This window comes from Orcinus orca, chromosome 4 (genome assembly GCF_937001465.1).
Source record: "Orcinus orca chromosome 4, mOrcOrc1.1, whole genome shotgun sequence".
In the NCBI taxonomy this organism is placed as follows: Eukaryota; Metazoa; Chordata; class Mammalia; order Artiodactyla; family Delphinidae; genus Orcinus; species Orcinus orca.
In genome coordinates this window covers 133,490,166-133,562,254 of record NC_064562.1, presented here as the reverse complement: position 1 = coordinate 133,562,254, position 72,089 = coordinate 133,490,166, and the positions used below count along the sequence as shown (strand labels likewise).

Here is a 72,089-nt window from a genome sequence, read left to right as displayed (position 1 = left end):
GAGATTAGATCACTCCCTAACACCATACACAAAAATAAGCTCAAAATGGATAAAAGACCTAAATGTAAGGCCAGAAACTATCAAACTCTTAGAGGAAAACATAGGCAGAACACTCTATGACATAAATCACAGCAAGATCCTTTCTGACCCACCTCCTAGAGAAAGGGAAATAAAAACAAAAATAAACAAATGGGACATAATGAAACTTAAAAGTTTTTGCACAACAAAGGAAACCATAAACAAGACCAAAAGACAACCCTCAGAATGGGAGAAAATATTTGCAAATGAAGCAACTGACAAAGGATTAATCTCCAAAGTTTATAAGCAGCTCATGCAGCTTAATAATAAAAAAACAAACAACGCAATCCAAAAATGGGCAGAAGACCTAAATAGACATTTCTCCAAAGAAGATATAGAGACTGCCAACAAACACATGAAAGAATGCTCAACATCATTAATCATTAGAGAAATGCAAGTCAAAACTACAATGAGATATCATCTCACACCAGTCAGAATGGCCATCATCAAAAAATCTAGAAACAATTAATGCTGGAGGGGGTGTGGAGAATAGGGAACACTCTTGCACTGCTGGTGCGAATGTGAATTGGTACAGCCACTACAGAGAACAGTATGGAGGTTCCTTAAAAAACTACAAATAGAACTACTATATGACCCAGCAATCCCACTACTGGGCATATACCCTGAGAAAACCATAATTCAAAAAGAGTCATGTACCAAAATGTTCATTGCAGCTCTATTTACAATAGCCTGGAGATGGAAACAACCTAAGTGCCCATCATCGGATGAATGGATAAAGAAGATGTGGCACATATATACAACGGAATATTACTCAGCCATAAAAAGAAATGAAATTGAGCTATTTGTAATGAGGTGGATGGACCTAGAGTCTGTCATACAGAGTGAAGTAAGTCAGAAAGAGAGAGACAAATACTGTATGCTAACACATATATATGGAATTTAAGAAAAAAAAATGTCATGAAGAACCTAGGGGTAAAACAGGAATAAAGACACAGACCTACTGGAGAATGGACTTGAGGATATGGGGAGGGGGAAGGGTAAGCTGTGACAAAGCGAGAGAGAGGCATGGACATATATACACTACCAAACTTAAGGTAGGTAGCTAGTGGGGAGCAGCCACATAGCACAGGGAGATCAGCTCGGTGCTTTGTGACCGCCTGGAGGGGTAGGATAGGGAGGGTGGGAGGGAGGGAGACGCAAGAGGGAAGAGATATGAGAACATATGTATATATATAACTGATTCATTTTGTTGTAAAGCAGAAACTAACACACCATTGTAAAGCAATTATACTCCAATAAAGATGTTAAAAAATAAAAAAAAAAAGAATGTATACGTGTGTATAACTGAGTCACTGTGCTGCACAGCAGAGATGGGCACAACACGGTAAATCAACTACACTTCAATAAAAAAAGAAAAATTTTAAATTATTATTTTATTATTATTAATCTTTCAAATATAATCAACCATTCAAAGTAAAAATGGTGACAATGTATTAGGTGCTTAATAAGATATCTAGAAGTAAACTGTATGATGACAGTAGCAAAAAGGCAGAGAGTAAAGTAATGGAAATATATTATATTTATATTCTCATTCTGTATGTAAAATAGGTTATCACTCGGAGGTAGACTGTGATAAGTTAAAGCTGTATAATACACACTCTAAAACAACCTAGCAAGTAAGATGGCCAAGAGTTACAGCTAATAAGCTAACTATGGAGGTAAAATGGACTCCAAAAAAAGTATACAATTAATCCATTAGATGACAAAAATAAAAAAGAGGGAAGAGGAATACTGTGCATATTTGATATAACAAATTAATTTTGGAATTTCACAATACTAATTTCTTGCTCTTAATGCACTGACTTATATTTACAAAGATATAATTTTCTCTCTACCTGCTATATTATAATCACTTCAAATGTCACAATCAGTTATATAAACATGTAAATCAACACATTTTCTTATGGACTACATTATATTCTAAATTATATTTGTTTCCAAGCCTAACCCAAGATTCTTTTTTTGCATCATTCTCAAACATTCTCAAGCAATTCTCAGATTGTTATCTCTATAGAAAATTAAAAATATAAGACAGATATGTCAATGCCTCATAAAACAAAGTGGGAGCATATCCTCTAATTTACACCTAGCCTCCACATAATATGGTAGGAACATTCTTCAGTGGCATGAAGAATGCTAACAAATGGTCATTTCCATTTTCTGTTCTATAATTCAGACTGGAGGGGAAAAATCATGAAAGTTAAATGGAGGAAATTTGATTTGACCTTTGTAACTAAACTTTCTGTTATCCAAATCTGAACGTCTTCACTGACTAGTAGGTTACCTATATAGCAGAAACAATTATCATCAGGGATGAGACTAGACGTGCTACTGGTACTTTCCTCTGATGATTGCTCTGTCTTCTGAATCAGCTGCCTCTGAGCTAACTAAATACCTCAGCCTTAAAAGTGGGGGTGGACTGGGGGGCACTGAAATTACCTCTCACATATTGATGGACAGAGGATATATATCTACTGGGAGGGAGTTCCATTTACCTGGCTTCAGGTTTTATGTAGAAGTGCATCTACTGAAGTAACTAACCTTTCTGACTTCTGCTCCAACCAGGTGAGGAATGATGTACCTGACTGGAAAGTTTGGGGGAATCAACTGGGCCATTCAATATAAGCCATTCCTCTTTCAGTGACAACCTGACCTCAGGAGCCATGCACAGCTCTCTGTGATGGAGTAAGGGACCTGCCATAAGAGTGACACTTGTGCTTGTCAGCTGTGCCAGTGGCAAGGTGGGTAACCATGTCTAAATTGGGGGTGCATACCTATTTGGCCATAGATCTTAAGAAATCCAAATTGTTATTTAACTAGGCAAAATTAGTAGACTTATTAATGAACAAATAACAACTAGTGGAGGCCTATATTATGAAGAGAATAAGTTTCATTTTGGGGTTAAATAAGGTAGAAACAACACTCAGTGAACACATGGAAGCCAGAGACTAAGAGTTTAATTTAAAAGGACAATCTCTGGAGTTCTCTGATTCTAGAAATCAGCTTTCTTTTTAATAAAAGTGATATATTAAGTGATTAGTTTCTTCTCTTGGGAGCCTACATCTGTCTCTATATTGGTTCCAGACTCAGGATGGGGAGAAGGGATGAAGTACTTATTGGTCCAACATCTTGGTAAACGGGCAGGCAACCTTGAGAAATAAATAAGAAATGGATGAGGGAGGGGACAAAATATCATGGGAAACCAGTGTTTTGATCAAGGCTGGGGCTTTACTGTGTTAGGCCATGTGGGTTTTCAAGCCTGAGTGGGGCACAGAGTCAGACAGGTAACTTGAGACTCTTTTGGCAGCTTTGGCTGACCTTGCAGGTGTAGCTGAGGCAGGGATTAAGTGTTTTTCGGCATTGTTGGGTGGAATAATATTTGCAGCTTTTATTGTGTCTCTGAGCCAATTCTTCAGACCTGCAGTGTGAAGTCCAAGAGTAGATGTATGGCATGGCCTTAAGACGTGGCTACTAGGTAGGCCTTGTCCACTTCCAAGATGTGTCACCTGCTCTGGGACCCTCAGGTCACTGTTCTTGGTGTGAGCCCCACACAGCAACAGAATGGGGGGGAAAGCTCTTTAGAGAGAGGAAAACTGTGCCTTTTCCACATGGTCCATTTGAGTCACAGAGTCTTTAGTAGCAGATGAAAATGCACCCCAGAGGGTTCTGTTGCCTACACGAAATAAATGAAGAACGTGAGCAAAACAGAAGAAGTTATGAAGAGTTCTTTGACAATGATTATAACTACCTACGGCACTTGAAAGAATCACCTGGGCCCTATGGGCTTAAATTCAAAATACCTTCAGCGTAACAGGAGAGATGAGAAAGAGGAAACTTTAATAATTCTAGGCCATGGATTTACTTTGCCTTAATCAGAGTTTGCATCAGAATTTAAGGAAGGTATTGAATTGGTAAATAGAACAGCTGCTATTTTGGGTCCTCAACTGGATTTGGATCCTGACGTTGTTGCAGCTCTTGGTGATGATGTGAAAATGATTTTATCCTTCAGGCTGATGAGGAACAAGAGAGGAAGAGGGAATAGATGGAAAGAAATCTAAAGCTGAAAATGGCAGTGAGTGGAAAGATATGGATGGGAAGGAAAGTGATAGGGAGGAATGATGACTATGATTTTTTTTTTCTTTTTTTCTTTTTGTGGTACACGGGCCTCTCACTGTTGTGGCCTCTCCCGTTGCGGAGCACAGGCTCCGGACGCGCAGGCTCAGTGGCCATGGCTCACGGGCCCAGCCGCTCCGCAGCATGTGGGATCCTCCCGGACCAGGGCACGAACCCGTGTCCCCTGCATCGGCAGGCGGACTCTCAACCACTGCGCCACCAGGGAAGCCCGATGACTATGATTTTTAAAGCCCGTTCGCAAATGAAGATGATTTCGTCTGCCTGTGCAAACCTCGTGAAGTATAGGAAGCCATTTTTTTAGGAAGAAGAAATAAAAGGTCACTTCATAGAGAATTCTATTACTTCCTCAGTCGCGAGAAGAAATGAGCAGCTGACCCTACATGAGCAGTTTGAGAAGTTTTATGAGCAATTAAGATAATAACAAGATTGGAGCGCCAGATAATGCCAAATTGGAGGATTCCATTCATGTATCAATAGATAGCAATCGGTTACATGAAGTTTTTAATGACGAATGCAAAGAGAAGGCAGAGAATTGTATGAAGTTGAATACACTTTAAGACTCTGAGGATGAAGGTCTGCCAGTTAATGATATTGATGAGTCTGAGGAAGAAGAGATGGTTTCTCTAGTTCTAGAAGAAGCAAAAGAGAAGTGGCATTGTGAATTCATTTGTAGCACATGCTCACATTTATTCAACCATCCTTAGCTTATCAAATATTAACCAAAGCCCAAACAAATCCAAGTATTTAATAGGACAGGAATACCTCTCAATGGCTTACCAGAGAAAGGACTCACAGCAAAACAAGTTAATAAATGCAGATGATTAATGGCAATGATCTACTTAAGGTATCAACTCAACCACGTTCTAAAAATGAAAGCAAAGAAAATAAAAGAGCAAGAAAGCAAGTTATAAAAGAAGAGCACAGGGAACAGAGAGCAGAGAAGAAAGCTAACAAATTAGCCTTCAAACTGAAGAAACGAGAGCAGGAAAACGAGTGCTGCATTTGAAGAATGTTGAGGGTCCAGAGTTATAAAAATGGGACATTTAAGAAAAGGCACATCCTCCATTAAGGACTCCTCATTATGTTCAATCATGAATTACAATCTTCAAATGAGAAAACTCTGTAATTTTTATTGATAGGTACTGAAAAAACAAGTGTAGTATTTGAACTAATTTTATAGCTCAATTATAAAATAATTGTAGAACAAGTTTTCCCTGCTGACCATCAGGTACCTCCTGCCATAGTTTTATTTTAATTGTAATGTCTATTTACATTGTTTTGAAGGTTTAATTAAATTTAACGTTATGCTATAAACTTTACATTATCGCTAAAATAAATAATTTCATGAATGTGAAATGTTTGGATAAATTATTAGAAAATATCTTCATGACTTAAATCCAAAGGCAACAAAGTTCCATAAGGGCCATGATACTAATGGGTGGAGTCTTAGTTTTAAATTCCTAGTGCAGGCCCTCAATGGGCAGGTGTAATTCAGCTGCCCTGATAATTTTCCTTCTTATTCTGCTTTAAACTATACTCAGGGCCAAGGAGAAATCTGTGAAAGGGTTCACTTTAGGAGTCATGCAGCTTTGCCTATGGCCTCAAAACTCACCCTCTCACCACTATAACACAGACTGTCTTTAATACACAGATTCTGATGGTAGTTTTAGATACGAGACCCAAACTATTATTTCACCAAGGGAAGAGTGATAGTTTTTATCAATGAACAACTAACAATGGAGGAAGCTGTTATAATAAAAATACTATTTCATCTTCTTTTCTTAAGGTAAAGAAACAATCCTGAAAATAAGGCAACAAAGCCTAAGAAAGTGATTTAACAGGGATGTTTCTGGAACATTCTAAATCTAGAAATCAGATATGCTTTAGAAATTAGGAAGAAATGGGGGACTTCCCTGGTGGTCCAGTGGTTGGGAATCCACCTTCCAATTCAGGGGACATGGGTTCGATCCCTGATGGGGAAATGGGATCCCACATGCTGTGGGGCAACTAAGAACGTGCACCACGCCTACTGAGCATGCAAGCCACAACTAGAGAGCCTGTGCTGCAACTGCAGAGCCCATGCACTCTAGAGCCTGCATGCCACAACTAGAGAGAGAAGCCTGTGCACCGCAACGAAGAGCCTGCATGCCGCAGCTGGGACCCAACACAGCCCAAAATTAAATAAATAAATAAATATTTAAGAATATATAAATTAGGAAGAAATGGGAGTGGTTTGAAAAAGATGCCTGAGTCTTATTCGCAGAATTGGAAAATTTTCAGAATAGTAACAAACAAAGAAAAATAGTATCATTAAAATAGAACTAGAAGAAAGTCTGAGATCTTAAAGAGGCAGGTGAGACACAGTGAAAAGGGACATGAAATGATTTCTCTTCAGAGGCCAGGCTACAAAGACATAAAAAAAGGTATGCCCTAACGGCAGTTTTTGAAAACCCCCAAAGCAGCTCCAGATTACAAACTAGCTCTGCTAGCCAGCTTCAAAGATGCCCTCAATGTTCCCAGCCTTATAATATTCACGCCCCTATATAGTTTCCTCCTACTTTGTATCTGGGTTCGTTGGTGTGACCAGTGGAATAAGGCAGAAGTGGTAGGTTACTTTCAAGGGTAAGTCATAGTAAGATATTGTAACTTTCTTCTTGCTCTCTCTCTTAAATCACGTTCCCTGCTGAAACCGGCTGCCATGTCGTGTGAACATTCAGGATGCCTTTTAGGCCAATATGCAAGGAACCAAAACCTTCTGCCAAAGTCAGTGAGGAACCAAGAGATCCTGCCAAGAACCATGTGAGTGAGCCATCCTGGAAGTGGATCTTCAAGCCCCAGGAAAATGGTCAGATGATTGCAGACACACACACAGAAAAAGACTAAAGAAAATGTCCATCTGTGGGGTGTTGTAACCATGAATGGTTTTTGTTTTCTCTGTAATGTTTATATATTCAAAGTTTTCTAAAACTAGCACTGTTTTAAAATTTAAGATTAGAAAAGGCAATGATATAAGTAATAGGTATGGAGGGGCATGTATGGCCAAGAGCATGGCTTGAACAAAGGCACAGAACCAGACTAGGATGAGTTAACAGCTGGGTGAGACTGGCGACCCCCCAGGAGAGCCTGAAACTAGGACTCGATGCAACTGATCCAGTACAGAAGTGGAGAGGTGAGACCAAGAAGGGAAGGAAAGCAATACTAATGTGTTCAACAGTAAGATACCAGAGTGGGCAACTGGAACTCAAGTCCATTGGAGACTTCTGGGGGATCCACCCAAAAGAGAAAACAGCTGGGGAATTTAATCACCAACCCTCTTTGTCATTGGTTGATGGCTTTACAGCGATGTACAGCTCTTGCAAACTACCTTATACCTAGACTAAAGGCAATCCTGCAGCCGAGGTGCTCATGGTAAGAAGTGTACAGGAACGCAGAGGATTGGGGAAAGACGGTCACACACACAACGAAGAGTCTGCTAATCTGCCACATGAGCAAAGGATATATGTGGGAGGCACTGGCCAATGACACTGGGAGGATAGACTGGGATTGGCTTGTGCTTTCTATTCCTAAATAAAGAGTTTGGACTTTATTTTACGAGCACTTAAAGAACTAAAGAGTTGACTTAAAATAATTTTTATTATGCAAAATTTCAAACATATATAAGATTATAAGGAACAGTATAGTGAACCTCCATGTGCCCATCAACTAGTCTGAGTAAGCATCAACTCTGGCCTATCTATCTACACTCCCATCCATGTTTTCTCACTCCATATGAGTTGAATCAAATCCAAGTATCATATCAATTATTCATAAATACTTCAGTATGTATGCATAAAAGATAAGGGCCTCTTTCCCTTTCTAATACAACCTCAAAACTACTATCAGATCTAAAAATAATAATTCCTTGGGACTTTCCTGGTGGCGGAGTGGTTAAGAATCCGCCTGCTACTGCAGGGCACATGGGTTTGAGCCCTGGTCTGGGAAGATCCCACATGCCTCAGAGCAACTAAGCCCATGCACCACAACTACTGAGCCTGTGCTCCAGAGCTCAAAAGCCACAATTACTGAGCCCACATGCCACAACTACTGAAGCCCATGCACCTAGAGTCCATGCTCACAAGAGAAGCCACTGCAATGAGAAGCCCGTGCACTGCAACGAAGAGTAGCCCTGGCTTGCCGCAACTAGAGAAAGCCAGTGTGCAGCAACGAACACCCAACACAGCCATAAATAAATAAATAAATTTATTTATTTTAAAATTCCTTAATACCATCAAATGCCCAGGCAATGTTCAAATTATTAATTGAATGAAAGTTTTTAAGAGAAAAATTCTGTGGGAAAAGTTACTCTCATACCAGTATACAAGATGCATTAAAACCAAAAGAACTAGCAAAGAGAAGGGGGAGTATAAATGCTATCACAACAGGACAGACATGAGAAAGCCAAGGTGTGAGCTAATGTGATGGTAACTGGGATGAAAACATGGACCCTGAGTGAGATAGAGACCTGACAGGACTCAGTGAAAGCAAAGATAAAGGCGGCACAATCGTAACTGCCGGGACGCAGAGAAGCACAGGAGACAATTGACGTAGGATGAAAGATGATGAATTTAGTCAGAGATCTATTGGCTTTAAAGATGAATATCTGGTTGGAAATGTAGAGAGACTACCTGGAAGATGCAAAACCATGGTTTGAGGGAGAGATTGGGATTAGGGATTTAGATTTGAGAATCTCAGAGGTTATGGGTAACTGAGAGAAAGTGTATAAAAGAGAACAATAGTAAAGGGCAAGACAGAACTTCATGCTTGCCTTAAAGAACTAGAAATTAAAACAAAAGCCATGAAGGAAGACAAAAATAGAACAATCAAGGAGGTGAGAAAGAAACGAGAACTCAGATTTATCACAAAAGCCAATTTCAAGAAGGATGAAGAATCCCGAAATATAAAAGGTATAGGAAAATACTCTGGGGACTCCAAAGTGCATTAAATGCTCCGAAGTATTCTATCATATATTCTGCAACTCTTAAAGAGTTCCCATCGCGTGCCAAAGACTGTGCTGGAGATCCTGGGGATGAGATGGAAAATCTGGCTCAGACCTTTCCTTCTTGGAGCTAACAGTATAGTGAGAGAAGCAGTGATTAATTAACTGATTGTGCAAAGAAGTAATTAGCAACTGCAATGAGTGCAATATGGGGAAATCCAAGATTGTAGGAATGAGAGTGCACATTAGGAGAATCTGATCTATTCTGGGAGAGTAGGGAGAATAAAGGATGGTTTCCTTGGAATCTTGAATATATTTGATAGCCACATCTGCAGGAATTCTCTAGCATTGTTATTGGACTTGTTTGTAAAGAGTGACATCATTGTTTTTGCCATTAAAAAAAGAACATGAAAACATGTCATCCACATTTCCTAGTGAAGTCAACTAGACCTCATTTTGAAGGAAGGAGGACTTTAAGAAGTTTTTATAATAGGTTCCTTGTTGAGACATTTTGTACAAATGTTTACAAAGAAAAGAGACATCATCAAAAGCAATGTGTAGGAACATTCTAAATTACTTTTAATAAGATCTGACATATGAGTGTCATAATGCAAAATGTGTATTTTGCCTTCAATTTCTGCCATAAAAATATTTGTCACAATTGAAACAAATATTTTCTTTTGGAAATCAATATTTTGGTTCTCAGGGCTCAAGCAAAGGTTTTGTTTGGAAATACTTTTGTTCATACTTACAGTGAGGACAGAGCTCTGCAACAGTAGAATACCATGCCAGCAAACACTGATCATGCCTTTACTGTATTCCTACACTGCTCACATCTGATGAATTCATATATGTAAAGTTACCTCCAAAGAGATGAAAAGCAAAGGCTTTAAGACCTCATCTATGCAACAAATAGTAAACTTTAAAGTTGATGTATCTAAGAATTAAGAAATCAAGCTCAGAGATTTGAGTGGTGCTCAAATGTTTTAGAAAACACTTGGATGCAAATTAATCGTTAAAATATCCTTGGAATTCTCTTGGGATTGTTTTATTATTATTGGAATATTATACTTCATTATTTTTAGAATCAAAAGTCAGACTTCTTTCAGAAACCTTCCTTGAGAAATAGGCCAAGCTCAAAAGTATCAAAAGTTTATTGATGTGGTTTCAGATTTCACATTGCAACTAGTCTCTAACAAACTATTACTTGTTGACATTCGGTGTAATATTAAAGAAGAATAGCCACAATTAGCTGAAAAAGTTATTAAAATTATCCTCTTTCCAACTACATATTTGCATGAAGCCAAGTTTTCTTCATATACTTCAACCTAAATACCATATTGCAACAAATTGAATGCAGAAGCAGATAAAAGAATCCAGCTGTCTTCTATTAAGGCATATATTAAAGACATTTACAAAAATGTAAAACAGTGCCACTTTTCACTACTTCTTGTTGTGATTCTGAAAAATCTATATTATGTATTTTAATATGTAATTGGTATTCATTATTATTTTAAGTGAATTAATAAATATTTCAAAGATTTCTCAGATTTAATATCTAATATGATAAATACTCATAGATATAAGCTACATAAACAAAAGCTCTCTGGGGGCCTTCAATAATTTTTCATAGTGTAAAAGCGTTGAGAAATCCTGGATAGATACAATTTATGTTTACCATGTTTGCTGTTTGTTATTTTGGGTCATTCCTGGGATGCTTTAATGTACTCCTTAGAGTTTACAGTCATTAAAGTCTACCTTCCACTGAGTGGTTTATTTCAACAGTATGGACAAATAAGCAGTGCCAAGGAAAGAACAGGGTATTTGCCCCTACAGGTTTTACATATTTTCAAGAGAAAAGAAAAAGTTATTGTCAAACTATATTATAAAATTATTATCAAGGGACTTCCCTAGCAGTCCAGTGGTTAGGACTTCGCCTTCCAGTGCAGGCGGTGAGGGTTTGATCCCTGGCTGGGGAGCAAAGATCTCACATGCCTCACAGTCAAAAAACCGAAACATAAAACAGAAGCGATATTGTAACAAATTCAATAAAGACTTTTAAAGTGGTCCACATCAAAAACAAATCTTAAAAAAAAATTATTGTCAAATTACGCATCACCTATGCTGGAATTGTATGTTTTTTTGAAACTGAAAATATTTATGTTTTTCCTAACAATAGAAGAATCATAAAGCCTATACTATACAGTAAAGATTTAATAAATCACCCCAAATCTACCCATCACCCAAAGATATACATTTCACTATATTTTCTTTCAGACTTTCTTTTCATACTATAGTGAATGTGTGTGCCTGTCAAGGAAGAAATAATCCATATATAAATTTAGCTACAAGAGTTCCATGAAAATGAAGAATTTCAGCTTGGAAATCTCTGGATTCTGAAAATCATTGGGATCTGAGTAAGAAAGCTATTGTATAAACCTAAGTGTATAAACCTGTGTTAATTTCATTAACTTAAATGTATACTGCCTGATATGCTATAATAATTAAATTAAGTTTAAAATCTAAAATGTAGCTGAGGGCTTCCCTGGTGGCCCAGTGGTTGAGAGTCCACCTGCCGATGCAGGGAACACGGGTTCATGCCCTGGTCCAGGAAGATCCCACATGCCGCGGAGCGGCTGGGCCCGTGAGCCATGGCCGCTGAGCGTGCGCGTCCGGAGCCTGTGCTCCGCAACGGGAGAGGCCACAACAGTGAGAGGCCCGCGTACCGCAAAAAAAAAAAAAAAGAATCCACCTGCCAATGCACGGAACACGGGTTCGATCCCTGGTCCAGGAAGGTCCCACATGACGTGGAGCAGCTAAGCCCATGCACCACAACTACTGAGCCTGTGTGCCACAACTACTGAAGCCTGTGTACCTAGAGCCTGTACTCCGCAACAAGATAAAGCCACCGCAATGAGAAGCCCGGGCACCGCAATGAAGAGTAACCCTGGCTCATAGCAACTAGAGAAAAGCCTGTGCGCAGCAACGAAAACCCAATGCAGCCAAAAAGTTAATTAATTAATTTATTTAAATGTTGTTTTTTAAAAAATAAGGCCTGTATTTAAGAAATCTTGTTTCATTGCATCTCTAGCTTATCTACCAATTTAGCCTTAAAACTTTACTTAAAGTAATATAATCCTATACATTTACCAACAGTTGTGTGAAAGGTAAGAAGTAATTAGCAATAAATGTTTCTTAAAGACCATCTGCTTTCAATTTTTCCTAAGACGTTTTTATCAACCTTCACTATAAAAAATATTAACTTTCCACAAATTAGGCATGTTTGAAACAATTTTTAAGAGGGGAGAAAAACTAGTAGAACTGACCATTATACAAAAAGTTGAATGGTAACAGACAAAATACGTTGGAGAATGCTTTGTTTCTTAACTACCTCGCAAACGTTTCAATGCCATGCTTTTAATTATATAATCTGCTCTCCTAAAAAAGGCAATAGGTAATTTGGGGCCTCCTGAATTGTTTTTGTATCACTTTCAGGCATCACTGATAAGTTCCAGCAATCACATTTTGAACAATGATTATCCAAAATAGTTTACTGAGGGCTTAGAATTTTTTTTGTTTTACCATATTGAAAAGTATCTCACTACATTTCACTATCTTAGATTAAATGGAGTTGTGAGCAAAATTAAGTCAATTTACAGTTTTAACTTAATACACATTGCTTATAAATTTTAATTTTTAATTATTTCTTCTTGATTTCACAGTTGCCTCACACTGCCCATATGCATAGAGCATGGATATGAACTGAAAAGGCACCAGACATGAAAAAAGGCATTCATAAACTAATATAAATGCAGTCCAAATAACAAATATGAGAATCATGTTAACTTATTGTATTTTCAGTCTAAAAAAATATTAATCTAATAATTAAGTTATTGTCGTTGATGAGCATACTTAATGAACATGAGGAGCACCTACTAAAAACATATACATTAGTTTTAGATGTTATCAAAATCACAGTGTAATTCAAATGGGTATTAAAATTTTGGACTTAAAATAGCTCCATTTATATGCATGTAGATGTTCTCCCAGGCTGTAGAAAGTCCCCACCATGTTCATTTTAAGATGGATATATACAGCATTTACTTCAGTTCACAAAGTGTGGGCATAAAACAATCTACAGAAGCTTTTTACAGGGTTTAAAAGAGTTCTAATCACCCATGCCAACTGCACTCCTCTCTCAACACAAAACTGCCTTTGAAACCAAGCATTCATTTGCTAAAACAAGGCATCTGCTGTTAAAGAGATTGATTATCCTGGGGCCTGACCTAATTGGGAGATTAGATATGGTTCCCTACTCTGGATGGCATGGTTTATAGAGAGAGAGAGAAAAAAAAGAACAAACTTCTTTGGAACTCCAGTGCACTTTTACTTAATTCAAATTTTCTTTAAATAGAAAACAAACAGTATTGCAAAGCAGTATTCACCAGTATTGTCAGGTTGGTGAAACTGGTATATTATGAATTATGAATTCACTGAGTTTATCAGGTCATTTTGTTAGTAACAGGTACATATCCACTTTCATCACATAATCCAAACACTATCAAAAAAATGACTTTTTTGTCATATCCCACTGAGTTAAGATCACTATATAGTGGATACACACACACACACACACACACACACACACACACACACACACACACACACAAATCTGGCCTTTTACTGATGGTATCATTTCAGTTTTTTCTATAGTCAGTTAGGTATCAGTTTTTCCCCCAAACACAGACATCACCTCATTGCTGTGGCTAATTGCATTTTTCTTCCTAGCCTTTGACAACGAGACCTTTGTTAATGCTATTCACCAATATATCAGACTCGGGTCATCCATCCAAAACATGACAAAAGACCCAGATGCTCATGTAAATTGCACTCCCCAAAAGTACTGCCCTCTTCCTCCATGCAGATGCAGATCCATGACCCCCTTCCATTTTTGTTCACTCTCTTTGTTTTCACTTAATCTGTCATGGTTGGAAAAAGTATTTATTCATAGACTTTACGAAACAGTATGCTTTGTTTACTCAATAAATCAAACAATCAGATAATTATGAAATTAGATACAATTTTCTATACAAAATTTAACAATTGCTTATTCCAGTTGAACTTCGAAATCAGATCCATTTTCCAGAATAAAGACTTCTTTCTACTCATTTTTCACTCCTTCTTGAACTCTCAAGATAAAACCGAGTTTGTCCTCTTTTACTGAAGGAAAAAGGTTTCAAGCAGAAGAGCAGGACTGAATCATTCATAAATTACCTCAGAATTAAAAAGTTAATTTAACTACTTGATGCTTTCTTATTGCTTTCAGTAAAATTGCATTAAGTATTCATTACTCAGAATTTCTACTTTCTAAAATAATTTCAAGAGACTTAGAAACTATCAATACTATAATGATGCTTTTAAAGGGAGGTTATTATGGGTTCAAATGGCATCAGGATCATACTGTGTGTAGATATATCTATATTACAGGATCCAGACTTCTTTCTATTCATTTTCACCCTTTATATATTTTCATCTCATATATTTTAATATCCACTATGTTTTAGATACTAAGTCACAGTAAGAGAAGGCAGAAATAGATAATTTTTTAAATAAAAAACATTTATCCAATAGCAATCAACAGCAATATTTTGGTATTTTAAAGAGAGTAAAAAAGTCAAATTAAGGTATACGAATTTCTGATCTCAATTTTAAAGGTTTTCAAATTTAATTAAAATTGAGTGAAAACTTAGTAAAATGGTAAGAAACTTCTAGGGTTCCTGGAGCTACTATGCAGTCACAAATACAACCACACTAAATTTACTATGCTCATCTGTTGGTCATGATACCAAAAAGAAAGGCAGAAATACTTTATTGTACTTGTTTAATAAAATATCAAACACTAGTAGCCATAGAAAGCTTAGCAAATATTATGGGATATATACGTAACGTTAGGAATTGAGTGACGCAGGCCATCAGTTTATTGGCATTCTCTGTGATGAGGCTGAAATGTGCAGGCCTCTCTCTCTGAATCAAGTCAAGACAGAGAGCAGGACAGCTTATACAAAAAGAGCAATGGAAGACAGGGCACACAAAGCCAAGAGGCAGGATAGGAGATTTTTTAAATGACTGAAAATTTGAAGGAGTTAAAGAACCAGAAATCAAAGACACCAAAGATGTCTTTGGAAAGGAAAAAAAGGAGGGAAACTGATGAATCTATGATAATGAGGCAAAACCTGGGATTCTCCTGGTAATTATAGCACTCACCAGACTTTAAACAGTGAAGAAGTACTCGAGTGCTTCTTGCCTTGACTGTTACTATAACTCTGCAATCTGTACATCAGCTACACTAATGTTACTAAAACATCACTCTATGTTGTTCCCAAGTCCAAAAACCTTCAGTGGCTCTCTAATGTCCTGGAACAGTACAAATTTTCCAGCCTGCCACACAAGACTCTCTAGAAGAAAGACCCAGATGTGATCTAATTACATGAGGATTGTGTCCCGGGTAAAGTGAGCTAGTTTGGTGCTTAAACTTTGGGTCTATCGATTTTAAGTTCTGTGCCTGTAATGTCCTACTTATATGTCTACATCTACTTTTTCTTTATGACTCAAATTGGAGTTAATATTCTTCATTAAACCTTCCCTAACCACCACCCATATCTGCCAGCCAGTTCTAGGCACTCTTTAAGTTCTTTGTCCTCCAAGAAACATTCCATAGTTATCTTTGAATTCATTGTGCATTTGCTGCATACATTCACTTGATTCTCATCTGATACCTCCTATTTGCAGCTATTTTTGTGTATCGGCTCCCCAATTAGATTTGCCTGGCAAAGAAAGGATGTTTTCTTTTCCCTCTTGCAGTCACACAGTACCACATCATGAGATAAATAGTACTCAATAAATACCGAGAAAAAGTATCTATTGAGAAAAAGTGCTCTGTATTTTTATTTCTCCTTGGTTGACTTTTCTTCCCATTCCCCACAATGGCTGCTCTAAAAAACCTTGTCTGTGTATCTCTGCCCTCCCCCACTTCCCTATCTTGCCTCTTCCTCCACTGAGAACTAAGTTCTTGCAATACTGTGATTTATAGAAAATTTATATATTTGGTCATCCAGATGACCAAACATATATGAGAAATATATATATATATACAAGCATACATACACAGTGGCCAAATACATACATATATATATATATATATATATATATATATATAAAATGTTAAATATTTGGTCTTCATCCACAGTTTCTGGCTCACAGCTCCCAAAGCCCTTGAAATTTCCTGATCAATAAGGGCAAAAAAGATAATATTTGGGTTCTTCCCTTCAGTTCCAGAAAAAGCTCCAGGGAAGGTGACTTTTGGGTCCCACCCAAAGAACGGGGGCTGGTCGCCAGGAAAACCAACTCTGTGATTAGAGGGTTAGAACTTTCAGTCCCACCCCCTGATTTCCTGGGGAGAGGGGTTGGAGATTGAATCAATCGCCATTGGCCAATGATTTAGTCAATCATGACTATGTAATGAAGCCTCCATAAAAACCCAAAAGGACAGCTTTTACCCTTTTTCAGGGAGCTTCCATGTAGGGACACCAGAACACCTCATGTGCCACGCTGCCAGGCTCCACGCTCCAAGAGGACAGAAGCTCCTTTGTTCAGGACCTCACCCTATGTATCTCTTCATCTGGATATTTATTCATATAGTTTAATATTCTTTTATAATAATTTTGTAATTAGTGAGTAAATAAGCTTTCCTGAGTTCTATGAGCCGTTTTAGCAAATTATTTGAAACCAAGGAGGAGGATGTGGGAACCTCTGGTTTGTAGCCAGTAGGTCAGCAACACAGGTAACCAACCTGGGCTTGAAACTGGTCTCTGAAGTGGAGGGTGGTCTTGTGGGACTGAGAACTTTACCTGTGGAATCTGATTCTATTTCTGGGTAGGATCAGATCGTGTCAGAATTGACTTGAATTCTCGGACACTGCTGGCATCAGAGAATTGCTTGCTGCTGTACAGAAGCCTACACACACACACACACACACGCTGGAATTGGGTCCATGAACCCTTTGCAATTATCCTCAATGTTTCATTAAAAATAAAAATTTCCATACTCTCACCTCTTCTTTCTTGTATATTTTCATTTCCCAAGAAACTGTCTCCCTCTCTTTTTATTTTTTTTTTGCGGTACGCGGGTCTCTCACTGTTGTGGCCTCTCCCGTTGCGGAGGACAGGCTCCGGACGCGCAGGCTCAGCGGCCATGGCTCACGAGCCCAGCCGCTCCACGGCATGTGGGATCTTCCCGGACCGGGGCACGAACCCGTGTTCCCTGCATCGGCAGACGGACTCTCAACCACTGCACCACCAGGGAAGCCCGAAACTGTCTCTTTTAAGGCTTATTCTCCACTTAGGTCCTCGATGCCACTGTTTTCTGTGGCCTCTGGCTCTATTAGTTATACCTTTCCAACTTCCAACTTCAGTTTTTATATTTCTTCTGGCTCTCTTTCCTCTATATTCCTAAAAATAAAATTCCCAAGATCCAGCAATTGTTCATGTTATTTCCCCCATTCTCCAAGCCTCTAACTCATAAAACTTTCGCTTCTATCTCATTATCCCTCACTTCCAAACTCCTTGAAAAAGACTTCCATCCCCTCTCCATGCCCCAAATTGCCCCAAATTGCTTCCTCACCAAAGATCTCTTGAGTGCAAAATCAAATGATGTGGGCTTCCCTGGTGGCACAGTGGTTGAGAGTCCGCCTGCCGATGCAGGAGACGCGGGTTCGTGCCCCGCTCCGGGAAGATCCCACATGCCGCGGAGCGGCTGGGCCCGTGAGCCATGGCCGCTAAGCCTGTGCGTCCGGAGCCTGTGCTCCACAACGGGAGAGGCCACAACAGTGAGAGGCCCGCGTACCGCAAAAAAAAAAAAAAAAAAAAAAATCAAATGATGTTTTCCCGGTCATTCTTATTTGTACTGAATTGCATACCAAACTACTAAAATATTTTCCCACCCAACTCAGATTCACTAAGTAGGTTTTTAGGACATTCATTTCATGATTTGCCTCCTACTTCTCCATTTCTTGAGTTTCCTTCATTGTATCTTCTTCCACCATGTGACATTTTATTAGTTACTACCCCCAATTCCTTCCCTGAGTCTTTTCCTGACCCAAACTCACTTGAACTCACCCAAACTCATCTCCACGTATACAATTTCACTATGACCTCTAAGATACCACACTTTATTCTTCAGAGTTCAAACACATGAACACATTTTCAAAATGTCTCTCAGATTTGTCATCCCTTTACATTTTTCTTGTACTGGACATCCTCACTTCCTTTTGTCAGAACTACCCACAGAGTTGGCAAGCTGAGCAGAAGGCTGGATTTCAATCACCAATCTGTTCCTTAGCCAGAGCATTTGTATAGTACACACACACACATAAAAAAAAAACCATTTCTGCTGTTGCAGTCCTACTCAGGGTACCCTTTTTAGCTGCCCGCTCTTAACCTGAAGAGACAGTACTTCACCCTGGGCCCCACCTCTTGTCTCTCTTCCTCCACTTCTGGCCTCTTGCCCTTGCTCCAACCCCTATCCTAAGCCCAGGGTCTTCTCTCTATGCTGAAACCTATGTTTCCATTAGGTTTCCAGCCATTCGGCTTCATTGTGTTCCATTGCTGGATGAGTTCCAGGAGTTTCACATCAAAAATGGAGGGAAGGACAGGGCATAAGGACCCCTCAAGGTAGATTACTGAAATCTAGTCAGACCTTCCACACTTTCAGGATTCATATCCTGCTATCATCTAGATGGCCTGGACCTTAGATAAATTAATCAAACCTCCTTCTGTAACTTAGTTTCCTCCATTGCAAAAAATGCAGGTAATAATAGTACATAATTCATGGGCTGTGAAGGGGTTAAATACATTGATTCACATAAAGCACTTAGAAGAGCGCCTGGCAGAAAATAAGTGCTCAGTTAAAGGTAGTTAGCACTATTATTACTTCTTCTTTGTCATAATGTTAAGAGAGCGTCTGTCCCAATCTCTGCCTTAAATTGCTTTACCTAAGGACTCCTTTAGTTATCCTAGACTAAAGAAGTACCAGACAAGTACCAGGAGAGTTGCATGGGAAAGTGGAGGAAAAGCTACCTAAATAATAATAATAATAACTAATAATAACAATAATATAACAATAACAAGAATCATATATTAATAGTAAATCAAAACTTCACTTGCATTATCTAATGGAATCCTTACAAAAAATTTATGTGGCAAGTACTATTATTACCTCCATTTTACAGATAAGGGAAAAATTTCTTAATTTTTCTTAAATTGTCCAGATAGTCTGCCTCTAAAAAGTTTCTAGAACATGCTATTTTGGCATCCCTTTCTTGCACATTTGCCTAAGAACTCTGCTTCTGATAGATTGCTTGGAGATTCCTACTTCTTTAAGCAATGCCATGACACTCCACCTCCATGCTACCAGTAGTAAAGCTCTTTCTCTTGTGATCCAAATGGACTTCTACCACATAAGAATTTGTTGAAACTCTGAAGAGGGTTTTTATTCCATGCCTTCCGCAGACTTAAGTGGAAAATGAATGGGATTCAAAAGCCTGGGGCACTCTTTCCCAATAAAGATAATGTATTTTCCTCATAGGATGCTCTGGCAGAAGCCAGCAAGGAGAAGGAAAACTCAAATTTCTATACAGGCATGCAAGTTGGCCAACCTAGCTATATCCATTCCATGTCTGCCTGGGAGAGGGGACAAGCAAGGACCATGACCATCCCCAACTCCACGTGATATATCCTTCAGCCAACAGGGTTTCTGCATACATTCTCAAAACCAATTATTTCCAGATTGGGATGTGTGCACAAAACAATTCACTGGGGTACAGGAAGAAATGTAGAATTCCCACTTATATTGACTCTTTAAGAAAATAAACTAAGCTGTACTAAAATGTAACAAATGGATTGACACCGACACCCTCACAGTCTGCAGGACAGAAAGTCACAGGTCACGACTAGTATCCCCAAAGAAATGAAAGTCAACTGTTGCAAATTTAATGGCTCTTTCTCTGTGCAGCTAACAGTTGGTACTGTGCTATCTAACAAGAATTTCAGAAAAATTAACATTCATGTTCTTTCAGAGAAAAAGTGACTTTTAAAATGAACAATTTTTTTCAAGACACTCAAGCTACTGAGAGAGCATGTCTGTGTCAATTATTTTTTTAAAAAAACTTCATCTGAACATTGAAAAACTTGGAAACAAGTTTTTCTAATCTATTTATAATATTTCTAAATTACAAATTAGTTCCAAGGGCAATTAAAAGATAAAAACAGGGGCTTCCCTGGTGGCGCAGTGGTTGAGAGTCCACCTGCCGATGCAGGGGACACGGATTCGAGCCCCGGTCCGGGAAGATCCCACATGCCGCGGAGTGGCTGGGCCCGTGAGCCATGGCCGCTGAGCCTGCGCGTCCGGAGCCACTGCTCTGCAGCGGGAGAGGCCACAATGGTGAGAAGCCCGTGTACCACAAAAAAAAAAAAAAAAAAAAAAAAAAAGAAATGGACCCAAACTGCTTAAACCTTTGTTTTAGACCCATTTTTCAAAATAATAAAAATACAACACTTTTAAGTTTGTAAGAACATCTAATTGGCACCAGGAAAATGGGGAATTTAATAATAACTTTTCAAGGCTTTGCATAATTGCTAAATACAGGTAAATAAAAATAAGAAGTCAACAATGAACTCTCATTCATATCTTCATATCTTTGTGATGTAACTTTTTTAGCTCTGATGGTCAAAAAACCAAAAACTCAAAAAACAAATAAAAAAATCCAAGTATTAAATTAAGCTGAAGTATCTGACTTTTAAATCACTCTTCACAAATAATTAAACCAAGATTTTTAAGAATAAGGAAGCATATTAACCATGTAAGTCTTAATACAGTTAATATATTTAGTGAAAGTAAAATTATTTTCTAGCGATACAAGAGTCATTTTTTAAAATATTTATCTCATCTTTCTTACTTTCCTACATACATATACATACACACACACACACACACACACACACACATATACACACTATACCTAATACTGTGGAAAATGTCTATAATTTAGAGATAAATAAACCTATATTGGCGTGTATTCATTATCTTCTCTGTTACTGATGAGACACACTATTTTAAACAAGATCTTTGAGAAAGAGAAGAGGAAGGTACATTTACACTTCCAGAGTCCTTTGAATAATCTTCCTTCAAGTTCCAGTCTCCCAGAAGGCATAGGCAAGTGTACTTGGGGCCTTAAGTTCTTCCCACACTCCTGATCTTTTTCCTAAGGCAGGCAGCCATCCTAGGAATAGCAACGCATAACTTCTTCATTCACTAAGATGTTCAACTTCTGTGTTAACAATAGCATTTTTGGCTGCTCTTGAGAAGTAAATATCATAATTTCTTATTATTTTAAAGGAGATTAAAGGTAGTTCAAAATTAATAAGTCTTAATGTATAATTCCAAAAACAAAAAGAAATCTATCTTATTAATAATTTTTTAATTATACAAACTCATAACTACATATTACTTTTAATAACAAAATTCTGTGAATAAATTTTAAAAACATCTAAATTTATGTAAACTAAAATGCTACAGTCCATTGTTTCGCATACTAGAGTCTGCAAGAATATTCTCGGAGATATACTAATTAAATGAAACTTGATTTCAAGTTTTCTTTTGTTTTGATAATGGCGTAACACAGGTTTAAAGAGGTATATACTGGATAACCCAAACAATTGCCTTAAAACAAAGCTGCAATCTATTTTGGAGTAAAATGTTACCACCTATATTTACAACCATATTGGGACTAAGCAATCATAAAAAGACACGATTTAATATTTAATCCACTTAATCTCCAACATTAAACCAAAAACTGTGGAATTCAGTAACCCTTTTTGCTGTTAGTTGATGTTAAACAGGTTATACAAATCATTCAAGAATTAAAAACACTGTCATAGCCAATTTATATGTAGAAAACCTCAGCACAAATAATAGAATTAATGTGCATGACTGACCTGTAACCTGATAAATATGGTTTGACTACTGTATTGTTTGAATGAGCTATAAACACAATGCAAGTTATAAGAAACTTGTTTCAGTTGAAAAAGCCAAGTTTATCTAAATAGAAAAATATAAATGAATTTAAAGTAAAGTGATTTTCATGTTCTCACAAAGCTTTATTTCCCCATAAATATTTTATAAAAAGGTACTAACAAATATTTGAGAAAGACCCAACTTTATGGCTTATTTATTTTGTCTATGGAATGTCTCAAAAAATACTTTTCCACTTACTCAAATAACATCTTAGTTGTATTATTAGCTGGTAGATTCAGCAGAACTAATTCACCTATATTTACATATTAAGCAATAGTAAAAATGACTCTTACCTACAAAAGATTCAGAAGCAACAAGCTTAAAATGTACTATGGGCATAAAATATTTAACCAAATTTAATATGTAATTATAAAATCATTTAATGCATTAAATCTGTTTTTATTAATTTAATTGCAACCATGGCTTTTAATTCTTCACAGAGGCTTTGTGCTGTTAGTTTCCATATCAGACACTCTTATGAGCTGTTTTGAATTTCATTTACATTTTAAAATATACTCTGCTGTCAAAGACAATTGATTGCAGAACCCATTCTTCATATATATATTACACACACACACACACATATATGTGTGTGTGTGTGTGTGTATATATATATATATATATATATATATATATATATATATATATGTTCCAAACAGTCTCTGAGGATTAAATAGGAATAAGAGTACCTACCTTTCAAGTTATGCCTTTTGGTGCCTAATCATGGTTGAGCTATGGAAGACTTCTAAGTGACTATATATTACTTATCATAATAGAGTTATGATAAAATAATACAACATGGTAATACTTTCTGGTAAGAACAGCCCATGCTTTTCATTACAAGAAATTATGGAATTATTAATAAGTTTTCAATAATTTTTGTACTGAATTTTTACTAAAGATAAAATTTTAATATCCTATGCATGCAACTGGATCATTAAAAATGATGAATTATGCAGGTACAGAGATATATTTGTTAAGTTTATTAAGCCATTGCTTATTAATAAAATTTCATGATTCAAATTTGTTCTATCATTTTGAACATGTGGACCAACAATCAAAGAGTCCTTAGAAGGAAAGTATTTGGGGAAGATGGATCTCTAGGAGATTTACATTACCCAATTCAATTCTTAAGCTTATGAAAAAATGTAAACATTCATTAGATCTACAAAATAAACCTTAAGTAATCAGAGTAGAAAATGTCTGATTTTAATTCTTGCTCTTCACATCAAATGAGAAATTATCTATATAAGAAATAGAATAACTAAGACTTATGACAGCATCCTTTCTTTTAAAGAGAGCAAATTCCCCATACTGACATAAATATCTATGTGCACAGAATTTTTAATCTAAATTTAGTGGATAAATTTAATTTTATTAAAATTCTCATAAAGATAAGCATTCCTGTTTTACCCATTTTAGAACAAAATGCTCTATTTCAAGATATTGGACTCAAGAATAACACCTGGAAATGTGATGGAAAACTGTCATAAGTCTATCAGAATAATGACTCAACTACCTAAAATGTTTTCTTTTTCCAGGTAAAAACAAATATGCAACTTAAATGTAAATAAATATGTTTTCAGGCATGTGTGTATGCATACACGCCATGTGTTTAAAAGAATTGTAACAGTTCTATAATATATTATGATCCAACATTTCATTCTGATGTGTTCCACACATACGAATACCTTAGAAATCACTAAATTCTTTTTTCCTCATTTCACTTTGAACTAAAGCACATACACATGGACTGTTTTTTAAAGTATTATTTTACATGTAAAGAGTGCCATCTTGTGGCGTTTGTAACTATTTGCACACTGGCATAAAATTCATTAAGGACTCTAATTGCCATTTTCTTGACAAGTGTACAGGTTATTGAACACCCTTAGTCTAAAATCAGTTAATATTTTAAAAATAAGAGAATTTTACAGCATGTCTTCAAATAGAAATAATTTTAAAAGAAACTAAGTCAAGAACCCAAGATTCTATTACTATAAATCTTCTACTAACCAGATATTGAATCTTAGACTATGTAGTCACTCCGGACCTCAGTTTCCTCATCTCTAAGACTGTCCAGCTAAGTTATTAGTTAATTGCCTAAAATTCCATTTGATTCTAGCTTTGGAAATTTTTATGAGTATTTCTGATTTTAGCATTCTAATATGGAATACAGGTCTGTTTATGACATACGTTTTCATATTCATCTCTTTTATAATTTTAGGTTATTTGATTATGCACTCTGCTTGAATTTTCTTCAGAAATAAATCTTAATTTATACTTCTCCCTGTCCAAATAACCTTCCCCTAACAATACACATTAGAAAGATGTCACTGAATTGTGAATAAAAGTAAATTCAAGTAACTGAAAACAAGTTTTTAAAAAACCTTCTGTAAAGATAAGGGTGCATGCTTTAGGTAAGATGGGATCAACGTCAAACCAAGTGCCCAAAAGCTAATGGGAAAGAAGTTCCACCAAAGCTTCTAGAATCGTAAGTGTTACAGTGAAACAGAACAGTCTCAGAGTTGAGCAGCTCTACCTAACATCCCGAGAGCTCTGACCAACTCTACTGTATATGGCAGGCTTGCCACCTTGGATTCTGTACTAGCATTTCATTCTTCCTCCGTATCAGTCATCAAAACTCAATTCTTTTTTCAAAATGCCTTGCTCTGATGTATACTTTATTACTTAAACTCTGGCATCCATCTAGTCCAGGAACTCAACCTCCTAGGCCTGCATTACTAAAACTGCCATCATAGTTTACTGCTTTTCAAAGACTGATTTAAGAACTTGCATCAGAATCATTTGGGATGCTGGTTAAATCATGTCATCTCCTAGACTCCAGAAAGTAGACCAGCACTGTCCAATAGAAAGATGACAAAAGTCATCTATGTAATTGTAAATGTTCTGGTAGACAGATTAAAAAACTAAAAAGAAACAAGTGAAATTATTTTAATAATATATTTTATTTAATCCAGTACATGTATAGTATCATTGTAATATATAATCAATTACCAAAAAAATCAATATACTTTACATTCTTTTTTTATACGAAGTCTTAGAAATCGTACTTTATACTTGTAGCATGTCTCAGTTCACACCAGCACACTTTAAGTTCTTAAGTCACATGTGACTAGTGTCTATGGTACTGAACTGAACCAGACTGAAAGAAGGAGGAACAGAAGCCAGGAATCCACATAGTTTGCAAAATACCCAAGTCATTCTTTCACATGCTCAGGTTTGAGAACCACCACTCTAGATGGTCCACTACACAATCTATTCTACTACCATTACGGAATTTACACTTGAAAAAAAAACCCCTTTAATTACAACAATCCTAAGAATTTAGAAATCCTTGTACATCTAGTTCAATCAACTCAAATGGGTATTGGTATTCAAAGCTCCCTAAAAGTGGCCTTACCGCATCCATCCAACCTGCTCTCCAACTAGAAAACATTTTGGGTTCTTCCATGAAGTTTTCCTAGGCAAATATTCAAATATTTATTTAACAAATATTTGTGGGGCACCCAATAAATGTCATCATGAATCCTCTGCCAAAACAGGAAGATACAAAAGATATCTTTAAATAATGATAATGTAATTGTTTTCATTGCAACAGTGAAAGCAGTGCTCTGAAATAGCACTATGGGATGCTATGAGAGTTCTGCATAAGAGCAGCACCTTATACCCTGAGGGGTAAAAGAAAATTTCTTTCATGCAGTAACATTTAAGTTTAAAAAGTCTGGATATAATCAGAAATTTGAACAGATAAAACTCAATTTCTGGGCAGAGGAAAGCACCTTACAAAAATCCCTGAGTTTGAAACGTTACTAAAGGAGTAGGCAGGTTAGGATAGTAACCTGAAAGGAGGCTGCCAGGTAGGCAGAAGCCAGATACTAGGTAGGCAGAAGCCAGATAAGGTCCAATTTATGAGACTTCAACTGTTTTTTAAGTATGCATATTTAAACAGAACTAGATTACAAATCCTCAAAAAGCACAGACCATGCTTTCTAAGCCTTAATCATTTCTTACACCTCCTCCTAGAACACAAAGAAAGCATTAACAAATACTTCCTCTATATATGGAAATCTCATATATTTTGCCAGCCTTCTAGAATCTCCAAAATTATACTAATGATTATTTGCATCTACTATATTATTATGAAACTGAAGGAAGTCTTTCCTGAAGTGCTAAGTAGTAAGTTCCTTAGAAAGACAGACAATTTATACATGAAGTAAGGTGGGCATCATGCTCTACCAGCGTGATGCCAGAATTCTGGCTCTAACCCAAAATCCTGGTGGAAGGAATGAAAAGGTGGTGATTTAAACACACGCATACACACTTGTACCACAGAGACTAAAGAATGTAAGGAAAATATTTCACAGGGTCAAGTCAGCTTATTACCTCTTATACCTGTTTCACTCTTCAAACTGATCAAATTCTGATACCTAACACTGTGACTAGGCAGAGTTCTGAGATGGCCCCCCAAATTTGTGGCTTCTAGGGAGCATATACTATATAATCCCTCCCCTTGAGCGTGACCAGAAATGTAATTATGAGGCAAAACCACTTTGAAGATTAGCTTCAACAAAGAGGAAATTATCTGGCTGGGACTGACCTAATCATGTAAGCCCTTTAAAAGGACCTCCCTGAAGTCAGAGAGACTGGAAGTGGGAGAAGGCCTATGGAAGGGCTACCTGGCAAAAGCACAAGGCTGGCCTCTGGCCAACAGCTAGCAAGCCAATGAGAACCTCAATCTAAGAACAAGGATATTAATTCTGCCAGGAACCAAGGAGGTCAAAAGAGGACCCCAGATTTTAGATGAGATCCCACCTGCAGACAGGTGCGTTTACTTCAAACTTATGAGACTATGTAGAGCACCCAGCTATGCCATGTCCCAGACTCCTGACCTAAAGACTGAGATAACAAATGGGTGTTGTTTTAAACTAATTTATGACAATTTGTTCGCAGCAATAGAAAACGAATACACTCGGGCATTTTTCTCCTATAATTAAGTAACAGTACATCTGGTGGTTAAGTTTCTCAGACTTCATTTTACGAATAATTTTCCCACCTGCTTTAAGTATAAAATTGTTTCACATCTCACATGAACATGAGCTGTGCACTATCTCCTTAATACTTCTTATCCTAACATTAAAAGTCATTGAATTTGTGAGTCAAAATTCACTGAAAAGCTCTTCAGTGCTGATGAGCCTTTTTGGTGAGGTGACCTTATTCCTGACCAGTCGCCTAGGGGTGGAGGGGTACACAATGCAAGCTAGCCCAGCAGACGCAGCCACCTGCTGCCCCCAGACTCCGCCTCGCAGGGAGGCGGGGCGGGGCATAAACATGAGCTGAGCCCAGGACAAACAAGGGATAGAAAAATGCAAGCAGTTCGTCCCTTTAACCCCTAACCCAATTTCTCAAGAAAAGCCGCCCACACAGTAATCCCTCTAAAACTGTGGCTAGGCTGCCGCGCACGCAGTTGCTTTACGAATTCCCAAAGCATCTAGCATGTTCCAGCCGCCCACTGAGGATCCCTGGGGCCACTTATGCCGCAGCTGGCGGACAGTTCATATCACTTTCAAAATATCTTTAAACTAGGAAACTGTGCTCCTTGGTCGCTCTGTCCCCAGACCTAGGGAGCGGCCACTAAAACCTAGACCTACCATCTTCCCCCACGGGCGCCAGGCAGCCCGCCGACCACAACTACCGGTGCCCAACAGGGGTCCTCCCGAGCCTAAACCCTGGGAACAGTGTCACCACGCCTACCCACCGCGCCTGCGCGAACGGCCGCTCCTGCGGAGGCCCAGAGATCTTGCGGGACCCAGCTGCGTAGGGCGGGGCCTAAAAGCTTGTCGCGCCTGCGCGAGGGGCCGACGGCGTCCTGCGTCGTTACTTTTGAAACGAGTGGCGGGGAACTGCTCTGGAAACCCCTGCTGTTGCTGTCTGCCGGGTGGAAGCGCGTGCCTTCATCCGTGGGCCTGGCCATGGCGCTGCAGCTCTCCCGGGAGCAAGGCATCACCCTGCGCGGGAGCGCCGAAATCGTGGCCGAGTTCTTCTGTAAGTCCTCGCGCAGGCCGTAGGACGGGGAGAACGGAGCCCAGGCCGCCCGGGAGGCCCGCGGTTCGACTTCCGAGGCGGGGGGAAGCCGGGTGGGCCGGAGCGGCCCCGAACCCAAGCGCTCTCAGCCCTGGCCTCCTGCCCGGCAGGAGGAATCTGGGAAGAGGCGGATGCAGGCGCCTCCTCCCGACGCGTTACTAATGATGGCGGAGGACGCCTAGGTGCTGCTGAGGCCTGCTTCGCGGTACAGCCCCTTCGCCGGGAGAGTTTCTTTAAAGTGCAGAGCTCACCCCTCACCATCACCCCCGCGAGGTGAAACTGGTCGACGGTGATGGAAGCGCCGTCTTGGACCAGGCCAGTTGTACCTTCTGATAGAACCTGGCAGAACTTGTGATGATAAAAGGAGGAAAGAGAGAGGGGGAGAGGCTTGCCTGGGCTTTGGACTAGTCAGTCGGTTGCCTATTTTGACGTCCTCTAACCACACAGTCTGAATTTGGACTTGTTTTACAATGAAATGAAATTTGCCACTGGGAGACTAATGCAGTGTGGCATTTTTCTTTTATTGCCACATAAATGCAGGTATCACTTTCTCTCTTACTTAGAAGCAAGATTTTAAGGATTTTTAATGCCACTTTGTACCTATTCTGCTTTCAGCAAAACACAGAAACACGTGTGTGTAGACATTTACAGCTTTACACCATTAATGAAACCATAGCCACATCTAAATATGCTTTATTTCCCGAAGTTACAAAGTGACAATGACTTTAATATTTCTTGTTTTCAGCATTTGGCATCAACAGCATTTTATATCAGCGTGGCATATATCCATCCGAAACCTTTACTCGAGTGCAGAAATATGGACTCACCTTGCTTGTAACTACTGATCCTGAACTCATAAAATACCTAAATAATGTGGTGGAACAACTGAAAGGTAATTAATTGTAAAACTGAATTCAACCTGTGGGACTAAACTTAAAAAAGAAGAACTACTAAATAACAGAGCGCTCATTAGAATTTTCTTATTTTCACCTATTTCCATTTGTCTTTTTTTTTTCTAATCCTGCCTGAGTCAGTAGCCTTTTCTATCTGAACACTCATTTTTTCCTTTTCGCTCAAGAAGTTGCAGTATTGTTGGATCAATATTTGTTCTCCATCTATTGCTTTTCTTTCTTTTTCTAGAATTCCTATTAGTTTCTCTTTCATGTTTCTCTCCACTTAGGAATCCCATTTCTAATTTTTCTGTGTTGTGGGATATTTTGCCCTATCTACTCATTTGACCTTCCAAATTACTAGTCCTAAAAAATGCTACAGCTCTCATCTTTTTTTTTCCTTTTTAATTTTAAAATTCACGGATCATTTTTGTTGTTTTAAGTAACTTCATTTTTTAAATTACATCATTGTATTTTCATTAACTTCATTAACTTAAATCACCCATCGTCATTCATAGGGCTGCACTTGGATTATTTGGTGTGGAACCTCTTAGAACTAAACTCAAATCCTCCCTGAGTCAAATTTTCCTATTTTATGCTTTCATTGTACCATATTTTGCACCTGCATAGCAGTTACAATTTTAATTTCATGTTAATTGGTGCAGTGATTAGGTTAATGTTATCTCCTACACTCTTGCCTTGGATTAGGATGGAAGTACCGAATGTTTACGATCCTGTCCTCAGCACCCAGTGCTATACCTGGTATAAATACTGAGAATTTGAAAACAGGAGCTAGGTTATTGATGGGGCAAGTTTTCTGTATAATTTGGAGGAGATCCAAAATAGCAGTGGTAGAAATTTGCTGAGGATAGGAAGTGGGACCCAAGAAAAGAGTTGCTTTGTAATGCAGTGAACCAAAAAAGATGTCTTGTTATGTGTTACAGAATGGTTATGCAAGTGTTCAGTGCAGAAATTGGTGGTAGTCATCTCAAATATTGAAAGTGGTGAGGTCCTTGAAAGATGGCAGTTTGATATTGAGTGTGACAAGACTGCAAAAGATGACAGGTAAGTAGGAGTTTAAATTATTTCCACTTTCATATGCTTGTTCTAAAACTTGTTTTCTTTACAAAATGAGTTCTAATTATATTGAACAAGTTTCATAGAAGGTATAGTTTTTTCTAGGATGTTTAATTTGATCTTCAGTCTTCTGTGGAAAAGAACTGTGCTTACTTTGGCATGTCACTGACTTGTATAGTATCGCCTTTAGTCTAAATTGCTGAATTTCAAATTGTAGTATTTATGGTGGTATATGCAAAACTCCATACAGTATACTAGGTGGCCCATTTTATGAATTGTTTAAAGGTATTTTTAAGCTTAAGGGATTATCCTAGACTCTCCCAGCTTAAGATGCAGTTCTACTGTATTTCACTTAATGCCACAAGTTTCCTAAGACACTTCATAAACTCTGAAGTTTCCAGACTACCTGAATGGGAAATACCCATCATAATATGTTAATGACTAGCATTGTCCTAGGCATACTTACCTGTAAATTCAGAACCATTTCTCATAATGAAATGTAGTTTGCTTCTGAAGCCTTTGGTCTCTTTTAGGAAATGTTTAGCTTATAAAAATAATTTGACATACAATTTAATATCTTATTTGAGACAATAGGGAATTAGACACTTAGGCGTTACTAAAAATGCCAAAATGATTATACCAATTAAATATTTTAGATACCACTGTTATTTTTTTTTAAGAGGTACTGAAGTTTTCCTAACTTGAAGCACTTGGCAAATTTTCTGGTCATCTGATACAAAATGACCTGATCCTAAGCCCAACCATAAAAAATGATTGGAAGAATAAATGAAATAATAAAAATACATACTATGCCTACTGTGGTATTATGGGTCCTAATGATGTACTCATTTTCTAAAAAACTCCTTTTTAATGTATTACTTATTTGATTTTGGAATCATTTAATTAGATAAATAATCTTACAAATGTTTTAAATAACTCATTAAAACTTAAATTAATTGATTTGGTTTCTTTGGTAGTGCACCCAGAGAAAAGTCTCAGAAAGCTATCCAAGATGAAATCCGCTCAGTGATCAGACAGATCACAGCTACAGTGACATTTCTGCCACTGTTGGAAGCTTCCTGTAAGTATTATACAACGTCACATTGCCTTAAATTTGTTGGGGAAAAGACTAAGCTACTATTTTAAGAATTACCCCTTTATTAAATTTTTTCTTAATTATCAATATCATGTAATAAAAATGAGAAAGCATTATAAAGGAAAAGTAATGTTATATGCATTCTGGAAAATTTGGAAATGCTGAAAAGGAAAGGAATGAAAGTATTCCACAACACTCACTCTTGAATGTTCTGATGTAATTTCTTTCATTATCTTCATTTCTTACACACTTTTATGTATTGATATATATTTAAGACTGTAGCTATAATTGTGTCTTGCTTTTCTATCTTCCTTATTCCTTCAAACATCAGATATGTCCTGAAAACCTACTATATGTCACCCTCTGTTCTAGGCACTAGGATACATCAGTCACAGAACCAAGAAGTTAGCTTTACTGTAGGTTACATTCATGCTATCCCATGTGATTGATTATACACTTTCTACAAATACTTATAACGGTTTTTTCTTTAAAGAAAAAAAAAACTTGAATTTTTCACAAGATAAAGTGAAAGGAGTGTGATATTTTCTGTACTACAGTAAATTTCCATTGAAGAAAAGCAGTGAACTAGTTTTACAGACCAGGCTAAACTACATTTCTAACACTGTGTGGTTCAAAATGTGAGGGAGACAGGGCAGGTAGTTTTACTTTTGAAAAAATAATGTACCTTAATTATTTTATCCCCAATTTAGGTTCATTTGATCTCCTGATTTATACAGACAAAGATTTGGTTGTACCTGAAAAGTGGGAAGAGTCAGGACCACAGTTCATTACCAATTCTGAAGAAGTTCGTCTTCGTTCATTTACTACTACAATTCACAAAGTAAATAGCATGGTAGCCTACAAAATTCCTGTCAATGACTGAGGATGAGCTAAAGACAGTAATGTACTTGTATCCTCAAATGTGGTTTTCCTGAAACCAAATCAACTTTAGTTGATATATTTCATTGGTTAATTTTTAGATGGGGAAAACTTAACATTATACTTTACTGAATCTGTGCATAATTGTTCCATTCCTTGGTACCTGTTTCACTTTCCATAGGGCTGATGTAAGTTATTGCACACTGTTGCAAAGGGAACTAGCAGATTTCATTAGCATTGTAATGTCAGTTCCTTTGAAGGTAGTACTGTAGATGGAAAAACTTTTGCCATAAAGCTAAATGTCTTTCTAAATCAGACCTTTTGGTCAAGCAGCTTGACTCAGAATATACAGAAATATTTAAATATAAAATAGAGCAAAAGAAATATGAATATTCAGAATATTTGTTTAGATCCTGAAAGTAACTAATGATAGTCCATAAGTAATAAAATATTGCTCTTATTAGGTCCTTTTGCCGTTTATTCATTTGTATAGTTTCCATATTGAAAAATTTTCCAATTACTTGATTTTAATTTATATAACTTGAACCCATGAAGCTATGGATATTCCTACTGTTCAAATTGCTATGATACCAAACTTTCAAGAATGTCCTTTTATGTTTTATAAAATCAAGCTTTAAATGACAATGATGAAATAAAGTTAAATGTGTATGTTTTAAATTTGTCTTACAGTATTTTTATATTGGTGTGGTGTTAATACAGCTAAATAGTTATGATGCATTAAGTACAGCATATTATTTCTTGTGCCTACTATGGTTGTAGGGCCTAAGAATTAAAAGTTGAGTAAGTCTTGAGGTACTTTCAATCTAATGGACAAGATTTTATTGTACCCCCTTCATCTCATAACAGTAGATTTAAAATAAACATTCTTTTTGTAAAATGATAAATGTCCTTTGTAATTCATTCAGTTTAGCAAATTTTGGATTGTAGAACCTTTCTATACTCTTAGCCTGTTGTTTGTCTAATTTTCCATATACAGTTGACCTTTGAACAGTGCAGGGACTGGATCATTGACCCTCCAAGCAGTTGAAAATCCCAGTATAACTTACAGCCAGCCCTCCATATCTGTGGTTACTCCATACCCCTGGATTCAACCAGCTCCGGATCATGTAGTACTGTACTATTTATTATAGTACTGAAGCTTGAGATCTTATGAAGGAGAGGAAAATATATGGCAAAGGACCATGAAGTAACCAAACAGGTTTACTTCATTATGTATTTGTCTTTATTATTTCACCTGGATAATCTCTCTGATCCAATTGTGTGCTTGTTAAGAATCAAGGAAAATGTCTTACATCCTTTCATCTCTTAGAGCTGCTGGACAAATAGGTGCCAGTTTTTGATGATGGGTACCGTGAATGCTGTTGCAAAGGCCAATCTCTAAAGAGTTGTTGAAGCTGCCTAACTGAGGTTCACCCACAAGTCTTCCTGAATAAGAAAGTAGGTACTCAGAAATGGAAATAATGTTTATTTAGGGATGGTCAAGAGTCAACATTTGAATTCTTGAGCTGTTCATAATCTGTTTAACATTTGAAATATGCATTGAGAAGGAAAGCAGAAATAGAGCTTGAGTAAAAATACGGAGAGAGTTGAAAATTATGGTCCTATTTTTAGGAAATATGTTTGAAAGTTTTTATAGAAAGCAATGACTGCTTCAGGAAACACTGAATGCCCCTTTGTTAAACAATGGGAATAATAAAATGTGGTTCTTGCTCCAAAAAAGCTCACCAGCAGCAACATTATATATTGCTGATGATACATTTCTGTCATTTATGTTTCTGACAAATTAAGTGATCCTAATATTACTACTTTTGTGATTTATTGTGGTACTTACTTCTCTCTCCTTTAAGAGTTATGTCCAGAAATTAATGCTCTGGATTTGAATGTTACCTTCAATAACAGGAGCTTCTGCCATACAATCTATAGCCTGCAAGTTACTCTATAGTATCAGTTCTGCATCAACTAGGCTCTTCTTTTTTTGAAAACAGAAAAAAATTGGCTTTGAAAAAATTTAATGGAAGAATATTAGCTATGTAAAGAATCAAAGGAAAGGCTGAAAACCAGAGAACTAGGGGAGCCCCAGGGATTTTCAGTGACAAATTTGTGAACTCTGCATATCTTTATGTAATATATGGACCACTGGTGTTACCCAGTGATCTATACAAATGACTCAGATTGCTAGTTTAAAAAAAGTGACAATGAAAAGCTTTGTTTGCATTTTAACAAGCTGCGATGTAAGACTAAGAATTAGGGGAAACTGCATTTTTAAATACTTTGATCATTTCATCTCAGCCAACATCGTTAACATGGTTAAATTAGACTTCTTACACCATTTGCATGTTAACTGTTTACTCTTGTAAGGATTCTGAGGAGCCAGTCTTGATCTTTCTCACCTCTTACAGATTATGTATCAATTCAGAAATACACATATTGGAGTTGAATGGGAGCCAGGCTATGAGCTTTACTGATAAAGCTAGATTGGAAAAGCTTTGGCCTAAGGTTCCAGCTGGACTTGTCCCACCCTCCTTCTACACCTTCAGCCTCACCCTGGGAGGAAGATATTTAAACCAATAGACGAAAGAACCGTGACTGACTTCATACCATGTTAAATAGAAGCTAAGATTCCAAGAGAATCTGGTGGGCTTCTAGACCTGCCTGGGCTCTGACTCCGTTTTGCTCACCATAGGTAGAGGAATGAAACCATGTTCCAGTTGAGCCCATCAAGGTTTGAAACAGAGCTCCAGAAGGGACTGAACCACACCTGGTCTTCAGGATCCTTCTCTCAGTACCATCAATCAGACAAATCAAGCCTCCATGGGAATTTTTACACAGAGGTATAACAATCTCATGTCTCCATTGGCTTTTGTTATAGAGCAAACAACCATAACACAGCAACAATAAGCATTTTTTCCTCCTTCAAGTCTACAGGTCAGCTGGGGTGTTGTCTTCATTCTCACCTAAGTCTACAGGTCATGTGTTATTCTACCACTGAAAGGGCAGTGACTAGCCAGAATTCTTGAAGCTTAGTTTCAGAACTTGCACACTGACGCTCTTCCACATTCCACTGGCCAAGAACTTGCACACTGACACTTTTCCATATTCCACTGGCCAAGGCAAGTCTTATGGCTAAGCCAAACTTCAGTGGGGAAGGGAAGTATACTCCTCCCAAGGAGATGGGGGAGAGGTGTGAAAATACGGTGAAAGGATCTAATAGACCAGGGGTTGGCAAACGTTTTCTGTAAAGGGTCAGATACTAGTTTTGGCTTTGCAGCCATATGGTCTTTTGCACCTACTCAAGTGATTCCGTCATAACTTGAAAGCAGCCTTAGACAACAGGTAAACGAATGAGCATGGCTGTGTTCCAATAACAAAAAGCAGACGGTGGGCTATATTTGGCACACAGGTTGTAGTTGGCTGACCCTGTAATAGATCTGTTTGCTGTTTTGTTCACAAATACTCAAACCCCTCCCTGGCTCAGAGCAATTGATTTTGTGATATTCAGGGCTCACATTTAAAGCAGCGTCATTTGTTTCCTCCATCCATGGTATCTCAAATGGGATGGCTCTTTATCCCATATTCTGCAAAACACAACTGGCTATTTAAGGTACTCCTCAGGACACCCCACAGTGAATTTTGATCTGAAAACTGGGAAGGGAGGTTCTTTGGCGCATGATGCGTACGAAGAGATTCAAAATAGCATAAAGGCTACACGCCTCCATTTTTAATCACTCTATAAACATGCATGCTGAATAAATGTTACTATTAGAATGCATTCAAGTTTCTTAGGTTCATTAACCTCCTATATATTTTAGCATATGAACTCCAAAGTCATAAGCATAATAAAGTAGGTATCCACATAGACATTTAATTTTTCTTTACCTTCTGTTTCCATTTAATTGCTTAGTCTGTAAAATTTATCTTAATTTTATTTTCTGTGAAAGATCAGAATAGCTATGATGTTACATTGTAATGCCTGTATTTTCCACCAGGTGTCACTAATGTAATACTTAAAGTGAATTTCTTCTGACTCTAAATTAGACTAATATTCTGCTTTTCTTATTGGAAGTTAACATTGGGATTTCTGTCTACAAAAATATAAAGGAATCAGAGGGAAAAACACAGCATCTGTCTTTTGCTAGGCACTTTACATGAACTATTTCATTTAATTCTCAGGCTTTAGTGCACAAGCGGAATCGTGGGGTCAATGGGCATGCAAATGGCACTATGTTTTTAAAGTTTAGATGGCCTCTTTTGACCTCAGCCAAGGAAGCTCATTTGACTCCACAACAAGCACATCAAAAGCAATTCTTCACCCTCTTCTTAATGGTTCTTACCTTCTACATCCTTTTAGCAATTGAGTGTCCAGAACAAATTACTTTTCCTTTACTGGGCTTTGAGTTTCATTGGTGAGTTTGTATTTACACTTTCCTCAGATGACTCTGACCAATGAATGGAAGGAACTAAAACAGAGAGGACTTTATCCTATGCCGTATCGATACTGTTTATAGAATAAATCAAGTGTGAATTTTCAAGCATCTGTGAAACAGGTTTCCAGCTAATCAGAAGAATTGTTCATTTAACTACCTCGGTTACTCCTTGGGGAATTAATTTTTGGCTTAACTTGTAAATAACATTTTCTCATTCTTTCTTTACTCAGTGTATGAAATTATATTTCAAGTTATTTTGTTCAATGTGACCATGATAAAGGTTTGTGTTGGAACAACTATGGAATAGAACCTGTCTGCTAAACTTCACATTTTACTAGTTATATTTTCTAAAAACAGATCTTTAGCAATCTTTCCATTCTTGAATATGGCTTTGAAAGTCAGCAGTATTAACCTATGCTTATTTAAAAAAAAAAAAAATCTAGCTGGGAAAGCTACTTAATCTCCATTAGAGTTGACAATCCTGTTCCAATCTGGCAAAAACATTGTAGCCTTAGCAACAAAACTATTAGAAAAGGCCTAGAGAGGAAAATGTCAGAGTTGACCCTCTGATTTCACAAGTCAGTTTATGTTACCACTTCACCTATTTTTGTCTTCCTACCATTTGATCTATTTTTATACTAGAGAAACATAATAGAGTTTCATTAATTTTGTAAAGTCCATTTTCATCAACATTTATGTGCATCATTTTGCTATGTAAGCTTGTTTGCACGAAGGAGCTTACATCAGATCAAAATCTCTATTGTCTTGGAATTTTGTGTGTGGAAAAGGCTTCCGAGTATAAGCAGGCCAACCATACTCCATTTCCATGCAAGGGAAAGATCTCAAATGTCTTTAAAAACTATATAGATACGGACATATTGAGTGGATGCCTAGACATGGATATGATTTCTATCTAAATGGCAGTCTCACTAAGTGCAGAAGTTAGTGGTTTTAAAGATTGAGTCAGTGATACCCAAAATATTTCATGTCTAAAATACAGTTCTTGTATCACTGTACTCAATCATAATAGTCAATACAGCTCTTTAGAAACCAGTTCAAAGGTTCCAGATCTAAGAAAGGAAATTTATAGGCAATGATCATCTACCATGTGCCAAGTACCAGTTAGGTGCTTTACACCTGTTCAGCCTGGTTCCTTCTAGGTGCATAGAGGCTGGGGCTGGTGGGGAAGTGGGAGACTTGGGCTACAGCCTGTGGTCTTGGAAACTGGTGATGGGACATGGGGAGAGCCATGAAGCAAAGAAAATGATGAAGTCTGAGTCCCAAATGACAAGTCCTCTGGAATAAGGAATAGCTCCAAAACCTCAATTCAGGCTGTGAGGGAAGAACAGTGTGGAAAGACAAGGACTGGATCCAAAATGAACGTTTTATAACTGCTGACGCCCAGTGAGTCCCAGAGGATAACCGTGAAGGAGCACTGCGTAGGGAGAAAGAATCCTTCATAGAGTACCTTAGGCTCAACTTGTGGGCAGAGAGGGGATTCGTCATCAAATTAGTACATTACATGCATTATCTCAATCCTCACAACCCAATGAGAGTTACTATCCCCATTTTACACCTGTAAAAAGTGAGATTCGGGAAGGTTAAGTAATTTGCCCAGCTTCAAACATCCAGAATACATTCCCAGGCCTGACTCCAAAGCCTGTATTCTTACTGTATCTCATTGCCTCTCAGAGACTAGGGAACAAGGAAGGGCCCCCTGTTCCAGGATGCAGACTCAGCCAAGGAGACTACAATACCACCTGCATCTCACTCCAGCTGGAGAAGTGAAAACTCACAGCCACAATGTTTGAGCGTCAAGGTACATTAACTTTTTAAAAAACTCTTTTTCATAATAAGCTGTCACTAAATGTTTATTAGCACAGAGCCTTCTGCTGTGTAACAGGAGCATTCATTTTCTTCCATCGACATTTTCTTCTCTCACTGCTTTCACTTGTTTTTGTAACTAAATGCTGTGTTGGAATTTGGGCTTCTGCTTTATGGGCTTTAACCAGTTTGAGAAATAGACACAGAAAACAGATTGAAATGTATGTATTATCATCTGTATTACGGGGTTTCCTAGTAAAGCTGAGTAGGAGCAAGAGGCTTGCACCTAAAGCAGAAATAGGTTTGCTACTACTCCCCCATAAATGAACTGTGGAACAGTCAGACAACTTCGGTCTTCCTCACTCAAGCCCAACTCCAGCATGGGAGTAAGAAGTGCCGCTCCCTGAACGCCAAAGCCAGAGTTAAAAAGCACTGTACCTGAGCTCCAGCAAGCCTTGGAAAGAGTTCTTTGTTGCTTGGGATGGTGTGAGAGAGAAGGTGGAGAGAGGGGCCCCCAATAGTTCTCCAGTACCACTATCCATCATCAGGATCAGAGCAGAAACCTGAAGAGTGGAGTAACATGCATCCCTCCCAGTATTTGCCAGGTTTTTTTTTTAATATAAATTTATTTATTTTATTTATTTATTTTTGGCTGCGTTGGGTCTTGGTTGCTGTGCACGGGCTTTCTCTAGTTGTGGCGAGCAGAGGCTACTCTTCGTTGTGGTGCGTGGGCTTCTCATTGCAGTGGCTTCTCTTGTTGTGAAGCACAGGCTCTAGGCACGCAGGCTTCAGTAGTTGTGGCACGCGGGCTCAGTAGTTGTGGCTCACAGGCTCTAGAGCACAGGCTCAGTAGTTGTGGTGCACGGGCTTAGTTGCTCCATGGCATGTGGGATCTTCCCGGACCAGGGCTTGAACCCATGTCCCCTGCACTGGCAGGCGGATTCTTAACCACTGCGCCACCAGCGAAGCCTATTTGCCAGGTTTTTAATCTTTTAGCATATTATGATGCCAGTTGATTTTAGGTAGCAGGGTGATGGTAACAGGCATTTTTAAAAAATTTTAGTAATTATGTATTTTAATCTGTATTCAGAAAAATATATAACATATTTTAACATATCATGAGCTAAAGATTTTTAAAGTACACACCTTATTTTTTTTTAATGTATCAGTATTGGGATGGGTGATATGCAAATAAAAATCACGAAGGCAGCACATATATGAAGGAAGGCTGGGAAGTGATGTCATAAGCCATTGTACTTAAGTCAGAAGTAAGCCAGGGTGGGTTGCATACTCAGAGTGCTGCTGTGCTCTTACCATCCTACACTCCACTTCTTTCTACACAACGTTCCCCTCTGGAACTGCTGATGGGCATTTCACTTTTTGCCCACAAAAGACTCTAACAACATGAGTCAGACAGGATTCCACGCAGCACCCTAAGCTCAAAATTCACTCCCTATTCTATTCTTATCACTAATTATGTCCTGTCACAATGTCCAAAATAGATCATCAGACTTTATGAAACGAATACAAAGACTGGATCAACAACATAAAAATGTCCCAAATTTGAACAATAGGAAACTCTTATTTTTCAGCTTCCTCAGAACGAAATCCCCTTGTAAATAAAAGCCCATAGAAATTAAAGTCCAAATGCCTTCATTCCCTATTTTATACAATTGGCTCAGTCTCAGCCGGAGGGTCTTAGTTGTCTGGATTCCTGTATCTGCAGCTGTGTCCTAGGCTGTCTTTCATAGGAATATAGCTTCTTCAGCCTCTTTAAATTCAAATCTCTAGTTAGCTCTACTCTCCAAGGGGAGGGTAGCCACAAAAGAAACTGCAGCTCCACTACAGAAGTTATCACAAACAAAATTATGATCCCCAAATTAAGTGAATGGTATCATGTGGCTTGACATTGCTATTCTCAGCCAAAGAGCATGGCAGATAACTTAGTGGTACCTGCACTGGAGACAGTGAGGACCTGAGAACACCTGGTTTCAGTCCCATGGCAGGTCAGCCAGCTGCACCAGTGTCGAGTCCACAGCCTGGGAATCTGTGTTTAATGGACCAGTAACTGCCCAACAGTTGTGCTTCTACGTGTATAATATATTTGGGTATTTCTTTGTGTTTTTTCTTGTTTTCTTTTGTTTGGGTGATGCTTGTGGGGATCTCCCCATATATATTGCCTACTTTCTCTCAGAGAGTGACATTTGAGACATTATTGCCTACTTAGAAAATTTAGATATTCTGGTTTCTTCATTTCCTCCTGTCTATTGTCTCATGCAAGATTGTGGTCTAGAGAAAACCTCTACTCCCAAATTCTTCCAAGTGTGTTCTCTGTAGAGAATTCTTCTCTGTGAAAACATGAGGGATGGGGTAGAGACCATCACCCTACTTCTTAGCACTGTTTTAATAATATACACTGTTTTATTTATTATGATAATAGTGATTGTCATCACTCTTCCATAAATTTTTTCCTTCCTACCTAGGCAGGTTGAGTTGGACCCAGCTAGGCAGTAGGTGACTAGAGTCAAAATTAAATTAAAAAAAAACAATTAAAACACCAGGATCACAGTAAAGGCCAGTGAGTCAGGATTACTCTTGTACGTGGTCGGTGGGAATGTAAACTGGTTCAGCCACTGTGGAAAACAGTATGGAAATTCCTCAGAAAATTAAGAATAGAACTTCTAAATGATTCAGCAATTCTACTTGTGGGTATTTATCTGAAGAAAACAAAAACACTAGTTCGAAAAGATATATTCACCCCTATGTTCACTGCAGCATTATTACAACAGCCAAGATATGGAAACAACCTGAATGTACAAGGATGGGTGAATGGATAAAGAAGATTTAATGTATATATATATATATACACACAACAGAATACTATGTAGCCATAAGAGAAGGAAATCTTGCCATTTGCTGCAACATGGATGGACCTTGAGGGTATTATGCTAAGTGAAATAAGTCAGATGAAGAAAGACAGATACCATATGATTTCCCTTTTATGTTGAAAATAAAAAACAAAACAAACAAACAAAAGAAAAACAAACTCACAGATTGAGAGAACAGATTGGTAGGTTACCAGAAGGGAAGGGATTGGAAGAAGGGTGAAGTGAGTGAAGGGGATCAACTGTATGGTGATGGATGGTAACTAGACTTACAGTGCTGGTTACGTTGTAGTGTTTACAAATAGCAATTTATAATGCTGTATACCTGAAATGTGTATAAATGTTATACACCAATTTTACCTCAATTAAAAAAAAAAAGAGGGCTTCCCTGGTGGCGCAGTGGTTGAGAGTCCGCCTGCCAATGCAGGGGACATGGCTTCGTGCCCCGGTCCGGGAAGACCCCACATGCTGCGGAGCAGCTGGGCCTGTGAGCCATGGCCACTGAGCCTGCACGTCCGGAGCCCGTGCTCCGCAACGGGAGAGGCCACAGCAGTGAGAGGCCCGCGTACCGCAAAAAAAAAAAAAGAAAAAAAGTAACAGAAGGATACCGAAGTTTAGCAAAACTTTAAGGAGATTCCAGATGTCACAGATTAAAGTACTCAAAAGTTAGTATCCCAAAAGGTTGGGCCATTGAAAACATAGAACACAAGCACAAACAAACAAAAAATACCTAAACCTAAACTTCAGGACAGAAACTTTTCTGTTCTTACGCCTTCCTGTCTCAGTAGGATCTGACCATTAGTGTAACGAGAGAGACTGCAGCTGTGGAGGAAAATGGTGCCAAGAACTGCAGCTGCAGAAATTTTTTTGTTTTTTTTTTCACTTTTTAGTTTTGACATGTAAAATTAATACATACACAAGTTAAAAAAACATCAAACAGTACAGAGTGGTACTAAATGAAAAGTAAGTTCTCTACCTTACCTCATTCTCCCACTCCCCATTTCTAATCCAGCTCCCTTGGAGTATAGTTGCTTTACAACGTTGTGTTAGTTTCTGCTGTACAGCAAAGTGAATCAGCTATACATATACATATATCCCCTCTTTTCTGGATTTCCTTCCCATTTAGGTCACCACAGAGCATTGAGTAGAGTTCCCTGTGCTATACAGTAGGTTCTCATTAGTTATCTATTTTATACATAGTATCAATAGTGTATATGTGTCTATCCCAATCTCCCAATTCATCCCACCCCCCCACCAGCTGCCTTTTTTTTTTTTGCGGTACATGGGCCTCTCACTGTTGTGGCCTCTCCTGTTTCAGAGCACAGGCTCCGGACGCGCAGGCTCAGAGGCCATGGCTCATGGGCCCAGCCGCTCCGCGGCATGCGGGATCTTCCCAGACCGGGGCACGAACCCGTTTCCCCTGCATCGGCAGGCGGACTCTCAACCACGGCGCCACCAGGGAAGCCCCCCACCTCCCTATTTTTAAACATTTTTTATTCTGCTGCTGGTTATTACCATACCTCTGAAACTTATGTTAATTCCTCCATTTCTCCTTCATCAACTTTAGATAGTATCTATTAAAAGTTGATAAATTTAGTTCATATTTCTTTATCCACTACTAAGTTTTTCCAGTTAAAGTATTTTGGTTCTTCTGGTGTTTATCCATAATTTTAAAGAATATGCTTAAACCCCATATTTTGTTACATAAATTTTAGATAGTAATCGTGATTCCTTACTAGATAAGGTAAGAAAAATCTATGTCTGACATTACCTTCCACATCTCTCTGCTGCCTTAACAGACTTCTGTTTTTTTTTACATTATCAATGTTAATATTAGATTCTCTTTTATAGTTAATATTGTCTTCCAAATTTTGTTTATATGTTGATTCTACAAACTGAAATAGCATTTACATTATTCCAATTATTAAATTACTCCTTACTGAAAGACTGAATAGCTCTACCTATTGAGGATAAAAAGGTAATCTATATCATCAAAATGGAAAAATGAATGTTCCAAGTGTCAAGCTCAAATGGGATTCCTTAAACCCAATCTTCAAGAATTTCTATTAAATTATTCATTTAGCCAATGATACCTTTAATTTCCAAGAAATCTTTTTTCTTTGATTATTCTTGTTACCCAGCCACCTATTCTTTGGCTTCTTGACTCTGAAGATGTTAGGGTTTGGGGAATTTTTTTAATCTTTTTTTTTTTCAGTTCTCTTAATTAGCTGTTTTCTTCAGGAGTCAATTGTTACATCTGTTCCACTTGGACCTTCTCATTTTTGCTGTTGGTTTCTTCTAAATTTTCTGGTTTTGTTCTGTTTTGGTTTTTGTCCATACACATGCATGATTAAAAAGATTGATCAATACTGGTAGCATGATTTTCAACTGTGCTATTATAGACCTGTCCCTTGAATGAAAAGATGAATGGTAGGGTCTATGTACATATAAGCTAGTACAGTCAGCCCTATGCATCCATAAGTTCCACATCCACAGATTCAACCAACTTAAGATCTAAAATATTCCAAAAATATTCCAGAAAGTTCCAAAATGCAATACTTAAATTGGCTGTGCGCTGGCAACTATGTACCTAGCATTTACATTGTGTTAGGTATTATAAGTAATCTATAGATGATGTAAAGCATACAGAAGGATGTGCATAGGTTATATGCAAATACTGTGCCATCTTATATAACGGACTCGAACATCTGTGGATTGTGGTATCCACAGGGCATCCTGGAACTGATCGCCCACAGATACTGAGGGATGACTGTATTCTTTAAGGGTACGTTTAGATATTTTGTTAACCATGTATTTTTTTTTGAAATTTGAAATACATTTTTAATGTATTTTTTTGAAATTTGACTTTTAAAAAAATAAATGAAAGTATCATTTATTTTATTTACTTGGTTTTTTGTGTGCCAGAATTCACTCACTCACTCTCTATTACGAATACGCCTTGGACCGAGGGCCTGAAGGTTAAACATAATTTCCAGGTATGGCCAGCAGAGGGTAGCAGAGGGTAGTGGAACCAGTGCTCACTGCCCAGGCCTGGGCATCCCTCTCTTTTACATTTTTGTGGAGGTAAAAATCAATTAGCAGGTAGTAGAAGGTCCAGAGTGCCAGAATCAGGAGAGAAATTACTCACAGGGACAGTGACCTAGAATGGGGATTAGGCTGAGGAGGCAGTGGAAAGGTTTAGCCACAATTCACAGCCTGGTATCTGTCACAGAGATGTGGACAGCTAGACATCAGGAGGTGAATCATCAATTAGAGCACTTTCACAGTTCTGACTGCTACTCCCAGCCAGTCTAAAACCCAAGGTCTGGCTCCTTAAAGTAACAGGAGTTGACTCTCCACCTTGGGAACTGATACAAACTTCCTGTCTGAGCGTTGGTCCGTGCTGCCAACACTGGCTAAGGACTCCACAGCCAGCCATTTTGAGGAGGAGAGAGTGGGGTATGGGCACCAAATGCAAATGCTGACAGTAAATGTAAACACTCAGATACATTCCAATTAAATAATTTGGGAGTCAACCTAAACATGATGTGGCTTAAATATCTTTTCTTCCCTCCTCCAGAGGGGAAACGTTGTTTAGTTGTGGAAACACTATATGAAATTAGACAAATGTGACTCTATGAATTGTTAGGTATATGGCTCTCAGTTACTTAACTCTACTTAACTTAACTCTACTTAACTCTACTGAGCCTCAGTTTCTCCATCTGTAAAACTATAAATAATGATTCTTACCTCACAAATCTGCTGCAAAGAAATGAGATGGTGTACATAAACTGCGTGGCAAGGAGCTTGGCAACTTGTAGTCAGTCAACATTGGTACCTGTTCTGTCTCCCTGTCTTTATCTTGGAAGAAGATCCATGATACTACTTGCTATCTTTGAATACAAAGTCTCGCTGTCTCCTAAGAGCATACTAACATTAATTGAGGGATTACTGTGTTAGGTACCATAGTAAGTTTTCCGAAGTGCTACCTCACTTAATTTTCATAACCAGCCTATAAGGAATGTACTTTTATCATCATCTCCATTTTACAAATGAGGACATTGTAAACTGGTTTTCCTAGTCTTCTCACGTAGGGAGTAAAGAACAAGGAGGGATTCAAAACAGGTAATTGGATTCCACAACTCATGCTCTTGACAATACACAATCTGTTTTCCAATACAGACATTTGATCAAAGATTTAAAAATCTAAGGGAAAAAATAGAATTAGGAAAATAGTCTTGTCTTTGCAGTGTGTTTAAATGTTGGTACTATTGGCATAGGATAACCTCTTCTGTTTGATCACCATTTCTGTTCAATGAAATAAATGAAAACACTTTGTTGCAGACTTAGAGAACGGACATGTGGACACAGCGGGGGAAGGGGAGGGTGGGATGAATTGGGAGATTAGGATTGACATATACACTACCATGTGTAAAATAGATAGCTAGTGGGAACCTGTGGTACAGCACAGGGAGCTCAGCTCGGTGCTCTGTGATGACCTAGAGGGGTGGGATGGGGTGGGAGGGAGGTCCAGGAGGGAGGAGATATGTGTATACATATAGCTGATTCACTTCACTGTATAGGAGAAACTAACACAACACTGTAAATTAATTATACTCCAATTAAAAAATACATGAATTTTTTTTTTAAAAAAAGAAAACACACCTTGTCACTGTTATTCCATTTAGAGTTCTTTCATAAAATTAAAAGAACTAACAACAGTATTTGGAAGACATTCAGCTTTAGCTATTACATTTAAAGATAATTATTACATGACCAAGGAAAGCTTCCTTGATCTTTCTGAGAAAAGGTTTTCTCTCTTTTGCTTCACTACAAGGGGAAGATGGTACAAAAACACTTCTTTCTCAATGGATGCCTAAAAAACAATCACAATCCTGGTTACATGTAAGAATCATGCAAAACGCTTTGTATAAATACAGGTTTTCTGGGTCTGGTGACTCAAAACCTCTGGGAGAGTACAGCCTAAAAAGCTCCTCAAAGCAATTCTGATGCATATCAGCACTGATTACCAGTGACTAGATTCTAGAAGGGGAGAAGTCTTCCTGGCCTCTAACCTCTCCAAAAGGGATAGGCAGAGAATGGAGATAATTTGGGAATTGGGGAAGGTGCAGAGATACGTCTGCCTACATTTCTTGCCTTACATAGATTCTGCCAAATGCTTGATGAGAGGCCAAAAAGTGTCGCCCAATGAGCCTCCATGGTTCTAAATACAGTCAGGCATGTCCAGACTAGCACTGTCCCTTTAAAAGTGGTGAGCAGTCTCTGGAGGCCACTGTCTATATGCCGCATCTGTGCTAGTTTGGTTTTAAGAGGAGAGGCCTTAACAAGGTCACAGAGGACTAAAAAGACCTGTGCTTCTGGCTTCCACCCACCGTTTCAGACTTACTTCACCTTCCTGAACCTTCTGTTAGTGTCTCCAATCTAGCAAACTCTTTCATGTCTCTGAAATTTCATATACTCAAATTCTGTCCCTTCAGCATGAAATATGAAACATCCTCTCCCGGACTTCCCTGGTGGCACAGTGGTTAAGAATACACATGCCAATGCTAGGGGACATGGGTTCGATCTCTGGTCCAGGAAATTCCCACATGCCGCGGAGTGACTAAGCCCGTGTGCCACAACTACTGAGCCTGCGCTCTAGAGCCCACGAGCCACAACTACTGAGCCCACGTGCCTAGAGCCCATGCTCCCCAACAAGAGAAGCCACCACAATGAGAAGCCCGCGTACCACAACGAAGAGTAGCCCCTGCTTGCTGCAACTGGAGAAAGCCCAGGCACAGCGACGAAGACCCAATGCAGCAAGCAAGCAAGCAAGAAATAAATGTATTTATTTATTTAAAAAAAGAAACATCCTCTCCCAACACATATTCTTTTCTCTTCTCCTCTTCTTCTTCTCTTTCCCTTTCTCTCTCTCTCTCTCTCTCCCTGTCTTTCCCCCTCCTTCCCTCCATACCTCTTTCCCTCTCTCCCTTCCTCCCCTCCCCCCCCCAATTAATTCCAAATTATCTTTTAAAGCTCATTTCAAAGGAGCTTTTCAAAGAAGCCTTCCTTGCCTGCCCTCTCCACAATCAAAAGTCAGGTGTCCGGTCCCTCTTGTAATTGCTCATCTCACTCTAATTTTTCTTTGTAGTACCTACCAGAGTCTGGCATTAAGAGTTATTGGTGAGACTCTGTTTAATTTCTGTCTCCCCAATTTAAATCTAGGATTTGTGAGAGAGCTGGGCCGAAGTCCCTTTTGCTCCCTGCTGCCCAGACCTAACCAAGTGCCTTTCTTTCAGTACAGGTTCAAACACTCTGTTCAATGAATGAAGTAAAAGAAAGAGAGACTCTTTTAGATTATTCCTTTCTTCCTTCATCCACAGCAGAAAATTATTTCATAAAATGTTTTGAATTCCTCCAAGGTGCCAATGCCTGTGAGAATTAAATGATAAATCAAAAATAGACTCATTCCTTGAAATTCTTAGAGTCTAGTGGGGAATAAAAGATATGTATTCAGATAACTATTACAGGAGCCTTACAAGGGAAACCACAAACTTCATTATATGATCAAATTTCAGTCCTCCACCGTTGTCAAAGGAAAGAGACCGTCCCTATGAGAAGAGGTTAGGGGGCCTCACTGATCAGAGGCTGGGAGTCAGCTGGATTTGAATCCTTTAGTTGCACTGTGGCTGCTTGGTTTCCCAGTACCTAAACTGTCTGTGCACCAGCCTCCTCAGCTGTACAGTGGTCAGTTTTCAAGTGGAAAGAGAAAGGTGTCTTTACATAAAATGTTTGTAGCAGATTACTGTAGGTTCCCTAACACTGAAGAAGATATACAGATGGCAAATAAGCACATGAAAAGATGTTCAGCATCATTAACTATTAGGGAAATGCAAATTAAATCCACAGTGAGATGGCACTACACAGCTATCAGAATGCCTAAGATAAAAAAAATGACACCACCAAATGCTTGTGTGGACTTGGAGAAACAATCATTCATACAGTGCTGGTGAGAATGTGAAATGGTACAGCCACTCTGGAAAACAATCTGACAGTTTCTTAAAAAACAAAAGATACAACTACCATACAACCAGACATTTGCACTCCTGGGCATTTAGCCTAGAGAAATGGATACTGACGTTGACACAAAAATGTGTCCACAAATGTTTGTTGCAGCTTTATCTGTAACAGCCCAACACTGAAGACAACCTGGGCCTTCCTTAACAGTTGGTTAAGCAAACTGTGACACATCATGGACTACTACCAAGAGTTACAAAGAAATGAACTATGAATACCTGCAACAATCCGGATGAATCTCCCATTATGCCGAGTGGAAAAGAGCGAATCCCAAAGTGTTACATACTGTATGATCCCGTTGATATAACATTCGTGAAAATGGCAAAATGAAAGAAATGGAGAAAGATTAATGGTTGCCAGGGATTAAAGAGGTGGTAGAAGCGGGAGGGAAGTCTATGTGGCTGTAAACTGGTAACATAAAGCCTCCCTGAGGTGATGGAAATGTGCCGTATCTTGACTGTTTCAATGTTAATATACTAGTTATGGTATTGTACTATAGAGAGATATTACCATTGGGGGAACCTGGGTAAAAGGCTATAGACTCTCTCTGTATTATTTCTTACAGCTCCATGGGAATCTACAGTTATTTCAAAATAAAAAAATTAATTAAAAGAACGAAACGATGGAGGCAAAGTCAGGGAAACAAGTATGGCCATTTGTCAGTTACAGCACGGCCTCAGAATTGACATCATGATGGCCAGTGATCTGACTACTACAGAATCCTCAGCCTTCATGGATTTGTTCACGTACTCTGCCAAGTGCTGCAGACATCCTCAAGTTTCAGTGCCAAGAACTGGAGAAAAAAGGACGTTTATGTCAATCAGAGAGCACTTGGAGCTTTCTGGTGGTCATTCAAGGCTTCACCGCATCACGTAGCCTTTTAATACACTATTTTTGACCATCCAAACAGACTGGTGGTCACAGAAGGTGTTTTGTTTTATTTCCTCAAAGACATGTGAACTAATTTTTAACTTCAGCATTGGTTTCCTGAAAAGCTGCTGGTGTTCATGAGATTCAGTGCAGCTGAATACAGGTGAGCAGCTTTACATTCTCGGGGTAGAGGGGGTGTGGGGGGAACACTTTTGGCTCCACAGGGGAGAATTTTCTGTAGAACTATGAACACTGCTCTGAGTCTTTATGTTCTGTTCAGTTTAGTTGTTTTACCTATTATGACCACAGTTCTGTTAGAGCTTAGTCACAGCTCAACCAAATAATAGCTAAGCACTGCTTTGTATTTAGAAACTTTTTGATGTTTCCAGTATTATCTGCCGATCTTTGAGAATTTTCCCCAAACTCTGAATACGGATTTAGATAAGATTGGGGTCAATTTTCCAGAATCCTCTGTTATCTAAATTTTTATGTTAACATGACACCAAATTGTAGTTACGTCTTTGCGAATCTCCATATCATTGTATTTTATCTATATTAGGCCACAAATTGTCCTATTTTGGGTGGTTGTTGGTTTTTTGTTGCTGTTGGTTTTTACCATCTTGTAACGCTCTCTACCTTTGGCCTCTTGGTTCTCCTCTTCCTAACGGTTCGTGACCAGCTTTGCCGCTTTCCCCTTTTCCCCACCTCTAAGAGTCCACATGCGCCAGGACTTTGTTCCTGAAACTGTTCTCTGTCCATACCAACTCCCTAAGTAGCCTAATTTCTTTCAATAACTTTCAATAACTTACTGACTCCTGAATTTGAGCTGTGAAGCCCTATTTGGGAGATTGAGCCTAATTTTCAGAGTTGTATGAACCTTGATATTTAACATAAACTCCATCATATATCTGACCAGAGACTAGCTGTTCTGTGGTGTTTGATGTTTTGCAGGAGAAGCCCTTCCGTTGAGGTGGCCACCCACAGTGAAAACACTACATCAACTGAGGGAGCCAATCATACCCTGCTGATCCAGAGCCCCGTAGAACTCAAAAGAGGCTGGAGAAGGCAGAAGCGGCACCTCTTCTTATTCAGTGATTTGATACCTATGTCTAATACCAAGTGCATATACATTACATGCTCTCCCACGTATCATACAGTTCCACGTTTGCTAACCCTTACTGTAAGAAAATATGACAGGCAGTGTCTGTCTTGCCTGGGGCTTACAAGACAGGTGATAAAAATAAGAGGGGGAAATTACAGATTGTGATTAGTGCTTCTGATACAAAGTAGCTAGGGTACCATGTAGAAGATGGGACCATATTGCAGAGGGGTTGTCCAGGACAGCCTCTCAAGGTGGCAGCCTCTAAGCTGGACCTGTGGGGTGAGAAGCAGCCACCATTTCTAGCCAAGGTGGCTGGGCCTTCTAGGCTGAGGGAGCAGCAGGCGTAAGTGGGTGCAGCTTAGCCCCCTGGAGGGAGGAGTTCAGGGAAAGCCAGTGTTACTGGAGCCTAAAGTGGGGGGCATGATATTGGATATGATACTGGAGTCAGGGGTCCAGCCACACAGGGTCTCCACAGGCCTTAGTAAGGGGCTGAAATACTATGCTGAAGGGTGTTTAACTAGGACAGTAACCATATCTGGTTTATATTTTTAGCAAAATTTTCTGACTATTGGTAGATGGATTTTTGAGTAAGCAAGAGTGGAAGCAGGGTGACTAGTTAGGGGAGGCAACAGTCCCAGTGAATAGTAACAAGGGCTCTATTTGGGGGTTGGCAGTGAAAATGAAAGATTCAGCCAGACAGATTTGGAATATATGTTGGAGACAGAATCAACTGGGTGCACTTTCCTCTCAACCCTGAATACAAATGCAACCAATACCATAGACTTGGTGGCTTAAACAACGGAAATGTATTTCCTTATAGTTCTGGAGGCTGGAAATCCGAGATCAGGTACCAGCTCTAGTGAGAGCTCTCTTCCTGGCTTGCAGATGGCTGTCTTCTCACTGTATGTTCACGTGGCATTTCCTAACTGCGTGAATGTGGGGAGAGAGAAAGAAAGCTCTCTCCCTCCTCAAACAAGCCCACCAATCCTACTGGATTAGAATCTTACCCTTATGACCTCATAAGCCTTAATTACATCCTAAAAGCTCTATCTCCAAATACAGTCGTGTTGGCAGTGAGGGCTTCGGTGTATGAAGGTGTCAGCAGGGAGAGGGGGAGACACAGTTCTTCCACTGCAATGACTAGCAGTACTGAGTGCTGACACCTTGTATGAGTTTTCACCACAATTTTTAGAAAACCACCTACAAGATCATTCCCATAATAACATTTAGGTATATTCAAGATCATTATTAATAGGAAAAATTTGTTTTTTCTTTTTCCAGAAAGAGACAACAATTAAAAAGAAAGCCTCCTGTGATCTCTCTTCTCTGTCATGCCTCATCCTTGACGGAGGATTGTGTTATGCCCTGAATCAGTCTGTGCAAATTCATAATCTGAGTTTAGCACCTAGTTTTTCCACTTAGCCATAAAAAGGGGCGGGGGGACTGAAGTCCCCTTTTACCTCAGTTCATCTTCAGACTTCAGTTGAAAACTCATCTTTAGGTTGATGCTATAGAAATCAACACAAATGGAATAAATAGTTGACTAACTGCTACCTATGTATTTGGTCAGAATAAGTAAATTTTAGCTTGTATGTAATAATAAGCGTAAATGTTTATTTCTTGCCAAAGAAATTATATTCCTCCAGTTGTGTGGGATGTTAATATTCAGTGAAAATTGAGATTTTTGTCATTTTCTTTTGTACTACATACATTAGAAACTTCTGTTCTCAAGAATTAAACTCAGATGAAACCTTCATTATCATTTTTGATATTCATTAGAATGCTTATTAGTAAGTTATTTTTCAAGTAAAATTATTACTTTTTTTTTAGAACAGGATCTGCTTTATAAATATTAAGATATTAATACTAGTAGAGGCCCATGAAGAATTTACGAATGGGAAGGGACTGTACCTAGTCCACTGTCTTTAGACATCACTATCCTCATATTTAGTTACTGAAGAATACAGAAACAGTGAAAAATGAGTTTTATTTAGATAAAAGATGACGATTACTATTAACTTATCCGTGAGAGGACACTTAGAGAATATACCACAACCCCTCCTCCTAAGCATCTAAGGCAACACCGCTGTGTTAGAATAGGAGAAATCTCCCTAGAATCCTATAAATTTCACAAACCATTGGGGCTTACCCCCTAGTATAAGGCTGAGGTAAAGGAAAGGAGAGGGGGAGCCACAGTAAGGGATACACAATAGAAATGAAAACTGCAGCCCTCCTCTCCCTTCTCCTCAAGTCAGTTTACATTAGGTTCATTCTTTCTCACTTCCACTGAGAAAATCTCACTCAGTTGTGACTGAGTGTGAAGAAACACAATGACACCCTAGGAGAATCCACTGTAGTATAAAGCTTTGTTGTGATACAGTTTGAACATTTCCAAGCTAGCATCTAGCTTTGTTGGTGTAATATCATGAGATTTATCATCTCACTCCACAAATAAAAGAATAATCCCTTCAGAAAGCCTGGTGACTCTGGGGGAAGAGATGAAGCTCAGGATAGGAAAGAGGAGGAGGGTTCTTCAGGGAGCCACAGGTCAACACCCATGGAGGCCAAGTGGTTACGAGCACAGGCTCATGAGCTAGGTTGTCTGAGTTCAAACCCTGTTTCTGTTGCTTTTGGCAACAGAAAACTCTGTGAGTTTCCTCATCTGTAAAATGGGGCTAATAAAGACTACCTGATGTAGTTTACAGTTAAATGAAATAATGTTTATAAAATACTTAGAACAGTGCTTGGCATATGATAAGTGCTCAGTGTTACTGGAGAGTCAAAACTATGCTCTGGACTTTTGGATAACTCCTTGGTTTGGTTTCAAGGGAGTGGATAATCTTGGCTCTGTATTTCACTAGGAAGAGAATTATTCAAATGACTTTTTCCAGGTCAGTGTATTTGGAAGTTTCCGCACAGTACCTTGGGTGTCAATAAACATAGATATCTACATCAGAAAAAAAAAATCTATAAAATCCAGCAGATATGTGTCTATCTTTCTCATTGGCTGTATAGTTTTAGCTTGATAATGCCTTTAGAATTACTATGTAGAAAAATAATTTTATCTGATAATTGTGTTTCAAAGAAATCTTCAAATACACAGACATAGGGGAAAATGTTGAAATTAACTGACTACATAATTGCAAAGAAATAAAGCCATACTATAAAAACACAACTCAGGAAGAGAGAAGAGAGTCCAGCTCCTTTTTAAACTATCCCTCCTCCATTACGGAAAAAGCGCTAAGGTGCTGATGACCAGCCCATTTGCCTTCTCAGAATTCTCAGTCTATCTCTTTCTTGCTTGAGCTGTTTTATTTATATATATATATATATATATATATATATATATATATATAAATTTTTTTTTTTTTTGGCTGCGTTGGGTCTTCGTTGCCGCGCCCGGGATTTCTCTAGTTGCAGCGCTACTCTTTGCTGTGGTGCACAGGCTTATCATTGTGGTGGCTTCTCTTGTTGCAGAGCACGGGGCCTAGGCACACGGGCTTCAGTAGTTGTGGCACGCAGCTCATTAGTTGTGGCACACAGGCTTAGTTGCTACGTGGCATGTGGGATCTTCCCAGACCAGGGCTCGAACCTGTGTCCCTTGCATTGGCAGGCGGAGTTTTAACCACTGCACCACCAGGGAAGTCCCAAGCTGTTATATTTTGTGTGCCAACAAATCCTTTCTGTTTTACTGAAATGCTTTCTACTAACTTCATGTTATATAAAGGAATGGAAAACTATAATTAGGGGTTTGTGTTCTACATGTGCTTTACTTTGTCATTACCTGAATACAAGCTTTGCCTTTAGAATATGGATAATAATTTAACAATAATTACTTACTCACCTGTTTAAATATTTTTAATTTATAGCAATTTTTCTTGCTTCTTTTTTGCAGTCTGTAACTATAACAGTAAGAAATTCAGACACAGTGAATGATGTTATCAACATGTCACTTTCAAAGCTAGGAATAACTGTAAGTTACCTGCAAGTTATTTTTAGTTAAAAACCAACTTTGATTTTTGAGATTCGTGTGTTTGTATGTGTGTGTATGATGTACCTACCATCATAAGACAGCTAATTATTACAGATATGTAAGTCATATTTGGTGCCCCTAAGTTCAGAAGTTGAAGGCAGCAAAGCTATGTTATTAGCCTGTACATGAGTGTTGTATTTCCATTTTAAATTCTGTGTGAATTGTAAGTCATAGCATAATGAACTCGGGCTATAATTTTAGAGTGCTATGAAAACATGCACTTTACTGTATACATTATATACCTAGACAATAAGATTCTAAATATTTCCTCCTCTATTGGACCTTGCTTTCTGTATCTTCTTTCCTGATTCCTCCCATCCCATCCCCATTTACCCTGATTGCCATCTGAGGACTCAATCTCAGCATGAGAAATCCTAAATGTATCTTTTGTTGTAAATTTGACATAAAGACCACCTGGCTAGAAGCTACATCCCCTTGTTGCAGGTCCTGAGAATGAGATAGCTAATGCCTCTTGTGAACTGGTAAAGAAGACAAGTTCTGAATAAAACCATGGATCTGGGGGCATTTGTGTACACATCACTTTCATCTTGTTTTGCTTTCAAGTGTCTGTTCTCCTTTATGTTTTGATAGGACTGTTATGGCTTGTTGAAAATTTTTTGGTGAAAGACATGGCTATGTTTGAGGATGAGGGTGCATAAGGGAAAAGAGAGGGCAAGGGGCATTCAGATGGACAGAACTGAAGAAAGCACTTGTAAAGCATGGCTCCCTATATAAAATTATATATAAATATATAAAATTTATATATATAAGTAGATATATATGTGAATATATATATTTATAAATGTGAAAATGTCTTGATATTGTGATATGACATAATGACAATATTTGTATTTAAGTTTTGTCTGACTCAATGGTATAATAAAGCCCCTTAAAAACTCAGGTCAGCCAGAATTTGGTATAAGAAATCAGTGATTTCTGTAAAAATTGAATTTAATAATACATTTTAAATAAAACTGAATTTATATGCACTGAGTAAAGCACCCCTCTGCGTTGACTTCTAACCTATTTGATATATATGTCCTGAATAAGAATTAAATCTTAGAAGAGAGTGGTTTTACGGATAAGGTTGGTGAGATTAATGTTAGAGCTCATTTTATTTCATTTTGTAATTTTCCTTTGCTTAAAGTGATCAATCTCACCAGACAAGAAAAAATTTCTATTTTAATGAAGAATTGGGGTTATATGCCTATACACGTATTCCTGATTTAAGGGATTCCAACATAGTTTTTCCAATCTTTACCGTAAAAGAAAAGATTTTGGGCTTCCCTGGTGGCGCAGTGGTTGAGAGTCCGCCTGCCGATGCAGGGGACACGAGTTCGTGCCCCGGTCTGGGAAGATCCCACATGCCGTGGAGTGGCTGGGCCCGTGAGCCATGGCCACTGAGCCTGCGCGTCGGGAGCCTGTGCTCCGCAACGGGAGAGGCCACAACAGTGAGAGGCCCGCGTACCGCAAGAAAAAAAAAAAAAAAAAAAGATTTTTATTAGCTCTCACTTCTTATTTGCAATACAATTTTGAGCAGATTTAGCCGTGTGTGTGTGTGTGTGTGTGTGTCTGTGAGTGAGACTGCTTCCATACCAGGACCCTGCCTCCTTTCACAGCAAGGCCATGATTTTTAATCAGGAGTCAAGGGCAAGCATACATAGTACCTATCACCAACAACTCTATTTCAAACATTTCCTCTCCTCTTTAATTCAGCAGTCTTTATAATTTAGACTTGTTTCAAATGGGATATCCAGTATTCCTAGGCAGTGATTCTGCTGGGAGTTAATTGTTTTCTGCATCTGACTTAATCTCTAGGTTAGAGCCCTTGTCCCTTCTTTCCCTTAAGTGGCGCTTGTCTACATCAAAGCAAGTGGGCTGAATTTACTCTGCCATCTACTCAAGGCCTCTTGGGTATTTGTCTCCTTTTGCTCATGGTTGCTGAGCTAATGATGCCTTTCTTTTTTTTTTTTATATATTTATTGATTGATTTGCCTGCACTGGGTCTTAGTTACGGCACGTGGGATCTTCGGTGCAGCATGAGGGATCTTTAGTTGCAGCACGCGGGATCTTTTCAGTTGCGGCATGTGGGAATCTGACTTGCAGCATGCAGGCTCTTAGTTGCAGCATGTGGGATCCAGTTCCCTGTCCAGGGATCGAACCTGGGCCCCCTGCATTAGAAGCACAGAGTGCTAACCACTGGACCACCAGGGAAGTCCCTAACGATGCCTTTCAAGTTTTAATTTGCTCAGAAATAGTCATGGCAGAGTATGTGACTCTCTGGACAACATACTTGCCTGAGCAGGGACATTTGAAGGCAAAAGCCAACAGTCTCCAAGGAGTCTGTTGAAGAATTTTAGCAGCAGAGACAGCAGAGACAGTAGAAAGCAGGACTCCTCCAGCGTGAAGGAGCATTACCATGATTTTTTTATGCCATGGGCCGCCCACAAAGTGAGGGGCTGATTGCATGTGGTTCCATAGATCCCCACCCTTTATCAAAAAGGACAAGAATCTCAGACGGTCCATTGGAGGCTGCGAGAGGGACAGGGGTTACTGAAATCAGCACTATTAACTCAAAAAATTGTAGCCACCCCTATGGACCAAATAGCATTTATACTAGCCCAAAGTCTTTTTTTTGGAAGTACAGAAATGCTAAGGAAATGTGTTTTCAAGTACCTACTGGGAAGATTTGCTGTGACACATAGTTCTTTTTGTCTCCAAGGGCTCTGAGAAAGATTACCAGCTGTGGGTCAGTTCTGGCAAGAAAGAGGCCTCATACCTACTCACTGGTTAAGTGTCAGGGAAAACCTAAGATGGGGATGATTGGGTTCAAAATTGTGACCCTAAAGTCTCAAAGTAATGGTTGATCAGTCTTAAGCTTAAATACCCTTAAAAGTGAAAATACCATGCAATATTTATTCATGGATTTATTAAATAATTCCAAGCACTTACTCTATCCCAAGCACTGATAACATCTTTTCATTCAGCAATTTGTGGTCTAGTTGGGGAGAGAAATGTGAATTTTTCTTCTTTGCTTTCTTCACTTGACAGAGTTATCTTGAAGATATTTATTTACTTACTCTTTACTTACTTAGGTATGAGAGCAACACAAAACTGGAATTTCTTTTTCTCATACATTATTTTTCATATTCCAGTCTTGAAGTCCTCTGTTCCATTTCCTAACTACTAAATAGTCTCCTTTTTGTGAGAATCTTCTAAAATCCAGCCATGCCTCTGAACCCAAGGACATTTATTTAATACCTGCTCTGTGCCCACAACTTTTCTCAGCATCATAAAGAAAATGAGATAATCACACTCAGACTCTTCAAGTCTTCACTGACTAAACCACCTGTACTTTGCTATTTCTCAAGCTGAGTTTACCAGCATTGCTCTTGAGGTTTTTGATAAACAGATTACACCTTTCCTAAAATAGTTACTGTAGCAAGTTAGCTAGAAATAATAATACATACTCGTGGATTAGCAAATATGTTCAGTGTAGTTAGTGAAAAAAGAGGGATTAAAACAAGGGAAAGGGGCTTCCCTGGTGGCGCAGTGGTTGAGAGTCCGCCTGCCGGTGCAGGGGACACGGGTTCGTGCCCCGGTCCGGGAAGATCCCACATGCCGTGGAGCGGCTGGGCCCGTGAGCCATGGCCGCTGAGCCTGCGCGCCGGCAGCCTGTGCTCCGCAACGGGAGACGCCACAATAGTGAGAGGCCCACGTACCGCAAAAAAAAAAAAAAAAAAAAAAAAAAAAAGAGAAAGGACAAAATCTGTAGCAGAACTTGCAATATAGTAAAGGTGACAATGATTTCTGCTAGAAATCTTAGAGCATTCCCTCTTACATGCAGTATCTTTTTTTCTTTATTAATCTTGCAATAATCCTGTGAGGCTATTACTCTTTCAAGTGATCTGAAGAACGTTTTCAAGTGATCTGGAAAATCCAATCAACTGAGTTTTTTCTACGATATGTAGAGTCCCAGTCTTAGAATACACTGAGTCACCAAGTACATAGCTGAGGACAAAATCCCCTCACCCATTTCATGTGTTTTTCTTTTTTAATGTTGACATCTTTGTAAGAGTCAGTCAGCAATAAAGTGGAAAAAAAATGAATACTTAAATATATTTATTTTAACAAAATGCATTAATTTAAACAAAACCACATAGATGACAACTTTTAGGCTTCGAACAGCTTCACTCACCACGGCTGGCTCTAAGGACTCCTAAGAGCCTGTCATTCATGATGATACCTTAGCAGTCATTCTGAATGCATTTAACATGCTCTCAATTCACAATTATGGATTAGCTCCTGGTTATCCTGGTGATTTGGTTGTATTTTATTCCTGTCATGGAAGTTTCTTTTGCTTTAAAGGATGTAAGTCGCTGTGATTCTTGTTCTGAACAAAGCACTGACATTGCATTTACGCCAGATTAAAAGCAAAAGCAAGAGTTCCCTAAGTTACATTTAATAATAAATCAGGGGACTTCCCTGGTGGCACAGTGGTTAAGAATCTGCCTGCTAATGCAGGGGACATGAGTTCGAGCCCTGGTCTGGGAAGATCCCACATGCCGCGGAGCAACTAAGCCCGTGCGCCACAACTACTGAGCTTGCGCTCTAGAGCCCGCGAGCCACAACTACTGAAGACCATGTGCCTCGAGCCGGTGGTCTGCAACAAGAGAAGCCACCACAATGAGAAGCCCACGCACCGCAATGAAGAGTACCCCCTGCTCGCCACAGCAATGAAGACACAACGCAGCCAAAAATAAATAAATAAATAATAATAATAAATCAGAAATGAAAGAAAAGGAACTTTCATTCTATTCTTAAAAAATGAAATCCATGTCACAGCACAGGGTCTTTGAGAGTTCTATGGTGAGGAAGCAATTTAAAGCCTGAAAGAGTAAAACAAATCACTTGGCAGGTAACTCCCAATGATTTCTAGTGTGGTTTTCCACTCCGTAAACACTGTTTTGCACTTCGCTTCTGGGTTTCCACCACCATGCAGCCTTGCCTCTGATCGCTGCCTCGCAGGACCCCCCTCAGAGGGAAGGCAGCAGTGGGAGGCAAACATAAAGGCAAACAACCCCACTGCTCTGGAATAGCTATGGCTATTGAACTGACAAAAGGAAATGAAAAATCTGTTTGTTAAACTGACGTGTGAGAGAACAGTGATCATAGCAATTTTTAACATATATAGTCCAATTATTTTTAAAATATTAAGCACCAGTGTTTATTAATATACTTACTTTTATCCTTATGAGTCTATGTGAGGGTAAGCATTTCAAAGGAGGAATGTAAGGCAAGTACTTTGCCTAAGATGTACAACCTAGTGAGTGTCAAGGCAGAAACTAGAAGGCCTTCAATATTCTCAGATGGAAACATAATGAAAGTCAACATTGTGCAATGCACTGATGGATATATACAGTCCAAGCCAAGCAATGTGTCTACAAACATTTTTCTCTACTCTTTTGCTTGGGCACCTGCTTTCTGTAGGGTGTCCCCCATGACAGTGCACATCATGCTCACTCAGGAGGCACAGCCTTCTCTACCCAGAAGGCCCAGAAGAACGGCAGCCACACCAGCGTGGCGCACTTCCTCACGGTAAGGTAGGTTTGATCGCGCCCATCACCATCAGCAGAATCTACATTTAGGTTTTTCTCCATACAGGGCATGAACATCCCTATGGAATTAAGATGAGCCACTTCCAGCTACTGTGCTCCTGCAGCGGGGACTGGACGACTCCACCTCTCCTTCCGCCCTTCAGGAGGCCTGCCTCCTGAAGCAGGGGTCCCAAGAGATTCAAGCCCGGTGAAACCCAAGCACTCAGCCAGGATCCAAGCCAGGGATCAGTGGGGAAAGGTAAGCCCCTTCCCTTCCTGCAAGTGTCTTCTCTTGGCTTTTGCCCCTGCTGCTGAAAGCAAACTCGCAACATACAGCCCATTCTCCACGTAGGGGCGCGGGGGGGCAGTATAGGCGGGCACCAACACCCACCCAGAATCAAGCTCAGAGAAACCCCAAAGGTCTGAAATCAAGACCCAACTCACTTCTAGGAAAGTTGTTTTTTTTTTTTTTTAATTCCTCTAGGTAGACATCTCCCTTCTCTGTATCCCCAGAGCACTCCCCACATATAATTATGTCTGTACACATCTGTGTGTCTTATTAGAACATGAGCTTCTTATGGCCTCGGAACACATCTTCCCCATCCTAGGGTTTTGCCTAGCACCTCATGCCCTCACAGGAGGTGGTTAGATGACTGTATGGCTTAGATAAGACCTGGAATCTGTTCTGGGCTTAGGCTGAAGTGGCCTTGGGGGTTCTGGTTAGAAATGAACTCTCAGTTCTACCCCCAGAGCAACCTCATTTTCCACGTATGCTTCAGACCCAGGTGGCGACTGGAACTGGACTGAATATTTTCAGTTAGGGTTTTTTAAAATCTTCCCTTTTGCAATTTTTTTTTCCCCTACCATTCCAATATTGTCCCATCAATATTTCTTTCTCTGAATAAAATGTGTTATTCATTTGGGAAGTATTGAGGCCAGCATAGAATTTCTACTTAAAGTATTTTTATTGTTATGATTATTATTCTATAAGCACAAAGTTTCAAAAATTTTATTTTTTAATATTCAAACCCTAATTTGAGCATGAGGAAACACTAACCTAAATCTTATCAGGACTGTTTAAGAAAGATGAGGTTATAACGTTAGCTTGTTTAATAGTCCCCATATTTTTTCATGGCTATAGCATACACTTTTAATGGTCACAGGGGCAACATGAACTCTAATACCAAACAATGTATGTCATGAAAGGTCCAACTAAGCCTGAAACTATCTTTGAGAAAGTACAGGACTCAATGTCTATTTTGCTTTCTGTCTATGCTCATGGAGTAGATGGATATATAGCTTTGTAGCAAGGGATAAAGCACTCTTTTTAAGAGCATTCTTATTAAAGCTGAACAATGAATGAATACATTTGGAATACATGAATACATTTGGATAGTTTTAGAAATAATACAATCAGCTTAAGAGTAGGGAAACCAGGTTGCACAAAACAACTCAACCTATATAAACATGTATCTTAAACATTTGTACATGTTAATGTAGAAGAATCTCCTCCTGGATTTAAGAATGTATTTGCTTTCTTCATTCTCTCCTTTTAAAATGATGGAGGTATGCATGTCAGGGCAAGAAGAGCCTAAGGTAGAGTGGTGGCATTCCTTCATGACTGCATATCTCTGGAGGCTGCAAAATCAAACGGAGAATGGGAGTGGGGTCTGCTTTGAGGGGAGGAGACCGATGTCTAGGCTGCCGTAGGCCCTCTGAGGGAGGAAATTACCTTCATCAAGGCTGCTATGGGCCATGTCTGTGTTGAGTAGTACATTACATTATGTAGTCCAGTGGGGTGTAGGCAGCATCATTTTTGTTAAATTTGAGAAATCAAAGCTCAAAGAGTTTTAAGTAACCTAGCCAACTAAGTGGCAGAACAGGAGCCTTCTGGTTTTCTCACCCAGCACAAGTGTTTCGCCCACATGAGTGGACATGGTGACACACTCACTATGTCTCAGAAAAGACAAGTGGATGGGCGTTTAAGGATATTTGGTAAAATGTTGCTCATCTGTTTATTTTTCTACAACTTGGCTCCTCTGTTGACTTTTTTTAGTTGGTTATTTAAGCAGGTTTTTTAAGCAAATGTTAAACAGGTTACTTAAGCAAATATCAGGAAAAGATTCATAGCTAGGCAGTAGAAACTTTGAACTTAGCTTTTCATTGCTGATCACTTTTTTCTGAAAAGCCGTTTGTCAGCATTCCTTTGACAGGGGCTGTTGGGTAGTTAAAAATCATCTCTGGGTAGCTGGGTAGGGTGTTACAGGAAGATGGCCACCTGGCATCTTACCATATAGCCAGCATTTAATGACTACTTCCCAAGGACCCTGACTGCAGAAAGTCATCTATGGAGCTGCCTGAGGGTTGTGGCCTACCAGAGGAGAGGTCCAGAGGATGGCTGAAAAGTGGGGTCAGGCAGGATGTGTCATGAAGGGCAGATCCTTTTGATGGGAGAAAAGTTGACCACGGTCGGGTACTCAGAAAGCCAAACAGGAAATCTAAGAGTGGGAAGAAGCCTACTACAAAAGTAAATGATTACCAAACTCTGCTTGATTTGAATACCAAATCTTTTTGGCTTTTAAAATGAGATTTGACACCTGAATCCACTGATAATACTTAACATCAGGAAACTTGTATAACACAGGTTAAGTGACTCATGACACAGTGCAGAGGCAGTAGATAGCACTGTCTGGGGAATACTGTCACTCGGAGAATCAGCCCTGAGTCTAATCAAGCCTCTAGGTTTAACTACTGGTGTGCAGGATATGGTGAAGAAGAATACACTAACACCACAGGATGCAATTAGCCAATTTCAGAATGTGGGAAATTCTATACAAGAAGTGACTCAGGTTCTCTCTCTTCCAGCCACTGCAATGAACATGCTATAAAAGGTAAGTGGTGGAAATCAGGTTAAATGAACTAAACTACTATTAGTAATAATCTTTCTTCTTCCTTAGATTCAGGCCAGAAGACAGTTAAGAGGAGTTCAGTCAAAAACTGGGCCTTGGGCTTCCCTGGTGGCGCAGTGGTTGAGAGTCCACCTGCCGATGCAGGGGACAGGGGTTCGTGCCCCGGTCCGGGAAGATCCCACATGCGCGGATCGGCTGGGCCCGTGAGCCATGGCCGCTGAGCCTGCGCGTCTAGAGCCTGTTGCTCTGCAACAGGAGAGGCCACAACAGTGAGAGGCCCGTGTACCGGGAAAAAAACAAACAAACAAAAAAAATTGGGCCTTTTGGCGGAGCTCCAGCACTCGTGAGGACAACCAGTGCCCAGTTCCACCACCCACAAAGCCAAATCAGCTCTTCGGAGCTTCTCTCGAGGACGTGTGAAATAATGACCACCCGCCCGCCCCAGTTCTGCTAGGTCTCATCTTGGTCTTCTGTAGCCCTCCTGAGGAGGGGAGCTCTGAGAGCGCAAGTGTTCTCATCCAACTCTATCCTCAAGCGGAGAAGTCATTAGACAGCCCCTGGCTTTGACTGAGTTTTGTTAGTATTACTTCAAAGAATAAGATCTGATTTAGGTACTGCAGAGTCATGAGGCAAATACAACAGGAAAAGATACTCTTGTCCATTCCACTGGTTTCAGCAAAGACCCACCTGCACCTGCTCAGATCAGTGAAAATGGGCTCTGTGGAATCTGAGAGTCCACCTCATCCTCATATTCTCTCATCTCCTTCCTTGAACTCCACACTCAGTCTCAAGTCTCCTTCAGCTGAGTTTACTCAATCTTATGACTCAAAATATCTCACATAGATTTCATTTGTAATTCAAGTGCTTAAGCATAAAGACTCATCCCCTGGCAAGTATGAGTCATTTAATCCTGACAGACTGCGTCAGATGAAAGTCAGAGTTTGACCTGTGTTATAGCAAATTAGCATACTGAATTGTCAGCGCTCTCCAAGCACTATACCACATGCAGGGAATCTTATGCTATATATGAAGAAATTTATCACACTTTTGATAGTTACATGCTAGCTACTACCCCAGTCCTTGCACTTTTCACAGCAAATTTAGGGGGTAACTATGATTATCATCTTCCCCACTTCATAAGTGAAAAACAAAAAAGCCTCAGTAAAGTATGTGCTGTGCCCGAAGTCATATAGCAGATGAGTAGCATAACAGATTCCAGATTCCTTGGATTACCTGACTCCAATATCTGTTACCTCTCCACTCTGTAAGCAGAGGACATGAAGACACAACAAAAGGAAATGAAAGACAGATGAGAAGGGAATATGATCAGAGAAGGAGGAGAGGGGTTTTGAGCCTGTCTTAAAAGAGGGGAGGAAATACAGGAAGTAGAAATGGGGTATACAGTCACTGAAAGGAGAATAAACAAATGGGAAATTAGTATGGCAAAAAGATTTCTACACTTAGTAAAGAGCATCTATAATAGGGAATAATGAGAAAGGAGCAGTGAAGGAGGAGAGGGGGATTCTACAAAGGCCTCAAAGCAGAGAAGTTTAACAGTGTAAATTTACTAAAAAGGAAAATCTGATTAAACAAGTGTTTAAAATGTTTCAGTGTATGAATGTAAAATGGATTGTTGGGTAGAAAATATATTTGGAAACACTGAAAAAAAATTTCAAATGGACTTCAGTCCTTCCAGCTCTAGCACTGTACCCTCATACACCCCAGCTCTGTCAAAAAGGGGGCAAGCTTGTGCTCCGGGCTTGCAGATAGGAAATGCCACATAGTTTTCTTTTCTTCCCTATAGCATATGCTTTCCTTTATCAATCAAAAAGGGCCTCTCACAGAAGGCATCTTCAGAAAATCAGCCAGTATAAAATCATGCAGAGCCCTAAAGGAGAAACTAAACTCTGGGGACAAAGTGAACTTGGATGATGAATCCGTTCTTATGGTAGCATCCATCTTAAAGGTAGGGAACGTTCGAGCATTATCCACACACAGAGTAACTCTGAAGCTATATGACTGGTCCTTCATCATGACTGCCCAAGAACCGTAATAGGCATAATATAAAAACACTTGACAAAGTCAAAACTGAAGGAAGCTACTTTGGGTGTTGAAAGTCCCACAATGTTAGATATACTTTCCTTTTTCATCACACAACACCCTCCCCATCTTCATTCCTGAACACTCCATGCAAAAGAATAAAAATAATCAATTTTAAAACACACACTTACACATACAGAGTGTTTACCAAAACAAGCTTCCTGCTTTTGATGACTTCCTCGCCACCTTCCTAATGAAGGCAAAGTTCATATTAAAGAAAATTCATATTAAGCTTTTGGAAATAGTTACACAAGTTTACCACAGTAAGTAAACATTTGCCTTACAATGAATCAAAAAATGCTCAGTGAGGACACCTGATCCCTTCATCGTCCTTCCTTCCCCTGTCTCTTAATGCCTTTTACTTTAAAATTAGTGTAGGGATGACTCCACCCTTTGTTCCTCCTTTTTCCTCCTTTTACCACCTTTGGCATCCTTTGTTGATATTGGTAGTTTAACCCACCACCCGTGGTTATAGTTACATGGTAACCAGCTCCTACCACATGCCTCTTTTTATAAATCTGACTTTTAAAGTGGGTGCAGCAGTCAAAATCAGTTTGGAATTCTGAAAATTCAATAGATTTATACAAAAATAGATTGAGTTTGAAATGATACAGCTAAATCACAAGTGTCTAGTTACATTTCTACCAGGGGAATAACAGAACAGAAAAATTTAATCAATCCATGTTGGTACTTGTTAGCAGCTCTGAACAAAAATATGTTAATGTAGTAATGACTGTAAACAGTTTATTAAAATGATCTTAGAAACTCAGTAACATTTGGTCTTTCCTTGTCCCCTATTAATGTTTGATTGTAATCTGACTATATGATAAATAGCAACAGTTCAGAAATGACTTAGAGTTGACCCCTACTACACTAGCACCATAATAACGCACACTAGGTATGCAAATAGCAAGATGAGTATTGCCCTCCGTAGGGTGCACACACGGAACTGACGTGATTTTCTAGCAAAAGTTAGTAGGCTCTTGCCTATTTCCATGTTATATGCACAGACTAGCAAGAGGGTAGCTACTCACGGCTACAGTTCTTAGACATTCACAACGTTTCCTCTTCCTAAAGTTGACTGATCTCGGTGGGGAATCAAACTTTGCAACCTTGGCTTTGTATAATACCATGTGTCACACTAACCAGAGAGTTGGTCTACATCAGAAATGAATATATCATCAGTACCACATTGAGTCTGCCATTAAACTATCTATAAACAGAGATCCAGCAGCAGATACCCCTGGCACATTCTGCACACGTCATGTTCTGGCTTAACCACACTCAGCCTCACCAATGGACTCTACAGAACAGGGTCCAGGAAAGAGAGGAGACACACACTCCAAATGCATGTAGTTTGGTACACATGAGGCAAAGGCCCTGCTGCACCCTCCCAGACTCCCAGAACCAGCCAAAGCTGGAGTGCTTCCTCTCTCCACGTATATTGGGGCCACTCCTTAGGAAACAGTGAAAAACCTAATGATCGTGAGTGGGTACTGTATACCAGTAACACAGCAAAGGTACGAGAGGACAAAGACTTTGTCCATTGTCTCCACTGCTCTGTTCCCAGGACTCAAAAGAGTGCCTGGCACAAACAGCAGCTCAATAAAAGTAACACTTACTGGATTATAATCATGACAGTTGCCTAGAAGCATCTCCTGAGCAAGCTACTATTAAGAGAAGTCGGGCTACATATTAAGACCAGTGGAAGCAAGGTGTGCTTTTGAAACTAGCAAGGCAATGCACTAATTTCCCCTCAGTCTTACACAGAAGACTATGACTTCATAAATTTTAATAGGCCCAATTCTATGATATTAAGACTTGTTCATCAGCCCTCTAAAGTTATGACTTTTCCAGGCCTCCACTTAGGAAGCTTACATTTGCATATCTCTAGCCCTGATACTCAGAAGTTGCAATATATCCAAATTTTCAATTTCCTTTTTTGGGAGGACGTGTTCCATTCAAGGAGTTGTAAGGGGTAACATGTAGTTCCCACTGGGGATTTTGATATATTTCTAACACCTACTGCTTAAACGTCTGCAGAACTGAACTTTTATATAGTTAAAAAAAGGAAGACTGAAGGTATTATTAGTTTTTTTTTCCCAAGGAGCATACATACATACCTCAAGTCAGAAAGCCCAGTTCTCTCTTAATATGTGTGCAAGAGCATGTTGGAGGTGTGGTTTTTGGTTATTTTTTTGTTTCAGAACTTTTTTTGCTTGAATTAAGAGCAAACATTGTGTCTAAAGTACAAGCAAAATGGGTATGTCCATTTCTTTTCAAGAAACTAATAGGATTTAGGATGAGTCACCAGACCTTGTCAGTTTGTACTAGCGTGCTAACATGAGTAGGTTCCAGGTGATGGAAGGGGCTTTAGCGTCATTCTCACTACAGCCCAGAGTCTACTTTTATGCTTCTAATTTTAGTTAGAGAAAATCCAAGCAATGCTTCTGGATGTGCAAGTCAGTGGATAACCAGAGCCAAGCTCTGTGTGGATCACAGTTTGTGTAGTTGAGAAGGAAGTGGGGACTGAACTGAATTTTCCAACTAAATGTTTTCTCTGTAATTTCTCCAACATATTTATCATAAAAATAATATATATTTTTTATCTGTGTAAGGATTTTCTTCAAAATATCCACAGAAGTGTATTTTCAGCCAGTCTCTATGATAAATGGCTTGGTGTTATTGATCAAGGGAATGAGGAGGAGAAAATAACTGCAACCCAGAGGTAATGATGCAATACTCTTAGGAAAATATTAGCTTATAATTTACAGCTTTGTCCACTAAAATAATGACCAATGTCAGAGGGTTTCACTTGATCATACCCAGGAAGCCAGTTTAAAAATAGATGCATGCCTTACTGTTGATATTGAATTCGTGTTTTTCTCCTCATCTTATTAATATGGAATCCTTGACCATTTTACACCTTCTGAATACATGGAATTGCTGGAGATGAAATCCATTGGTCTAAAAAGAGATGCTAAAGGATCGATCTGCCAGTGGTATGATCTTAACTTTGTCAAACACATAACTAACCAGAGAAGTTCTTACCTGGTTCAGGAATTAAGTTCAATGAAACATTTTTGTATGCATTCATTCCTGGAACTCTGAGAGTGGACTGTGTACATGGTATACAAAGAAGTACTCCGTTCTCTTTGTCTTTCCACTTCCTAAGCAAAATGACTTGCTTCATTTAGAAGTACATTTTTCTGTCTTTAGTCTTTTACACCAGCTGCCAAAAGCAATGTAGTTCTCTTGTGATACATTTTTGGAGTGTTACGCAACATTCCTCATCCAATCAGATGACAGTTTACACTTTATCAGTGTGTACAGCCCCAAGCATTCTTTGCCCGTCTAATTCTGGCAGCTCAGAATTAGAAAACAACTTCACAAAAAAGGTAATGAGATCTCTCATGTTTATGCCTTGTGGGGCAGAGTCCCCACATTGAACCTGAAGTTTGCGGTATTAACTCTGATGGACCAGTTTTTTAAAGTGCGCGTTTTAATTGCATTCCCCTGAAGTGGCAGAGTCCTACTCTGGTGGGGTATGGGAAGGTGGGTTGTTAAGCTGGAAATTAAGAGCAGCTGAGTCACTTCTCCTTTCTCATCCAGGAGACTAAAGAATAGAGAGATGAGAGTAGGATGATATGATAGAAAAGAACCTTGGGCTTTGGAGTCTGAGAGCCAAGGTTCAACTCTCAGCCTAATCACTAAGGGATGTGTAAACTTGGGCAAGGTTCCCAAGCCACGGTTTCATCACTGCACAGTGATGACAACACCTAGCTGCTCTGGTCACTGCTGGCACATCCTAGGTGGCTTGGGCAATATGAGCACCCATGGCTCCACACATACTGGCCTCGCTCTGCCAGTTGTGGCTCATTCAGAAAATTACTTGGCCACTATTTTGCCTCCACTGCAGGATGAAGAAACTAGTAAAAGATTTCAGAACATCCTAATAGAGCCACAACATGCCTAATAAGAACACAGCTCTTCCCCAAGCTTACCCAGAGCAAGCATGAGGCAAGGCAACACAGTCAGAAAAACACATCACATGTTTTCTCTCCAGCTGCTTCCTTCCACAGAAATCACTGCTTCCCACATTTCAGATATTTCTTAAGTGAATTTCACAAGTTTTTGTGTATTGGATACTTTATAAATTTTAATAAGATGTTATAATAAATTATATCTCAATAAAACTGGAAAAGTTCTTAAATAAAAATAAATAAATAAAATTTAATAAGAGAATATACATCTTTGCCCCAAATATCCTATGTGGGTTACTTGAAAATTATCCTAGTTTTAAAGATGTAACCATCATTACAAAAATGTTAGCTACTTAAATTAGGCCACAAATTATAATTTTAGCCCACTGATTAAAAGAATTTTAAAATCTGTGCCCAAAGTACTCTTGAAAGTATCAGTTATTTCGTAGAGAAAACTAGTGTGTGTGTGTGTGTATGTGTGTATATATATATATATATATATATATATATATATATACTTATTTATTTATTTTAATCAAGTCTGAATTTTTCTCAGAATTATTCTGCATTTTTGTTAGAGCCAAGATTCACATATGAAATGTGATTTATAACTATGCCATAAAATAACACCCTGTTTTTTGCCCTTTTGTGTTACAGATTTCTTTTGTACACTTTCTCACTGAAAACTGCCTCAAGATATTTGGAGAAGATATCACTTCCCTCTTTGAAGAGAGCTCAATGAGTTGTAATAACAGTGATATCACTGATAACAGTGAGAAGGCTGCAGGTACTGTGAATACTTAATTGGCTTTGATGACAAAGACAGCAAGGCTACCAGGGGGTCATGGGAGGTCCTTAGACTGTGCTGTCCTGGAGCCCAAAGCACATCCCAAGGGCAATGATTTCCATCTGCTCCAGGTCAGGGGAGGTTTCACACTGTTGTGAAACCAAAGAAAGGATAAGACAGGTCTGACTTCAAGAAGTTGCTAGTACGGCATTAGGAGACATCACGGTATAATACAGCATTTGAGAATTTTTTCAAACAAAACTTTAAATGGGATTCATATATATCAGATGTGCTCTGGCTGAAACTAGAGTGAGGGGCCCAGAGCACTGCCTGGTTTATTCCCTTCTCTCTCCTTTTTCTGGTCAGTGGTCCCTGAGGCACCACAGGTTCCCAGTGCCTTTGAAACAGGTTGAAAAGAACCAGCATCATTGAGAAAACGAGGACTTGACTTAATGTCAAACAGCCTTTCCAGACTATAACCTCATGTGCCTCTATTTACCAACTGCATTAAGTTCGGCCAGTTATTCTAGCTCAGTTTCAGTTTCTTGATCTCTAAAATGTGAGTAAAAATAATGTCTAAATCTAAGGATTGTTGTAAAGATTAAATAAGATAATGGATGTAAAATAAATTTGTAAAAAAGCAATTAATAGGGCTAGTAGAAGTTCCCAAGAGATTAGAGCGAGTACTGTTTGAGCCTATCTAATCAAGCTAACTGGTAGCAGTCCATTTTATAAGGCAGCATTTAGATTCAGAACCTGAGGACATGTATCGTGAGTCCCTTCATATTTTTAACATTTCTTGGTTTTATGACATTTACCTCATTGCTTTGAGGAAATCTTTAGGAAAATCCATTTAATGAGGAATTTAGATGAGCCTAATATCTGAGAATATGCTTATACTAAGACAACTTTGTTTTTTTTTTCATCGGTGACAACAAAACAACCTCTTGAATCCAAGCCAGTGAGAGTGATAGTGATTTACAAAAAGGCACAACGGCAGGATGATGCCAAGGCCCCATCTAGCACGGGTCCACCCAGCTACCTGTCTACAATTTTCTAAGTCACTGAAGATTAGAATCTCCACAGTCACACCTGACCCTTCCTTTTTCTTTATTTCCTATAATATCTCACTTGAGAAATCTTTTTACCCAACATTTGCATGATTTTGTTGAGTCTGGATTCAATCCTCAGATCTTATCGAGAAATAAATTAATTTCCTGGCAGAAGAATGAACATGAGGCACCTTAAACCAAGAAAACCACTTTAGATCACTGAATGAAAAATAAGACCTTCCAAGGTTCCAGCTCATCCCATTTGACTTTTTCTTTTTCTTGATTCCATATATGCCTGTTTGAGAAAATCTACCCACAATGTATCTCTTCTATCTTCTATTTCTACCATATTATACTATATTTTTTGTATTGTATTGTACATTTTTATATTGATACAATAAAAATGGTTCGACAACCATTTTATTTGCTTATGATTCATATTAACACTTTGCGGGAGGCTCATCTGGCAGTTTGGGTGTCCACTAAGATCACTTATGCACCGGCAGTCAGTTGGCAGCTCACCTGGAGCTAACTTACGTGTCTGCTGGTTGCTGTTGGCTCTGGGTTGATCCCCATGTCTTCAACAAGCTGGCCAGTCTTCTTCATATGGTGGAAGAAGGGCTCCCAATATCACGAGAGGATTTTCAAGAGGCAACGTAGGAGAGTACTCCACAAAAGACTACAAAGACAATGAGTTATTCATTATTTACTGAGGGCTATTACTGTAATCTACCACACATGAAAATCATGACTCAGGACAGCATTACTACCACACACATCATTTTATTCATCAGCTTTTAACCGTCCATTCTTTAGACCAGCACTTCCCAAGGGGTATCAGGAAGTGTGGTAGAAAATATCTTTGAAATAATAATTGATTTTTTCCTCAGATATTTCTTGCCTTTACCCTTCTCCCTGTCTTAAGCTGTCTCAGGAGACAGATCATTTCCTCAGGGAACAGAAGTTACAGAAGAATTTGAGGAAAAGAGAGCTCTTTGTTGCTTATCAGTTTTGAAAATTTAGTTTCCTAGGAAACAAAAACAAT

General features: G+C 38.9%; 2 protein-coding genes, 1 non-coding gene and 1 pseudogene across 3 annotated transcripts; 3 read left to right on the top strand and 1 right to left on the bottom strand.

The window, feature by feature from the left end:
* Nucleotides 1-3,596: 3,596 nt before the first annotated feature.
* LOC101278533 (protein LTV1 homolog) lies at nucleotides 3,597-5,239 on the top strand (annotated as a pseudogene).
* A 22,937-nt stretch (nucleotides 5,240-28,176) lies between these two features.
* Nucleotides 28,177-33,058, top strand: MAD2L1 (mitotic arrest deficient 2 like 1). The gene is made up of 5 exons (XM_004265089.4): nucleotides 28,177-28,399; nucleotides 29,184-29,330; nucleotides 30,273-30,393; nucleotides 31,383-31,486; nucleotides 32,212-33,058. The coding sequence occupies exons 1-5, from the start codon at nucleotides 28,327-28,329 to the stop codon at nucleotides 32,382-32,384; spliced, it is 618 nt and encodes a 205-aa protein (XP_004265137.1). The 5' UTR covers nucleotides 28,177-28,326; the 3' UTR covers nucleotides 32,385-33,058.
* A 4,161-nt stretch (nucleotides 33,059-37,219) lies between these two features.
* LOC101278294 (rho GTPase-activating protein 20-like) lies at nucleotides 37,220-71,430 on the top strand. Its single transcript, XM_049709549.1, is given in 11 exon segments — nucleotides 37,220-38,644; nucleotides 49,177-49,644; nucleotides 50,433-54,556; nucleotides 60,281-60,472; nucleotides 63,171-65,088; nucleotides 67,841-67,950; nucleotides 68,442-68,461; nucleotides 68,464-68,499; nucleotides 68,502-68,620; nucleotides 69,863-69,989; nucleotides 70,919-71,430. Coding segments are annotated over 7 exon segments (705 nt in total). The 5' UTR covers nucleotides 37,220-38,644; nucleotides 49,177-49,644; nucleotides 50,433-54,556; nucleotides 60,281-60,472; nucleotides 63,171-64,929; the 3' UTR covers nucleotides 71,053-71,430.
* On the bottom strand, nucleotides 56,758-56,830 carry TRNAR-UCU (transfer RNA arginine (anticodon UCU)). The gene has a single exon. It is a non-coding gene; the product is annotated as a tRNA-Arg (tRNA).
* Nucleotides 71,431-72,089: the final 659 nt, after the last annotated feature.

Coding starts and splice junctions, on each gene's coding strand:
- MAD2L1 (XM_004265089.4), top strand. CDS start 28,327: ATGGCGCTGCAGCTCTCCCGGGAGCAAGGCATCACCCTGCGCGGGAGC. Junction 29,331..30,272: donor TGTGGTGGAACAACTGAAAG/GTAATTAATTGT, acceptor TATGTGTTACAG/AATGGTTATGCAAGTGTTCA. Junction 30,394..31,382: donor AAGACTGCAAAAGATGACAG/GTAAGTAGGAGT, acceptor TTTCTTTGGTAG/TGCACCCAGAGAAAAGTCTC.